Source organism: Gossypium hirsutum, chromosome A06 (assembly GCF_007990345.1).
Source record: "Gossypium hirsutum isolate 1008001.06 chromosome A06, Gossypium_hirsutum_v2.1, whole genome shotgun sequence".
NCBI lineage: Eukaryota > Viridiplantae > Streptophyta > Magnoliopsida > Malvales > Malvaceae > Gossypium > Gossypium hirsutum.
This window is the reverse complement of record NC_053429.1, coordinates 98,599,034-98,671,122: the sequence shown is the minus strand read 5'-3', so window position 1 is coordinate 98,671,122 and position 72,089 is coordinate 98,599,034. Positions and strand designations below refer to the sequence as shown.

At 37.3% G+C, this 72,089-nt stretch overlaps 1 non-coding gene and 1 pseudogene across 1 annotated transcript; one reads left to right on the top strand and one right to left on the bottom strand.

Annotated features, from left to right (window-relative positions):
- Positions 1-2,503: 2,503 nt before the first annotated feature.
- On the bottom strand, positions 2,504-2,610 carry LOC121231418 (small nucleolar RNA R71). The gene has a single exon (XR_005929476.1). It is a non-coding gene; the product is annotated as a small nucleolar RNA R71 (small nucleolar RNA).
- A 14,179-nt stretch (positions 2,611-16,789) lies between these two features.
- LOC121230530 (uncharacterized) lies at positions 16,790-31,749 on the top strand (annotated as a pseudogene).
- The last annotated feature ends 40,340 nt before the right edge of the window (positions 31,750-72,089 follow it).

The window sequence follows — 72,089 nt, the reverse complement described above, 5'->3', positions numbered from 1 at the left end:
AATTAGGGGGTTTACTGACTTGTACCATACGGCCAGTCACACGCCCATGTGTGAGACCGTGTGGAGCATACTGACTTCATTTTAATTTCAACACCAGGGAACATACGGCCGTGGAACATGATTGTGTGTCGCACACGGCTGAGACATACGCTTGTGTCTCTATCCACGTGGACAAAAATAGGCCATTTACCAAGCCATTTTGCCACCCATTTTGCACATACTTATACAAGCCCAATTGGTACCATTTTAAGACACAAATATGAAGCCAAACGTCATCAACCAATATAGAATCATACTATATCCATTTCAACCATTTCAATACTCAATTATATGTCATTTACCTATTCAAGTACCTATCAACTCAACCTGTTTTACTAAACATAATTCACATATATAATTCATATGGTTAAACCATTCCAACATGCATTATCAATTCTACTTCATTCACTCAATATAGGTCAATTACCTAACTCAAAATGATAAGTCATAATTTATACATGTTTTTATCCCATGCTTAGCACATTTTTGGATGAATTATCATGAGATTTATGGAATTTGATGCTCATAATCCTTTAATTTCATGTTTTATACTTAGGTGAGCATAGAAGAGTAAAAAAAGCGAGAAACGGGCCAAAAATAGAGAAATTAGGTCAACATGAGAAATCGACACGTCCTGGACTTCCTTACACGGGTAGACCACACGCCTGTGTCTATTCAATAGACTTTAAACGGTTTGAAGCACTTGCACACGAGCGTGTCCCTGTCGAGCCCAAGTTTAATTCTATTCGGAAAAGGGCACCTTTAAGAGTTGGGAAGCATTCTAAAGCCTATTTAAACACCCTAGAGGAGGCACTTAAGGGACACGGAGTAGGAGGCAAGGAATTACTCGAAGAAAGCTGATTTATCCATCTTAGAGCCGAATTGTCCTTCAAGACTCAAGATCTCCCTTCAGTTTCCTTCAGGGGTTTTTGGGTTTTCTTTATCTTTTGTTATTATTATTCTTATGGGATGTTTCCTTTTACACTTATGAACTAAGTCCCCTAAATACCTAAGGGGAATGAAACCTAAATCGGATCTTGTTATTACTTTCTGAATTATATGATAAATACATGATTTGTTCTTAATTCTTATTTTAATATTCTAGGATATTGATTCAAGTTTTGATGTGCTTATTCAGAGGAGCAAAAGTCCCTGTCTAAGTGTGGATCTAGCATAATTAAGCGGAGTTAATTGTACCCCTAGACATAGGGCAACATAAATCTGTCGGATTAGGGTCAAACCTAGTAAGGGAATCTATAGATCGAGTTAATACAACACTAGGGGTAATTAGAAAGAGATTTCAATTAATCAACCTAGGGTTAGACGTTGTTAGACTTGAGAGAGATAATAATATAACTTAGGGATTTCTACGGATTGAGTCAAGTGAATAAATCGTCTGGTTTAGAGTAAGTAACAAGTGAAGTCTAGGTGGATTTTTCCTTGGGTATTGTCCAAATCAATCAAATTTCCCAGAAGTATTTCCCAAATTTTCTTCTTGTGCATTCTTAGTTTAGTTAATTAGTTTAGATAAAGTAAATCCCCTTATTCTTAGGCTAGATAATAAAAAGAAAGTTAATACTAGTACTTTTAGTTCTTGTGGGTTCGACATTCTGGTCTTGCTATAAACTATACTACTGTTCGATAGGTGCGCTTGCCTTCATCATGATAATAGTTAGTTTTCAAGTACGATCAATCATAAATATAAAACTTATCACGAGAAATTCTATCAAGTTTTTGGCGCCGTTGTCGGGGAACAAGATATTAGGAACGCTTAATTTTTATTACTTTAACCATTTATTTTATTGCAATTTAAATTTTTTTTAGTTTTGTTAATTTTACTAAATTTTCTTTTATTTTCTTCTGATAGGTTTTTTTTATAGTTTATGACTAGAAGAAACCCGTTAGGACCATTACTTTTTGATAGTGAGATTGAAAGTACAACTCGCAGAAATCGAAGAGAAATAAGGCGAAGCCTAAGGCACATAGAGGAAGGACAAGAGGACGATATCCATAATACAACTGAGGAGATGGCTGAAAATCAGAATAATCAGCTTCCTCCTATGGTTGCTGCAGATCCAATAAATCAGAATCCTGCTCCTCATACTATGTATGATTATGCTAAACCTACTTTAACAGGAACCGAATCGAGTATAGTTAGACCTACTATTGCGAAAAATAATTTTGAACTGAAACCTAACATGATTCAAATGATACAACAATTTGTTCAGTTTGATGGTTTGCAGGACGAGGATCCAAACACTCATTTGGCGAATTTTCTAGAGTTTTGTAACACTTTTAAGATCAATGGCATTTATGACGATGCCATATGCCTTTGGTTGTTCCCATTCTCATTGAGGAACAAAGCTAAACAATGGTTGAACTCGTTACCAGGGGGTCAATCACTACTTGGGAACTAATGACCGAAAAATTTTTACTTAAATATTTTTCGATGGCTAAAATGGCTAAATTGAGGAATGATATCTCTTCTTTTGTGCAGATGGATCTAGAAACTCTTCATGATGCATGAGAGAGATACAAGGATTTATTACGAACGTGCCCTTACCATGGGTTATCTCTATGGCTGCAAGTTTAGACTTTTTACAATGGTATGAACCCCTCAACAAGGCAACTTATCGACGCAGCCATTGGTGGAACTTTAAACAATAAAACACCTGAAGAGGCTTACGAATTTATTGAAGAGATGTCACTGAATAACTATTAGTGGCAAGTCATGAGAACAAAGCCGAAAAAAGCAGCTGGTGTTTTCAACCTCGACGCGATTACTATGCTATCTAACCAGGTAGAACTTTTAAATAAAAATATTGATGGTTTATGTGGTTCTACTCAGGTACATCCAGTGATGAGGTACAATTCAAATGGAGGAGGAGTACACACAGAATATCAATCCTTCAAACCATAGCATCGAGGAGGAACAAGTTTAATACATTGGTAACAATAATTCTAGACCTCAAAATAACCCATACAGTAATACTTATAATACAGGTTGGAGGAACCTTCCCAACTTCTCCTGGAGTGGTCAAGGAAATCAAAGGCCACAACATCCTCCAGGCTTTCAACAACCACCTTACCAGCAGGAAAAGAAATCGAACCTTGAGGAGATGCTAACAAAATTTATCTCGGTGTCAGAAACTCATTTTCAAAATACTGAGACAACACTTAAGAATCAACAAGTGTCGATCCAAGAGATAAAAACTCAGATAGGATAGCTTGCTAAATTGACTTCTGAATGACCACAAGGTAATTTGTCTAGTAATACCGAAACTAACCGAAAGAAGTAGCTTAATGTGATTACCGTTCAAGATGAAGAAGGGTTAGTTAAACTTGAACCAAAGCCGAAGCAAGGAATTGTGGTAAGTAAAGGTAAAGGTGAGATGGACCACAATGAGAAAAAACCAGTAAGTAGAAAGTACAAACCTCGTGTGCCATGCTCTAGTACGATAAGCAAAGACCACACAGACGAACAATTTGGTAAATTCCTTAAACTATTAACGAAATTACACATTAACTTACCATTTATTGAAGCTCTTTGGCAGATGCCAAACGCAGTTAAATTTTTAAAGGAGCTTTTAGCAAACAAGCGGAAGTTTGATGAGGCGTCGCATGTAGAGTTGAATGCAGTTTGCTCAGCCATTCTATAGAATAAGCTACCCAACAAATGAAAGATCCAGGGAGTTTTATGATTCCTTGTTTCATTGGTAGTTTAAACATTAACAATACTTTGGCTGATTTAGGGGCTAGTATTAATGTCATGCCCTGTAAAATGTTTAAACAACTAGATCTTGGGAAACCCAAACAAACTAGGATGAGCATTCAATAGGCAGATAAAACAATCATATTTCCTAGGGGTATTATTGAAGTTGTACTTGTTAAAATTGAAAAATTTATATTCCCAATTGATTTTTTTGTTCTAGACATAGAAGAGGATGGTGACGTGCCTTTAATTTTAGGAAGGCCCTTCTTAGCAACTGCTAGAACTATTATTGATGTTGGTACAGGTGAACTCACACTTCGTGTGGCTGATGAAACAATCACTCTTCAAGCTCGTAATTCTACTAATATTGATCATGTGGCACAGCCTTCTTTGCAGGAAATACGTTCGAAGAACATACATGAGCCATGTTCAAGTAACAACAAAGGACCCATCTATGAAGAGGGAAGGCTACAAATTGAGGAACTAGATGAATGTTGTGCACATAAACCGAGAACACATGATAAACCAAAACCACGCCATGACAGACTCAATGTTTCACCAAATAAACTTAAGGTGGGAGACAAAGTACTATTAGATGCACCAGACTCTCGTATTACCACTTTTGAACCTAATAGAGCAATCCCTTTTACGGTACTTAACATTTTTCCATACGGTACAGTCGAGGTCACTCATTCCGAATTCAGCACGTTTAAGGTAAATAGTACTCGTTTAAAACCTTATTTTGATAAAATTGAAAGTAGGAATGAGGAGTGTAAACTCCTCACACCACCATGACCACGCAACAGAGAGGTAAGTCTAGCTTAGACTATAAATAAGCGCTTCTCGGGAAGCAACCCGAGCAATAACGTTGTCGATTTCTTTAAATTTTAGTTTTTAACATCTAAATTACTAACTGAGTCCTTCAACAAAGGTTTTCCAAATCCACACGACCAGGCACATGGGTGTGCCTTAGGCCGTGCTCATACCACGGGAAGCGACACGGCCGTGTAATACGGTTATGTGAAAACAAAGAAAAAATTTTCCCTAACACGGGATTCGATATGTTGCCACGATCGTGTGACATGGCCGTGGGCAATCCTGCCAAACCAACATGGGCGTACGACACACCCATGTCTATAAATTGTGGTAGAAACTGAGAAAATAACATAGGCGTGCGACACGCCTGTGCCCACCACCCGTGGTCGAAACTGTCAAATTAACACGGGCATGCGTACATATACACGGGCGTGGGAGAAGTGAATGAAAAAGGACACAGGCGTGTGACCGGCTGTGTACACCAACATGCCCAAGGAACACGGGTGTGGACCAACTTCTAGACACGCCCAAATTTGAAAATCATGAAACACACAGGCTGGGCATGCCTGTGTGCCCCAAAATCTATATAAATCCCCACTATTCATCATCCCCTTTCCCAAAAAAAAACCCTAACCCTAGCCGTCGCAATCTTCCTTACCCACGCTCGTGGCTAATCCACATCACCCACTCCTCGGACGACCAACCTCCTCCCTCTACCAAGCACTATTGCATTTGTTCATTCTTTTCTCTCTATTATCTTCATTTCTTTTATTAATTTCATGTTATTTCTTGTTTTATTTGACTATTTTTTATTAATCTTCACATTTCTAATAATAGTCATTCTTATACTCTTTGTTCTTATTTAGAAATTTTCTATTTTAGTCGATGTATTAGGATACATTCATTCATTCTTGTGTTTCCATGGATTTCACGCCTAACCACACCATATTCCATTTTATCAATCCCATATGCATCCATTCACTACGTAGTACTATTCTCGTATTACTATTGCTAATAATGATTTGATATATCTGTCCATTAGGATTTGGTCCATGACCCCTATCAAGTATTTCTATTTAGTTTTAACATGCTTGCATACTTTTCCATGCTATTCTTGGGGATTATTTTTAATAACTCGTCTTTTCATTACAGATACCATGTCAAATCCACGTGGTAAGAAAACCACCGTCCCCGCCTCGAAGAAGCGAAAAGGAGTAGCATCATCCTCGGGTCCTACTACTAAAATTCGGCACCCATTCCTACAGTCTCCACCAAGATCACAGGAGGAACTATTCCAGATATTACGGGGCCGACCCCTAGGGGTGGGCTATTGCATTGACTGGACCGCCATAGAGCAGACCCAACTTGCTGACGCAGTCCGGGCTCTCCTGACTGCTGATCCATGGGGCTTTTTCTTCGAGATCGTTGAGCCGACATATCTCGAGCTCACGTTAGAGCTATGTTCGACCTTCCACCTTCAATCCGTTATGACAAAATTCGATGATCATAGAATGGTCCAGTTTCGTCTCAGCGGTTTAGTTCGCCAGTTGAGCATGCCTGAGTTTGGTGTCGCATTAGGACTGTATACAAAGGAGTTCATGGATGACGACAACTTCGACAGCCTCCATCGCTACATCCATTATTCGCCTTCAAACTGTTGGAAGGCCCTAGTCCCTGCTTCGGCCACTTATGACCTTAGCCGCTCCAAGGCATCAGCTCTCGCCCCATCCCTGAGATACCTACACGCCATCCTAGCCCAACACCCTGACAGGATGGCGAGAGAGCACCGGTGTTGTCAACACTAACGACGCCTATATTTTATGGAGCATGGCACATGGGCACGTATTTGACCTTGCTTATTTCATTGCCCTCGCCATTCGACATCAGACAGAGTGGCATAGGAAGGGAGTCATTTCCATTATGTGACTCACCTAGCATGGTACTTCGATCTTCTCAACACAGCGACGCAAGCATTCTCCCCCACCCTCATCGGTCAGATGTCCCCACAGGGCATCTCTAGTATGCTCCGTATGAGGATGATCGAGCGACGACGTGGATTTGATCCTCCCTAATACCGCCTCATCCAGTTAGCCAAGCAGAAGGACCCAAAGGACATTACTGTTGATGTCCCACCACCCCACGAGGATCCACCCTCTCAGCCACCACCTATTCATTGCCCAGTTCATGCGGTTGCTTCACTCTCTGACATCTCTGAGCGTCTCACTCGATTCGAGCAGCAATGTTTTTAGTGCTTTGATCACATTGATGTAACTTTACATCAGATTTATCACCACCTTCACATCTCATCGCCACCCCCACCTCGCGAACCATCTGGCGATGAAGATTTTTGAAGATTTCTATTTATTATCTTTATGTTTTTACTTTTATCTTTTTTAAAACTACTTTTTATTTTATTTCTCTTTAATTTTATTTTTACTTCATCCATAGGTTTTAAAATTTATATTAAGCAATTTATGTTTCAGCCATTTCTTTACGAGTAATCATGCTACTTTATATTTCCTAAAGAGTTAATTGATTCTATCTCATATAGAAAGAGCTCCAAAGTTCACTATTACTTAGGAATTTGCAACTCCACAGGAAAAGGTCCTCCACGACTGCCATGTCTTGCTCGACCACCACGATAACCTCTTCGTTTGACACTGTGGTTGTGAGACCCAACCTCTACCACCATTGGAGTAACCTCCTCCAATCTTACCCTTGCCTTAGTCGATTACTTTCTATAACTCCAATTTAAGGATTCCATCTAACATTTAGGAAGTTTCACTTCTTTCCCTATCTGATGATATTATATCTATATTTTTCACTAATTCTATCTTTGTACATTGAGGACAATGTACATCTTAAGTGTAGGGGGGTTATTTATATCACTATTAGAAAAATCCCTAAATTTTGTCTTATTCTCACGTGACTCACTCATATCACTATTAGAATGAATTCTGATTAATTTATGATTTTTATTGATATGTCTTGAATTAAAACATAGGCATTTATGCATTGATTGTTTAAACTTTAAAGAATTAAAGAATCAATCATGATAAGTTGATTTTTGATAATTAAAAATTTTTAGGTTGTTTCCCAAGTTTAGGTATTATCTTGAAGTTGAAATTCACAAGATTAACATCAAAAAGCCATAATTTTTGTGAGATATTGAGCCTTTAGAGCATCTATTATTTCTTTCATGCTCACTTGTTGCTATGAGTTCGTCAATATTGATTTGTTATTCTAGAACTTGCTTTGATTAGGCATGTCAAGACCACACCGTTGATTTGATATGTCGAGATGATAAAGGCACTTCGGTTTAACCCACTTACTCCATAAAAGTCTACCCTCATAACTAACCCTTACTGAACCCCCTTGAGCCTAACAAGCCATTCATTGATCTACCCTCAATATTAACCCATAACTCGTTATTGTTGAAATCCACTCAATTAATTTGATCCCTATTTTTGTCGAGATTTGATTTGAATAAATTGCTTAGCTATGTTTTATTTTTTTGATAGTTAGCAAAGTTCTATGTTACTTGATTTGTTCTTAAAAAAAATTATTACAAAATTATGTAATGCTTGGATTTAAACGTTGTTATCCATGAAGAAAAGCACAATTCTAAGATCATCTATTTAGGGATGTAATTTGTCAGTTTTAGTATTTTTTCTAGTTAGGTAACTTTTCAATTCAATTTCGATTCTAACCTTCTTTTTCAGCTTCTGACCACACCCCCTAAGCAAAGCCACGTTACAACCCTCTAAAGACATTTTGATTGATGTATCATCTCATTATATAGTGGTGGAGATTTGACTTTCACGCAAGCCTATGGTAATAAATTTTCATATTGACTGATGAGTGCTTAATTTGTTGTCCTTAAACACTTCGAGTGATTTGAGTGAATCTTTAGTGAGGATGTTGAGTTCTGTGATATTTTGAATCAAAGGTGATTACTTAGATGAGAGGAAACACCTATGTTTTCGTGATAAAATGCTCAACTTGGAATGTTTGAAACTTTGATGTTCTTCTAGTTGAATTCTCAATGCATGATTACTTATGGTTTATTTTGAGATATTATTGATAGGAATTATAAGTTGAGAAAAATGAATTCAAAATTGTGAATTGAGGATTTTGCTTGAGGACAAGCAAACGCTTAAGTGTGGGGGTATTTGATAAGTCATTTTATCCCATGCTTAGCACATTTTTAGATGAATTATCATTAGATTTATGGAATTTGATGCTCCTAATCCTTTAATTTCATGCTTTATACTTAGGTGAGCATAGAAGAGTAAAAAGCGTGAGAAATGGGCTAAAAACAGAGAAAATGGGTCAACGTGAGAAATCGACATGGCCTGGACTTCCTTACAGGGTAGACCACACGCCCGTGTCTATTCAACAGACTCTAACACGGTTTGAAGCACTTGCACATGGGCGTGTCACACAGGTGTGTCCCTGTCGAGCCCAAGTCTAATTCTATTCGAAAAAGGGCACCTTTGAGAGTTGGGAAGCATTCTAAAGCCTATCTTAACACCCTAGAAGAGGCACTTAAGTTACACACGGAGTAGGAGGCAAGGAATTACTCGAAGAAAGCCGATTGATCCATCTCAGAAGCCAGATTCTCCTTCAAGACTGAAGATATCCCTTCAATTTCCTTCAGGGGTTTTTGGGTTTTCTTTATGTTTTGTTATTATTATTATTCTGAGATGTTTCCTTTTACAATTATGGACTAAGTCCCCTAAATACCTAAGGGGAATGAAACCTAAGACGAATCTTGTAACACCCCGTACCCAAGACCGTTGCCAGAGTCGAACACGAGGTGTTAATAGACTTATTTCATTTATTAACACAGTTCATTTTAAAATTCCAGACAAGCTGGTTAACTGCATCACAGTCACTTTAAAAATCATATCTGGAGTTCCAAAACTCAAAAACTGATTCCGTAAATTTTACCTGAAACTAGACTCATATATCCATCCACAAATTTTTTTTCTAGAATTTTTGGTCGGGCCAAGTAGTACAGTTTATTAGTTAAAGTCTCCCCTGTTACAGGGTTTGACCATTCTGACCTTCTCATATTACGAATTATATATCTCCCTGTACAGGGCTTAAATACTTATGCCGTTTATTTCTAAAGAAACTAGACTCGAAAAGGAATCTATACAGATATGGAATGACTTCTAATTATCTCTGGTTAATTTATAATGAATTTCCAAAGTCGGAACAGGGGATCCAGAAATTGCTCTGTTCCGGTTTCAGGAAAACTTAAACATCTCATAAAATACGGCTCATACGATCATTTCGTTACTTTTATATGAAAATAGACTCATACAGGTTCGATTAAATAATTTATTCAATATTTAATTCCATTCCTACTATTTTTAGTGATTTTTCAAATTCACATCACTGCTGCTGTCGGCATCTGTTTTTAATGTAGACTTTACCTATTTCATAATTTCCATGATTCAACTAGCCCTTTAACATACATAGCACGAAAATATGATCGTGATTAACCATTCCAATGGCTAATCATTGCCAAGCATTTCCACACCTCTCAATAACCATATATATACAAAATGATTATAATGCTATGCTCAAAATATTTAAGCCATTTTCACATGGCTATCCCAATATATGCAATACCAAAGTACTTGATTAACAACAAAAGGGCAGCCCTATACATGCCATTATCAGAGTTCAACTAAAAGAGTACCAAAAGGGCTTTGATAGTGTGGGTGACTTCGACTTTGACACTCCCGATTCCGATAGCTGACGAACCAAAATCTATAAAACAGAGAATCAAAGAAACGGAATAAGCATTTAATGCTTAGTAAGTTTTGAACAATGAAATTAGGCACAACTGAAGTATAGCATTCATATGACTAAACGGATAATTTCATATACACATATTCTCAAAATCATACCTACTTCACATTTCCAACCCTTATATTCATACATAAGGGATCAACTTAACCAAAGGCCGGAAGCTTATTAATCGACTGAGCGAATACTATTTAAAAGGAATCAACTATTCCAATGCATATACGAAACATACCTCATCGTTAGGATTTTACGAGCGTATTAATTGAAATTATTATAGCAAGATCGCTCATTCCCAAACCAAGTACCTTCGGGATTTAGCCGGATATAGCTACTTGCTCAACTGCCTTCGAGACTTAGCCCGGATATAGTAACTCGCACAAATGCCTTCGGGACTTAGCCCGGATATAGTAACTCGCACAAATGCCTTCGGGACTTAGCCCGGATATAGTAACTCGCACAAATTCCTTCGGGACATAGCCCGGTTACCATAGTAACTCACACAAATGCCTTTGGGACTTAGCCCGGTTATCATAGTAACTCGCACAAATGCCTTCGGGACTTAGCCCGGTTATCATCTGAATATTCATGCACGTATATCAATAAATCATATCACATCTATATTTCATTTTCATCACTAGAACTCAAACACAAGACACTTATCAATCATTCCCATTTTCAGCTCAATAGCCACATACAAAGAGCATAAATTGATTTGCTTTATGACATGATCTCTATGCACATTCGAATACCCGTCATAGGTATAACTAATTATCTCGACATATAATTCAAGTAAAATCATTATATCACTGTTTATTTGTTATGCTTATACGTCATAACTTAATCAAATCATAAACTAAGTTCCATTACTCAAAGACTTACCTCGGATGTTGTCGAACGATTTCGACGGCTATTCGATCACTTTTTCCTTCCCCTTATCCAACTTTGATCCTCTAGGCTCTTGAGCTAAATCAAACAATTTACTTCCCAAATCAAACATAGTCATACGACATCCATATACATTTTATACTAGCTGAAATGTACCATCAAGATATACTTTACTCAAATAATTTACTTTGGCCGAACATGTATAATGTTTTGTAGCTTAATAAATTTAACATACACCATGTATTTATAATATTTTTGGCAGCCAACTATCCATAGTCATGCACACACAATCAAAAATAAATACCCAAAATTTTCATATCCTTATGCCCTAAGCCGAATATACTTGTCATGTTCACCTACATTTTCTTTTTTTTTCAAGTACAACATTCTCATATTCGGCATTAGTATCAAGCATAATAGCCAATTCTTCCCACTTTGAATCTATGCATCCATTTAATCACAGTTTGTTCAAGCACTCATACAACAAGACATATCCATATGACTAAAAATTCTAAGTTTAAACACAATACAACATTTTAGCACCATGGCCGAATACTTCATGAAGTTGTTAAGACCTATCCTTTTCAAATTCTCACACACACTCACATTCAATCCTTTTTATTAAGCACTCAAATTCAATTATCTTCATGCCTCATCACCATAACATCAAACACCAACCAAGAAGACAACACCCATGGCCAAGTATCATCTCCATCACATAGCAAAGATTTAAACCATGGGCTAGGTAGAACTCAAGCTAACAACTAAAAATATGCATGAATCTCATGGAACAACATCAAACATACCTTAGCCTAGTTACAAGCATGGCCGAACCTCTTCAACCTTTCTTCCTTTCTTTCATTTGATTTTTCGGTCAAGAAGAACAAAATGAGAACTTTTTTTCTCTTTTTTTTCATCACCCCCCCAATTTCCATTATTTTATTACTAACCCTTTTTATTTTATTATTTCTAACATAAAGCATTAACACAACATGTTTATAATAGGTTTTAACCCATAGCATGGCCGGCCACTAGTTCAAATTTTGGGTAATTTGACATGCAAACCCATCGTCTTTATAGCATGCATTAATAGGCCACTTACATTTGCCTAGCACATTTCTAAATTTTCTCACATAAGTCCTATTAACTAAGTTCACATGCAATCGACTAAATCGAAGCTTAAAACTTTCACACATTCATATTCACATATTCTAGACAATAAATATCACATTCAAATACTTCAGTGACTCGATTTAGCAGTCCCGAAACCACTTCCCGACTAGGGTCAATTTAGGGCTGTCATAAATCTTGTTATTATTTTCTGAATTATATGAGAAATACTTGATTTGTTCTTTATTATGTGTTCTTAATTCTTGTTTTAATATTCCAGGATATTGATTCAAGTTTTGTTGTGCTTATTTAGAGCAGCAAAAGTCCTTGTCTGAGAGTAGATCTAGCATAATTAAGCGGAGTTGATTGCACCCCTAGACATAGGGCGACATAAATCTGCCGGATTAGGGTCAAACCTAATAAGGGAATCCATAGATCGAGTTAATGCAACACTAGGGGTTTTAATTAGAAAGGGGTTTCAATTAATCAACCTAGGGTTAGACATTGTTAGTCTCGAGAGAGATAATAATATAACTTAGGGATTTCTACGGATCGATCAAGTGAATAAATCGTCTGGTTTAGAGTTAAGTAACAAGTGAAGTCTAGGTGGAATTTTCCTTGGGTATTGTCCAAATCAATCAGTTTTCCCAAAAGTATTTCCCAAATTTTCTTCATGTGCATTCTTAGTTTAGTTAATTAGTTTAGATAAAGTAAATCCCCTTATTCATAGGCTAGATAATAAAAAGAAAGTTAATACAAGTACTTTTAGTTCCTGTAGATTCGACATTCTGATCTTGCTATAAACTATACTACTGTTCGATAGGTGCACTTGCCTTCATCGTGATAATAGTTAGTTTTGAAGTACGATCAATCATAAATATAAAACTTCTCACGAGGCATTCCATCACAAAACAAAGCCATTTACACAACTTAATAAATTAACAAATTCACTATCACAAGCCAGCTTAAATGGCCTATAATTACATGATCATCAAACATATTCAAAATGACTCAAGCCTATACATGCCATATACCATAAATACATAACTTCAAAAGTTCCAAAATAGATGTTCGATAGTGCGATGAAGTCTCTGACGATCCTCGAATCTGAGCTAACTTCGAAATGCTATAAAACATAAAAAAATAAACAAAGTAAGCTATAAAGCTTAGTAAGTTCGTAAGAAATATACTCAAAAAATCGTAATACTCAAATCATCAATTTGAAACATATAACATATAATTCATGATAACAATAAACCTTCCATATACTCAATCATATGTTTATATGCAAATTCATAATTTCTTCTATTTGAATTTCACACTTTACTTGTACATACCTGTATAATTTCGTAATGAACTCATACCTTTTCGGAATACTATCGAATACTCGACATCTCACACACTAAGTGCCAATAGATAGCCGAAGCTATTATAATCTCGCACACTAAGTGCCTTACATAGTCGAATTTATCTCGATCTCGCACACTAAGTGCCATATATATATATCCGAATCATCTTCAAACATGACTATAAGTTCAAAAAAACAATTTATGAAATATGAAAACATTTAAAGCATAATTGTAATAATGCTGATCACATACGAACTTACCTCAGATGTGATAACAGTGAATCGGATCGATTAGTCGATAATTTTATCTTTTCCCCGATCCAAGTCCATATTTCGCTTTTCTTGATCAATTCAAGCTTCAAGTTTCCAAACCCTAATGGCATCCTTAAGCATTTTGCTTTCTCAATTTTTGGTTGAAAGAACCACAAAGATGATAACATTTTATTTTGGTTTTATTTATTATATGTTAATTGATATATTACCTAATTAACCTTAGTATAAAACCTTTAAAATCACATAATGGTTGTCCAAAATTGTCCACTCACCTTTCAAATGGTTTAATTACCATTTAAGGCCACCATATTTAAAAGCCAAAGCTATTTGACACTTTTAACTAATAGAAAAACACTTTTACATTTTATGTGATTTAGTCTCTTTTACCGAATTAAACATTCAAAAAGTAAAATTTCTTTACGAAACTTTTACAAAATAATTCTATCATATTTTAAACTTTAATAAAATAATAAAATAAATATTTTGACTACGAATTTTTGGTCTTAAAACCACTGTTCCGATTTAACTCAAAACATGTTGTTACATGAATTCACTAAAATTGTGGTTAAAGTTTCAAACCCCCTGGGCCAGTGTGTTATGGTGGATAAAGTTTGTAAGAACTGTCCATTGATAGTAAAAGGTTATTGCTTTTCGGCTCACTTGATGTTATTGCCATTTGATGAATTTGATGTGATCTTGGGAATGGATTGGTTAACCCAATATGATACCGTGGTGGACTGTAAACAGAAATATATTGTATTGAAATGTCAAAATGGTGAATTGCTTCATGTTGAATCTGATAAACTAGATGGACTACCTAATGTGATTTCAGCAATATCAGTACAAAAATATGTTAGAAAGGGATAGGATGATTATCTTGCGTATGTGTTGGATACCAAAGTATCTAAGTCAAAGATTCAATCAGTGTCAGCTGTATGTGAATTTCCTAATGTATTCCCAAAGGAATTACTTGGTTTACCATCAGATAGAGAAGTGGAATTCTCTATAGATCTTGTTTCGGGTACAACACCGATATCCATAGCACCTTACAGAATGGCTCCTATTGAATTGAAAGAGCTGAAAGTATAGTTATAGGAGTTGATTGGCCGAGGTTTTTCTCGACCTTGTTTCTCACCTTGGGATGCGTCGGTTCTATTTGTAAAGAAGAAGGATGGATTGTTGAGGCTGTGCATTGATTATAGATAGCTTAATAAAGTTACAATAAAGAACAAGTATCCATTGCCTCGAATCAATGACTTGTTTGACTAGTAAAGTGTGCCACTGTATTTTCAAAGATTGATCTCTGTTCTGGTTATAATCAACTACGGGTAATAGAGTCAGATGTGCCAAAGACATATTTTAGAACCAGGTATGGACACTATGAGTTTCTTGTGATGCCATTCGGCTTGACAATCGCACCTGCAGTGTTTATAGATTTAATGAACAGAATTTTCAGCCCGTATTTAGACAGGTTTGTGGCTGTTTTTATAGATGATATTTTGGTTTACTCTCGAGATGAAAATGAGCATGCTAAGCATTTTAGAACAGTGTTGCAAATTCTACGAGAGAAACAATTGTACGCCAAATAGTATCTACTGAAGGTGTCAAAGTAGACCTGAATAAAATTTCAGCCATTTTTAATTGGAAGCTACCGAAGAATGTGTCTGAAGTTTGAAGTTTTCTGGGACTAGCTGGTTATTATCGGAGGTTTGTAAAAAGTTTTTCAATGATAGCTTCCGGGATGACTCATTTGCTACAAAAAGATGAAAATTTTGAGTGGACTAATAAATGCCAACAGAGTTTTGATAGATTAACAGCTTTATTGGTATAAGCTCCAGTGCTAGTTCGGCCAGAATCGGGTAAGAAATTTCTAGTTTAAAGTGATGCGTCATTGAATGGTTTAGGCTTTGTCTTGATGCAAGAAAGTAAAGTAGTAGCCTATGCTTCAAGATAGTTGAAGCCACATGAAAATAACTACCCAACACACGATCTTGAATTGGCGGCTATAGTGTTTGCATTGAAAATCTGGTGGCATTACTTGTTTGGTGAAAAGTGTCACATATTCACCAATCATAAAAGTCTAAAATACTTGATGTCACGGAAAGATTTGAATTTGAGGCAGCACAGGTGGCTTGAATTGCTGAAAGACTATGATCTTATCATTGACTATCATCCGAGAAAAGCCAATATAGTTGCTGATGCTCTGAGTGAAAAATACTTATTTTCATTGTCAGCTATGAATGCCCAATTATCGTTGTCTGATGATGGTTTACTTATAGTTGAGTTGAAAGCTAGACAAACATTTTTGCAACAAATCTTTGAAGCTCAGAAAAATGATAGTAAGTTGCAAGTAAAACGGGTACAAAGTGAATCGACTCTTGACTCAAAATTTAAGATTGGGACTGATGATTGTTTGTTATTCAAAGGCAGAGTATGTGTACCAAAAAGTTGTACAAAAGATTTTGAATGAAGCTCACAATGGTAACATGCTTATACATCCTGGTAGTAATAAAATGCATAATGATTTGAAAAAGATTTATTGGTGGTCGGGAATGAAACGAGATATTTCTGAGTTCGTATCTAAGTGTTTGATATGTTAGCAAGTAAAAGCTGAACATCAGTTGCCTTCTAGATTATTACAGTCTGTTATGATACCGGAATCGAAATGGGAAACAATTACCATGGACTTTGTAATGGGATTACCCCTGTCTCCAAGGAAGAAAGATGTCATTTTGGTAATCGTTGATTTGTTGACAAAGTCTACACACTTTATTCCGGTACATATGGATTATTCCTTAGATAGATTGGCTAAATTATATGTTTCTAAGTTTTTCAGATTGCATGGAGTGCCTGTCTCCATTATTTTAGATAGAGATCCGCGATTTACTTCTCGATTCTGGAGCAAATTGCAAGAAGCTCTAAGTACTCGGTTACACTTTAGCACTGCATTTCATCCCCAAGAAGATGGTCAATCTGAATGGGTAATACAGATCTTGGAAAATATACTTCGGTGTTGTGTACTCAAGTTTGAAAGTAACTGGGAAAGGTATTTGCCTTTGGTTGAATTTTCTTATAATAACAGTTATCAGTCTAATATCAAAATGGCATCGTATGAAGCCTTGTATGGTCACAAATGTAGAACTCCATTGTATTAGACAAAACTCAGTGAGGAAAAGTTACACGGAGTTGACTTGGTCTGAAAGACCAAGGAAAAGGTAAAAGTAATACGAGACAGTTTCAAAGTAGCCTCTAATCGTCAAAAGTCCTACGCTGATTTGAAACAAAAAGAAATAGAATTTCAAGTCAGTGACAAAGTATTCTTGAAAGTATTACCTTGGAAGAAAGTTCTTCGATTTGGTTGTAAAGGAAAATTGAGTCCATCGTTTATTGGACCATATGAGATTATAGAAAGAATTGGACCGGTTGCATATCGGTTAGCTTTACCACTAGTCTAACAGCCTGATTTTGGGCCTAGTCAGAATCGTGGTTTTGGGGCCACTAATCTGAAGTCAGAGAAAGTATTTCATTATTGATTTTAAGTTATAACATGTTTATATTAGCACATGAAAAATTTGGTGAAGTAATTTTAGTGATTACATGCTTAATTGTGAAAAAGGACTAAATCACATAAAGTGCAAAAGTGCTATTTTGATAGCTAAGGGTGTCAAATAGCTAGAGAACCTAAATTGGAGGTCTTTAAATGGCAATTGTACCCTTTAGAATAGCATGGTCTGCCATAGGAGACAAAGGTGGTCAAAAGTCAAAATTTGGTAAAATTAGGCGTTGAAATTGAATAAAATAAAACAAATAGTAAAAGTTGTCATTTTTTTCATCTCTATCTGTCTTCTCCAGTAATTTTTCTCCAAGAAAATGGCCATGGAAGCTTTAAATTTTTTTCAGCAACTTAAAGCCTTTGCAAGTAAGTGATTTGAGGGTTTTTCTTGAATATTTTTGTACTTTTGAGGTCCTTGTAACATGAGCTTTCTAGCAAGGGGGTTATTTTGCAAAATGGTTGAAAGTTTAGGGTTTTTCCATGATAGTAGACATGTTTATTTCTAAAATTTTATGGAAGAATATGAGTTAGAGTTGTGAAATAAACAACTTTTGTGAAGTAGTTTTCATGGAAACCCTAACTAAGGACCATTTTGCATAAGTTGTAAAATAGGTGATAAATGTGTGAAATACTAAGAATTTTAGGCTGCTCCTAGCATGAAAAGTATTCATCTAGGCTTGGTTAATGAGAAAATGTGATAAAAATCAATTTTCGGGTTTAGTAAAATGGTCATTTTGCAAGAGTTTAGGGGCAAAATAGTCATTTTTCCCAATTTTAAATTGTTGAGTACCTAGATTGATAGAGTGATTAAATTTGTGAATTTTTATCATTATAGATCAAGAATTACAAAATCCAGGCCTAAACCAGGGAAAAGCAAAGCTAGCGGACTAAAACCGACTAGTCACCTACATTTTGATTTTCGAGGTAAGGTGTATGTTAATAATGCAACTATATCTTTATGGTGTGCAATTGAATTGATATGGCATAAATTGTTTTAATTTTGAATATGGGAATGCATGTTGAGAAATTAGCATAGTAGAGACTTTCGTTGAACATTTGGAATAAACTTGGGTATTGGTACCTTGATATAGGGTGATTGTGTGCTAGTGTAAGACATGTCTGGGACATGCATTAGCCTCAAGATATTTACATTATGTTTGGTTGGGTGTAATAGGAATAGATTACATCCCAATTCAATGGGCCCACCACCAAACTAATGTTTGGTTGGCTATAATGCCATTACAGCCTTATTCAATTCAGCCTCTATTCCCACTAAACACGCTGAATAGCATTCGGTGCCTTACCCATAGAATAGCCATTCAGAGTGTCTCAGTTTCAATTTTACCCTTCTCCCTTCCTCACGTCTAAAGCCTCTTCTCTTTTTTGTTCTTTTTCCCATTTCCTTCCATCATTCTTAACCATATTCATCCCTAAAGTTTTAACCTTTCAGGAATTTGAATTAGGGTTTGATATTTCCCAAAATTATCTGAAAAAGGAAAATAAATTTAGGGGATTTGCACAAGGTCTGGGAAATCAAAGCATTGAAGAGGAAACCTGGAGAAGAAGAAGCCAAAAAAATCTTAGAGAAAATAGCCAAAAAAATCTTAGAGAAAATGGCCAAACAAGTTCAACCCATTATACGTAAGCATAAATGGAGGGTCAAGCTCCTCTCAGAATTCTGGTATCTTTATCAATTTTATTCATTTTTGTATCTTTTATTCTGTTAAAAAGAATGATTTTTTTCTTCAATTGTGCTGAATTCTTTTTCTTCAATTATGATTGATGGAAGAATGGGTATTTACGGTTATACTATTGAAATTCAAGCACTTTTCTTTTATGGCATTGATATGGGTTTTATCAATGCTGAAGCATGATGCCGAAGTCAAATAATGCTTTCAAAGAATTGTAAAGTGTTTGCATGCTTTGAGTTATCATACTAGGAGTTACTTTGGCTTGACTTTCAAAAATTATACTGAATTTAGTTTTGATTTTTTTTTCATATTGATAGTCCGAATAATCCGGCTTTGCTTGGGCTAAATGTGGGAGCTGGCATGCATCCACGTGAAGTTAAGGCTACGAAGACAGAATTGGGATTGGGATTTTCATCCCTTCGATCAAGTTCTTGATACAATGCTTCACGAGCTTTGCCATAATGCTCATGGTCCTCATAATGCTAGTTTTTACAAGCTTTGGGATGAGCTTAGAAAGGTCCATTTCCATTCTTTTAGATAGTCCCTAATTATTATTTTCCAGTGCCAAATGTTGTTTCATGGATGGTTCATGTCTATATTACTAATTTTCCTGTTAAGACTTGTTTAAGTTCATGCTATTGTGTTAGAACCATATAAGCCCATCAAATGAAAGATTGTGGCGTGTGAGGATCAAATCATTAAGAAAGCATTATTAGGTGTGACTGGAGGTTCTCAGGATGTGCTTATATATGGATTCACGATTAAACATTATCTATGTGGAAAAGGGAGAGCTTATGTTAGTTGAATAATTTGATTATTGGTTACAATGTATTTGAGCCCTATGTGTAACACCCCAAACCCGGCCCAAACGTTATGGCCGAACCTGACGTACCACATTGAAGTTAAAAATCCATGTTTCGTTTTAGTGCTTTAAAAACTGACTTTTGTTACGCTAACAAAGTGAATGGGAGCTGGGCACCAGGTAGGAATCCGTAACAGAGGAGGTGAGCCATGAAGGCTGCTTAAGTACCAAGCTCTTCGAATGGATCCAATCCTAGACATGCCCACAACCATTGCCACACTTGGTTATATCGATTTGAAATTTATTTAAGTGGATATCTTTGAGAAATCGGATAATCATAACGTTGTGTTGTTTGGAAAACAAGTGTCGTTTTGAAAACGAGTCCTAAGTCTAGCCCATTTATTATCAACCAGTTTAAAGTTATTAAAAATAAAATAATCCCAGAAAAGAAAGAAAATAAAGTCAAAATGGCCTTATTACAACCCAAAAATAAATAATAAATAAAGCAAACTTAATGAAACCAAACACTTATTCAAAAGCCCAAAGGCGATCGCCGTGGCCACTCTGAATCCCCTCCGGCTCCAAGTCTCCAAATCCAAGCTCACTTGCAAGGTTAAGGAAAGGGGGTGAGCTTGGAAACTCAATGTGTAACAAGTCCCTTTCAGAGCCCAAAGCAATATCAGCCTGCTGGGCCTAAGCCCAAATCCAATCTCAACATATACTGGGCCGAAGCCTTTTCATATTTCATATTTCATAACACTGGGCCGAAGCCTTTACTGTAAATGGTATAGCCTGTAGGCCCATTTCATTATCACGAGTAATGTCAATGAAAGAATGAATGCAAGCCCAATTGGGGAGACTACTCGACCCACCATCCACTACTCTCCACCCGTACCAACCAACACACCATGTGGGGAATGACTCAACCCACCCAACCAACACACCACTGGTAGCATAGCTGCTTTATCATATAACTGGAGGCCTAGCCTCTTTTAATAACTGGGGCAAAAGCCCTTTCGGTAAACTGGGGCATAAGCCCTTTTTCAATAAACTGGGGCATAAGCCCTTTTCGGTAAACTGGGGCATAAGCCCTTTTGCACTTCCTCCATCCATATAAAAACCCAACCAAATGCATTTATGAATACATCATGTGCATATCATACATATCATGTGCATATCGTACATATCACGTGCATATCATACATATCATGTGCATATCATATCAATATTGTATATCAAAATCCCATGTGTCAAGTTCATAATTAAACCCTAGGGGTATAATGGTCATTTTTACCTAGGGGCAAAACAGTCATTTTCATACTATAAGGGTAATTTCATAATTTTACCAACTATTAGAGTTTTCCATGTTCATTAACAGTTACTAACAATTCATATGTTCTAAACAGCGATTCTGGCCCATTTTTAGCGCAACCGAGTTATTGGGCCAAAAACCCCTAATGGGCCCTAATTAGCCGATTTGTCATCTAGGCCCATTTAGCCAATATTCCATAATGTTGTTACTAGCCTTAATGCACAATTTAACAGGTTTTCATTTTCTACCCGTTTTACCCAAATGGGCCTGAAAGCCCATTGGGCCCAACTTTAGCCCCTCGAGGCCAACTTATCGTAATGCCAAAAATCGTGCTCTTACCTGTTCCAATGATCCCGATCATCAACTTAGCGAATCTAACTAACCAATGAGCGTTCGCTTGCTCACAAGTCCTCGAAATGCTAGAATTTCGGCATTTTGGCTTTTCGGCATTTATCGTTTTAAGCTATGAAAAAGGGTTCGTTACACACCTGTTTTGCGATATTCCTTGACGAGATCTCCTACACGATTCCTCCTATAATAAACCGTTAATAGATCATCTCAAAATAATTGAACCAAATCGAGAACCATCTAATATCAACACTTACACATTCGGCCACCCTCCATAATGGCCTTAGGAACCTTACCTTTGCCGAAATTGATGACTAGCTCTAGCCACCCCGATGATCCAATCTAATCCAAGTCGACCCTACGCCTTACTACTCCTCCACTAAACAAACAATAAGAAGATTAAAGAAAAACCAAATAGAGCCTATACCCACATTTGGCCATCTTCTAAACTATAGGGGTTTTGGCTTTTGTCAACAGTTACCATAGGAATCGTTTAGAGTTCGAGTACTTACCATAGTCTCTCCTTTTGAATCCGTTTATGCCTAGAAGGTAAGGGAATTGGCCACTAAAAAGTGAAAAGAGAAAGAGGGTTGCTGGTCAACAAAGAATCGGCACCACCTAGTCCCCACAGATTCCAGCTTTTGCGATCTTTCGGCAGTAGTGGTGGTAAGAAAAACAATAGGTGAACGAAGGGGAGTAATGGGCTGGTTTTGGAAAAGAAAAAAGGAAGAAAAGATGAATGGGAGGAAGGTAGATTCGGCTGGAAAAGAAAAGAGAGAAAAAGACTACACCGAAAGGAGAAAATGGTACAACCTAGACCCTAAAGCCGAAAATCCCTAACTAAAACCCCTCTGTCGAAATCCCCTCTCTAATCCCCTCAATTCGGCTAAGCTCTATCCTTCTATCAAATCTCTAAAATCTATCCCCTTATCCCTCCTTAATCTATGCATCTGACTGTTTCAAACTCTCTCCCACAGAGTTCCATCCAACTTTAAACTTTAGCATGCACAAGCATAAAAATAACATTACCTTTGCCATCCCAGGGAATCGAACCCAGGTCTTCCCCCAACACTTACACGCCACCCTTATAGCTCCCTAGTGGTGTCACTTAGCCACTTTACCAAAGGCTCATTTGTGTTACATTTTACCCACAAACTTTAATAAGACCACCTATCCAAGGCCCTTAACTTCTTAAGTCCAAAATTCAAAAGTTCCACCGAGTTTTGGCCAACACATGGGCCTTCCATAAGCCCATTTACCTACTCAAATTATGAATTCCACAACCAAATACCAAATTTTAAAAACTTTACCAAAATATCGAGAATCGCGAAAAACCCGAAAATCAGGATGTTACAAGTCTACCCTCCTTAAAAAAATTTCAGCCTCGAAATTTCCCTGATCCAAACAGTTGAGGGTACTGCTGATGCAGCGCCTCTTCGGTCTCCCAAGTAGCTTCTTCCTTGCCATGGTTCCGCCAAAGTATCTTCACTAATGGGACTGACTTCCTTCTCAACAGCTTGACGTCGCGATCAAGTATTTGCACAAGTTCCTCTTGGAAAGTCAAATCCGACTGTACTTCGATTTCTGCAACTGGCACGATATGAGTTGGGTCCGAACGATATCGCCTTAGCAGGGACATATGAAAAATGTCGTGAATACGATCCAGTTCTGGAGGTAACTCTAGTTTATAAGCCACCGGCCCTATTCGCTTAATAATTCGGTAAGGCCCAATAAACCGTGGGTTCAACTTACCCTTCTTACCAAATCTCAATATCTTCTTCCAAGGTGAAACTTTCAAAAAGACCATGTCCCCTACAGCATATTCAATATCCTTACGTTTCAGATCGGCATAAAACTTTTGTCGATCAGCTACCTCCTTTAACCGATTCCTGATCACTTTAATCTTGTCTTCAGTATCTGTTACCAACTCTGGCCCAAGTACTTGCCTTTCCCCCAACTCTGCCCAACAAGTAGGCGAACGACACCTTCGCCCATATAGTGCCTCATAAGGAGCCATCTGAATAATTGCTTGGTAACTGTTGTTATACGCGAACTCCGCAAATGGCAAATAGTCCTCCCAGCTGCCCCTAAACTCAATAACACAACCTCTCAACATGTCTTCTAGAATTTGAATGACCCTGTCTGACTGCCCATCCGATTGAGGGTGAAAAGCCGTACTGAAATCCAATCGCGTTCCCAACGCCTCATGCAACTTCTGCCAAAACCGAAATGTAAACCTTGGGTCTCAGTTAGAAATTATCGATACTGGCACTCCATGCAACCGCACGATCTCCGCCACATACAACTTGGCCAGCTTCTGAAGTGAGTAATCGGTTCGGACAGGTATGAAATGGGCAGATTTCGTGAGCCTATCCATAATTACCCAAACCAAATCCTTCTTAGAAGGTGTCAATGGCAACCCACTTACAAAATCCATAGTTACCCTTTCCCACTTCCAAAGTGGTATCTTTACTAGTTGTAACAATCTTGAAGGCATTTGATGCTCGGCCTTCACTTGTTGACATGTCAAACATCTCCCCACAAATTCGGTCACTTCTCGCTTAAGCCCAGGCCACCAATATAGCTCTCGCAAGTCTCGATACAACTTACTCCCTCCTGGATGCATAGCACAAGGTCCATTATGTGCCTCTTTCAAGATCATCAATCTCAAGTCGAAGTCCTTCAGCATACAAATTCTTCCTTGAAATCAAAGAACTCCCTCACCATTTAACCCAAAGTCTGGATTCTCCCCCTTCTCCACTTGTTGAAACCGAGAAACCAACCACTCATCTTCCAACTGTTGCTTCTTAATCTGTTCTACCCAAGTCGGTCTCACTTGTAACTCTGCCAATAAGCTTCCATCATCATACAAACTTAGACGAGCAAAGATTGCATTCAACTCTGCCACAGCCCTTCGACTTAACGCATCAGCCACAACATTTGCCTTACCTGGATGGTACTCAATCGAACAGTCATAGTCCTTTAACAACTCTATCCACCTTCGCTGTCTAAGATTCAGCTTCTTTTGAGTCAGTAAGTACTTAAGACTCTTTTGATCCGTATAGATAATGCATCTCTCCCCATTCAAGTAATGCCTCCATATCTTAAGCGCAAAGATCACCGCTGCCAACTCCAAGTATGCGTAGGATAGTTCACCTCGTGAGGCTTAAGCTGTCGTGAAGCATAAGCGACCACGTTTCCTTCTTGCATCAATATGCAACCTAAACCTACATGTGACGCGTCACTATACACAGTGAAATCCTTACCAGACTCTGGCTGAATCAACACTGGTACTTCTGTCAAGACCTTCTTCAGCTTCTCCAAAGCCTCTTGCTGCTTATTCCTCCACACGAAAGGTGCTCCCTTCCTTATAAGTTTCATTAACGGTGCTGCAACACAGAAAATCCTTCCACGAATCTCCGATAATAACCTGCCAACCCTAGAAACTTCGGATCTCTGTTACCAACTTTGGTGGCTTCCATTCCAGAATTGCCTCAATCTTTCGAAGGTCCACCTTGATCCCCTCAGCAGACACAACATGCCCTAAGAAAGTGACTTCCTTCAGCCAAAACTCGCACTTACTAAACTTTGCATAAAGTTGCTTTTCCCTTAGCACTTGCAGCACAACACGAAGATGCTCATCATGCTTCTCTTCCATTTCCGAATACACCAAGATATCGTCAATAAAAACGACTACGAATCGATCCAAGTATGGCTGGAACACCCGATTCATTAAATCCATGAATGCTACCGGTGCATTAGTTAAACTAAAAGGCATTACCAGAAACTCGTAATGACCATATCGAGTCCTGAATGTCGTCTTATAAATATCCACTTCTTTAACTCTCAACTGATGATATCCTGACCGAAGGTCGATCCTAGAAAATACCGAGGCTCCTCTTAGTTGATCGAACAGATCGTCGATTCTTGGTAACGGATACTTGTTCTTGATGGTTAGTTTATTCAACTGCCGATAGTCAATACACATCCGCATAGTCCCATCTTTCTTCTTTACGAACAACACTGGTGCACCCCACGGGGAAACACTTGGTCTTATAAACCCTCTATCCAACAGTTCTTGAATTTGAGCTTTCAATTCTACCAACTCCTTTCGTGCCATCCTATAAGGCGCAATGGACACAGGAGCTGTTCCAGGTAACAGGTCGATTCCGAACTCGACTTCTCTGTTCGGGGGTAATCTAGGAAGTTCCTCTGGGAATACATCTTGAAATTCCTTCATGGTCCTAACCGACTCTACCGTTACCTCCTCCAGTTCAGTTTGACTTACAAAAGCCAAGTACACCACACAACCTTTCCGCATCAACTTCTCAGCGCTTAAAGCCGAAACAACATTGGACAAATAATTCCTTCGTTCCCCTATGACCATTATCTCCTCATCTTTGGCAGTTCTTAGTACCATTCTTTCTGCAGCACAATCCAACGTCACCTTATGCATAGTTAGCCAGTCCATTCCCAAGATAAGATCAAAATCCCCAAATGGCAGTTCCATCGAATCTCCTTCAAAAATCTTACCTTGTGTCTCTAAAGGCACCGCCCTAAAGAGTTTATCTACCTTAACTGAGTGTTCTAAAGCACTTATCATCGATACCCCACTCACAGTCTCCTCAGTAAGAACACCCAATTCCCTCGATACATCACAAGCAACATACTAGTGAGTGGAACCCACATCAATCAAAGTAGTGTAAGGCTTTCTATGAATGAAGAACGTACCGGTTATAACATCAGGAGCGTCACCCTCTTCATGATGTCGTGCAGCATAAACCAATGCCAGCTGTCAAGCTTCAGCATGTCCAGCACCCCTGCCAGGTGCCCCATGTCCTCGTCCATTTCCATAGCCACATCTACCTTGCCCACGACCTCCCTGTGGCAGTGGTCCTCCTCACTGTGGTTGGACATCCCTTTGCTCTGCAGCTAGTTCCTGAGCTATTCTCTGAGGACACTCTCTAAACTTATGCTCCTTGGACCCATATCGAAAACATGCTCCAGTTCGCTTCCAGCAGTCCCCCATATGCACCTTACCACAGTCCCTGCAAGCCTGCGGTCTAAAAGTTTTTACTGGAACTGCTCGAACCGATTCCTCCGTCCTTGCTCTTTTAACATTCTGATTCGTAGCATTTGAGAGTCTAAAATCCCTCTTAAACCTAGGTCGATCCTTCTCACGATTCTATCGCTCAGTCTGCTTTACCTCCTCGACTATCTTAGCCTTCTCCACCAATGCAGCAAAATCACGCTCCCTCTGTGGAGCTATCAATATCCTAAGCTCATTGTGGAGGCCATCACCAAATCGTACACTGTGCTCATATTCAGTCGCAACAACCCCACTGGCGTATCGACTCAGCCTCAAAAATTCTGCCTCATACTCCGCAACAGTCTTATTACCCTGAGTCAGATTCAAAAATTCCTTTCGACGGGCATCCACATAACTAGCTCCAACATACCTCCCCTTAAAAGCAGTTTTGAACAATTCCCAGGTTACTCGCTCAATTGGGGTACTCTCCCTTACAGTGATCCACCATCGGTATGCCTCGTCACGTAGTAGCGACACAGCTCCCTTCAGCTTTTGCTCCACAGAGCAATCTAGATCGTCCATGATTCATTATGTTGCCTCTACCCAATTTCATCCACATTTGGGGCTACTCCAGACACGCCCCTAAAAACTTCTGCTTCGTTGGCCCGAAGTCGCTCGGAGATGGATCCCCTATTTACTGTCCCAGTGCTAGCTCCAGCAACTCTTTCTAAAACCCTTAACATGGCTTGGGACAAAGCATCATCCCCCGCAGCCCGATCATAAGACCCAGTCTCTATTGCCTGTGGCACAGATGCCTCCTCAACTGGCTATGCCCTGAGGATGAAGATTCAGCTTGCACCCTTCCGCGACCACGTCCGCGGCCTCGTCCACGAGTTCCTCTTGTTCTCATATTGACTTATCTGATTACGAATTTTATGATATTAGTATAATGTTCAATTGTTTATTACGAGATGTCTTATGGAAATATAACAGTTCAAGGATTGTTTTCGCATCGTCGTAGCCTAGTTACAGTTTCATTCCTACTGTTTTTCAGTTCTACCCTATCTAAAGTATCATAGTAGGGTCTCAGTTCTATTTATAGCATTATATCAATATCACATAATGTAAAGAGAGTATACTTACAGACTTGGTGCCGGGGATTCAGAGCCACTTCATTCTCCAATCCAAAAACCACAAACCATGTATTTAATCAAAAAAAAAGATTTTCTTAAAATTTGAAAAAACACCTTTGTTTTGAAATTCTTGATTTTAGACCCGTTTTAAAAAAAACCCAGAAAAACTTAAACCATTTTATCATGTATACATTTATAAAACATTTTTGAGAAGATCCTTTCAAAACTATTTCCAAAAATACCCTTCTTGGTAATTTTTTTTAAAAAGTTTTTCGGACCCGATCCATAGCCGAGTTGTCGTAACCGGGCTCTGATACCACTAAATGTAACACTCCAAACCCAGCCCAGGCATTATGTCTGAATCTGATGTGCCACATTGAAGTTAAAAATCCATGTTTCATTTTAGTGCTTTAAAAACTGACTTTTGTTACGCTAACAAAGTGAATGGGAGCTGGGCACCAGGTAGGAATCCGTAATAGAGGAGGTGAGCCATGAAGGCTGCTTAAGTACCAAGCTCTTCGAATGGATCCAATCCTAGACATGCCCACAACCATTGCCACACTTGGTTATATTGATTTGAAATTTATTTAAGTGGATATCTTTGAGAAATCGGATAATCGTAACGTTGTGTTGTTTGGAAAACAAGTGTCGTTTTGAAAACGCATCCTAAGTCTAACCCATTTATTATGAACCAGTTTAAAGTTATTAAAAATAAAATAATCCCTGAAAAGAAAGAAAATAAAGTCAAAATGGCCTTATTACAACCCAAAAATAAATAATAAATAAAGCAAACTTAATGAAACCAAAAACTTATTCAAAAGCCCAAAGGCGATCACCGTGGCCACTCTAAATCCCCTCCGGCTCCAAGTCCCCAAATCAAGGCTCACCTGCAAGGTTAAGGAAAGGGGGTGAGTTTGGAAACTCAATGTGTAACAAGCCCCTTTCAGAGCCCAAAGCAATATCAGCCTGCTGGGCCTAAGCCCAAATCCAATCTCAACATATACTAGGCTGAAGCCTTTTCATATTTCATATTTCATAACACTAGGCCGAAGCCTTTACTGTAAATGGTATGGCCCGTAGGTCCATTTCATTATCACGAGTAATGTCAATGAAAGAATGAATGCAAGCCCAATTGGGGAGACTACTCGACCCACCATCTACTACTCTCCACCCGTACCAACCAACACACCATGTGGGGAATGACTCAACCCATCCAACCAACACACCACTGGCAGCATAGCTGCTTTATCATATAACTGGAGGCCTAGCCTCTTTTAATAATTGGGGCAAAAGCCCTTTTGGTAAACTGGAGCATAAGCCCTTTTGCACTTCCTCCATCCATATAAAAACCCAACCAAATGCATTTATGAATACATCATGTGCATATCATACATATCATGTGCATATCATACATACCATGTGCATATCATACATATCATGTGCATATCATATCAATATTGTATATCAAAATACCATGTGTCAAGTTCATAATTAAACCCTAGGGGTATAATGGTCATTTTTACCTAGGGGCAAAATAGTCATTTTCATACTATAAGGGTAATTTCATAATTTTACCAACTATTAGATTTTTCCATGTTCATTAACAGTTACTAACAATTCATATGTTCTAAACAGCGATTCTGGCCCATTTTTAGCGCAACCGAGTTATTGGGCCAAAAACCCCTAATTGGCCCTACTTAGCCGATTTGTCATCTAAGCCCATTTAGCCTATATTCCATAATGTTGTTACTAGCCTTAATGCGCAATTTAACAGGTTTTCATTTTCTACCCATTTTACCCAAATGGGCCCGAAAGCCTATTGGGCCCAACTTCAGCCCCTCGAGGCCCAACTTACCGTAATGGCAAAAATCATGCCCTTACCTGTTCCAATGATCCCGATCATCAACATAGTGAATCTAACTAACCAATGAGCAGTCGTTTGCTCACAAGTCCTCGAAATGCCAAAATTTCAGCATTTCGGCTTTTCGACATTTATCGTTTTAAGCTATGAAAAAGGGTTCGTTACACACCTGTTTTGCGATATTCCTCGACGAGATCTCCTACACGATTTCTCCTATAATCAACCGTTAATAGATCAGCTCACAATAATTGAACCAAATCGAGAACCATTTAATGTCAACACTTACACATTCGGCCACCCTCCATAATGGCCTTAGGAACCTTACCTTTGCCGAATTTGATGACTAGCTCTAGCCACCCTGATGATCCAAACTAATCCAAGTCGACCCTACGCCTTCCTGCTCCTCCACTAAACAAACCATAAAAAGATTAAAGAAAAACCAAATAGAGCCTATACCCACATTCGGCCATCTCCTAAACTATAGGGGTTTCAGTTTTTGTCAACAGTTACCATAGGAATCGTTTAGAGTTCGAGTACTTACCATAGTCTCTCCTCTTGAATCCGTTTATGCCTATAATATAAGGGAATTGGCCACTAAAAAGTGAAAAGAGAAAGAGGGTTGGTGGTCAACAAAGAATCGGCACCACCTAGTCTCCATAGATTCTGGCTTTTGCGGTCTTTCGGCAGTAGTGATGGTAAGAAAAACAATAGGTGAACGAAGGGGAGTAGTGGGCTGGTTTTGGAAAGGAAAAATGGAAGAAAAGATGAATGGGTGGAAGGTAGATTCGGCTGGAAAAGAAAAGAGAGAAAAAGACTACACCAAAAGGAGAAAACGGAACAACCTAGACCCTAATGCTGAAAATCCCTAACTAAAACCCATCTGTCGGAATCCCCTCTCTAATCCCCTCAATTCGGCTAAGCTCTATCCTTCTATCAAATCCCTAAAATCTCTCCCCTTATCCCTCCTTAATCCATGCATCTGACTATTTCAAACTCTCTCCCACAGAGTTCCATCTAGCTTTATACTCTAGCATGCACAAGCATAAAAATAACATTACCTTTGCCATCCCAGAGAATCGAACCCAGGTCTTCCCCCAACACTTACACGCCACCCTTATAGCTCCTTAGTGGCGTCACTTAGCCACTTTACCAAAGGCTCATTTGTGTTACATTTTACCCACAAACTTTAATAAGACCACCTCTCTAAGGCCCCTAACTTCTTAAGTCCAAAATTCAAAAATTCCACTGGGTTTTGGCCAACACATGGGCCTTCCATAAGCCCATATACCTACTCAAATTATGAATTCCACAACCAAATACCAAATTTTAAAAACTTTACCAAAATATCGAGAATCGCGAAAAACCCAAAAATCAGGATGTTACACTATGTTAGTTTTAATCCATTTAGGATGCATGTCTTACTTGGAAAATTGGACTGATCTTTGCTCAATCAGTGTTCCTTCTGCATGTTTCCTCATTGTTGTCTATTTTCTTGTGTTTCTGGAATTATTACAATTAAATAGGGGTTAGTTAAGGTTTTAAGAAATGCATCTTTATTTTTATCTTAGGTATCATAAAGATCTTGATATATGAAGATAATTCGGAGAATCTATATGTAAGTAGCACATGTTGGTTTTAATGTCTTGGTGGTGACAGCACCATTAGGGATGCGCTTAGTCCTATACAAGCAGCTGCAATGGCTACTGAAAGGAGATTGCAGGATGATATTTGCTGTGGTTCCCATTGCTCTCACATTACTGGGGATGAAGAAAGCTGTGCTGATACTTTGCAGGATCATTTGGACTTGGATCAAGGAGGAGAGAGATTGAGTATCAATGATGTTTCCAGCAGACATGCTTTTGGTAGACTCTCTCTTAAACGAAGCCATGGGCAAGATAAACCAGAATCTAGCTTTGTAGATTTAACTACCCCTCATGTATCTAGATATTCTATCAATGAAGGTGCCAAATCTCCTAAACGAAGTTGTAAATCCAATAACCTTATACCTCACTAATCTAGTTCAAGTGCCACTTCTTCTGCCCCCAAGCTTAATGATGATTCTCCAGAAAATCAAGGAGTAATTGCGGTGTGGGAATGCCAATCATGCACTTTATTGAATCCAGTAAGTGTTTCATGCACCAATATCATTTCATTCAAATACTTTTCTTATAAAGGGATATCATATTGTTTAACACATATGTTCATGTTTTATATTGAATTTTATGTGCTGAAACATTTTGATATTTATATTGATAATGTTCACGCTGGCATGCTTGGTCTTGTTTTTGAGTTGTATATGCTTATCCTGTATGGTATTTGGCCCACATATTTTTCACTTTGGTTGTTCTTAATAATCATGAATTTGTGCTTTTTGAACTCCACAGGCCATGATATATTAATATTGGTATGGACCATGTTTGTTTTTTTTTTTTACAGTAACAGATGCTTTGTGTTACTTGTTTGCCTCCTGAACTGGAGATATATATATATATGTAATGCCCACTATTGGAAATTTAATGCTCACTATTGGAAACTTACTTTGCATATCATTGATGTGAAAACATTGCAGCCATTAGCCCCAATATGCAAGCTTTGTTGCATGGAAAGGCCCAGAGACATTGGCACCAAGTACAAAATTTTGGTCCTGCAAGTTTTGCACCTTGGAAAACAGTGTGAAACTGGATAAATGCTCAGCATGTGACCAATGGAGATATTCACATGGTGCTCCTATATCAACTCCAGCTCCCAATATTGGTACATGAGAAGTAATATCTCATCAATGCCAATTTGCTTCATCTTATTTAAGTCGGTTGATTTTTCCTTGTTAGTGCTCGTGTTACCAATGATAGGGAGCATTTTCAATAGTTGTTTTGGTTGCTTATTACAATGCCTTTTTTTTTTGTCTTGGCAGCCCTTTTTTTATTCATCGTTTGGATGCTATTAAAATGTTCTATTGATCAGAGTGATGGGGGGTGGATCTGGGTAGAATCACATTTTGGGGCAAACTGATGATGTTATTTCGTAATCTTTTCAATGAAAATACCAGCTCCTACCATACACCTATTTGTTGTCTTATTCATGTACAATTTCTCTTTTCTTCCCCTTTTTTTTAGTGGCTGAATTAAATATGAGAACTATGGGAAACTGAATAGAATATTTAAGGATATCAAGTTATCTCATTAACGCATTACTTTAACCTAGGGATGGATTGCAACACCTCTGCACATTCAATCATGTCCTTCTACAATGGCGATTTCTAGAGAAAAAAATATTGTAGTATTCCAATCTTATAGAGAATGATTTCTAGAGAAAAAATATTTTATTATCTCATTAACGATTTCTAGAGAAAAAATATTGTATTATTCCAATCTTGAAAATTATTCGAGGAACATTCCCAAGAACATATGAATATTATGTTTGGATGTGAAATATAATTCTCAAGTTATTTTTAACTTCTTATATTTTATTTTTTATTATAGAATAATCAAATTATATGTTTCACTAATGATATTTTAGCACATTATGTAGTGTAGTTTAAAAATAATAAAGTAGATTATATATTATTTTTATAGTATTATATATTATGTTTTTTTAATTCATATAATAATAATTATATTAAGAATTTTATTAGAATATATATTATTTTATTAAATTATATTTAGTAATAATTATGTTAAAATATGATTAAATTATTTATTATTTTTATTAATTTTTTTAATAATAATCTTATTAAAATTTAATAATAATACAATAATCATCTACATAAAAAAATTCTGCTAAGGGTATTCTGGTCATTTTAGTTTTTTTTCTTATTCTATTACAACATCATTCCATTCAACCAAACACAAGAATACTATTACAGTTCTATTCCATTCCATTCAACCAAACAATTGAATTACTGATTACAGCTCTATTCCATTACATCTCTATTCAATTATAACTCTATTCTATTACAGTGAACCAAACGTACCATTAAGTGAGTTTTTACATGTCTAGGACATGCATCGGCATTGAGACGAGAGCTATTGTAAGACATGTTTGGGACATGCATCAGCCTCGGGATAGACAAGCTAGTGTAAGACCTATCTGGGACATGGCGTCGACATCTTAACCCATGTTAGGGCTATTGAGTAATCGGTAGTATTCCAAATGATTTATATCGAAATGAGAAAAGTTATGATCATGTGATGAGTGGTACAAGTACCTAATTGAAATGTATAAGATATGGGTTCAATGTATACAATACAAGTTGTATTGGATGGTGATGAGTAAGTTGTATTTACATCAACTTATGGTGTTCATGAATGAGATATGAAAGGTTATGAGCATACTGCCTTATGATAAGTAGTTGTTGTTTATTTTCATGCAACTTACTAAGCTTTATGCTTACCCCGTTTCTTTCCATTTTCTTATAGTGCTGCCTAATTAGCTTATGGATCAACAGACGTCGGAGGCATCAATCACACTGTCAATCGAAGCACTTGGTATAGTTAGATCTTTTATTTTGATTATGGCATGTATAGGATCTTGGCTTTTGAGTTTTGTATCATTGTTAATTGGCCAAATGTGTTGGCTTAATCTAATACTTGATTTGTTTTGTATAAGGCCATGGAGAAAGGATAATATTGAAAATCATTATATGAATGCAAAAATAGTCATTCATGAATGTGAAGTTGTTGGCATGGTTGAATATAGGAAATGTACATAGGCCTTAGATATGGTTGTTTGGTTGAAAAATCATATTAAGTTAGACTTGGTATGTTGGTTGGTATTAAATTTGTGTTTCAGGGTGGCAAAGGGCTTGGTAGATAGCCTTATATTGTCCACACGGGTAGACAGACAGGCGTGTGTCTAGGCCATGTGTGACACACAACTAGCACCATGGGCGTGTTGTCCGACCGTGTGTCCCCTGAACGTAAAAATTTCAAGTCAGTATGCATGGTAGTAAACACATGGGTAGAGACACGGTCGTGTGTCTCAGCCGTGTGGAGGACAATGCCTCTGGCCACGGGCATGTGCCTTGGCCATGAGCCCTAAATTGGATGCTGACGTCAGAAATAAAATGTTAAGGTTTTTAGACACGGGCTAGGACACGGGCGTGTCATGGCCGTGTGAGGGACACGGGCATGTGCCAGGCAATGTGAAAACCCCTGTAGGTTCGAATTGAAAAATAAATCTACACAGACATAGGACACGGGCGTGTCCCTAGGTGCTTAGGCCGTGTGTGCCACACGAGCCATTAGCACGGCCATGTCATAGTGGCCACATGGGCGTGTTGCCCTTCCACACGAGCATGTTGTAACATCCCGAAATAGGGCCTAAACAGAACAGTGGTTGTGAAACCAAAAATCTGAGGTAGAAAATTTTATTTTATTATTATTTTGAGGTTCATGATATGATTGCATGATTGTGTGAAAATTTCATGATGAAATTCTATGCATAAAGTGCTTAAGTTGAGATTAGGGACTAAATCGAATAATTTGCAAAACTTGCATTCTAGAAGTTTTTAGTATGAAATTGCTTTGGAATATTAATTAGGAGGGTTTAAATAACAATTTGAGCAATTTCTAAGTTCATGGACAAAATAGGACATGGATGGAATTTTTGAAAGTTTAATAACGAAGGGCATTTTGGTCATTTGAATATTAAATGAAATAAAAAGGGAAACATAACACAAAATTCATCATCTTCTTCATTAGCACGAAATTTCAAGGGTTATCCATAGCTAGGGTTTGTTTCAAGCTTTCAAGCTCCATAGTAAGTGATTCTAAGCCTCGTTTTTAATGTTCTTTACGTTTTCGGAGTCCCGATAGCTCGATAAAGCTTATGTTAGCAATAATTTAAGTTAGGGTTCATATTTGGAAAAGTACCCATATGTGAAAAGTGTTTATTTTGATGTTTATAATATGAGGTTTTAAATTATGTTAGACAACTTGTGCTACTCGGTTTTAAGTGAAAATGAATAAAAGGGCTTAATCGGTAAAAATACCTAATAGTCATAAGTACATGTTAGAGTGTGAATTTGATGTTTTCATAGAAGGGAAAAATGATCAGCGTGTCATAAAACATAGGAAAATAGGATGAATTTTAAATTACGAGCCTTGGGGAAAAAGTGAAAATATGTGAAAGTTTAGGGGCAAAAATGTAATTTTTCCAAAGTTTGTGTCAAGGACTGTTTTGATAAATGTGAATATTAAATTAGTTAAATTTGCTATTATAGATCAAGAAGAGAGAAATTCGGGAGTAGATCGGGAAAAGAAAAAGTAAAGGACTAAATTGTAAAGTTTAGTCACATTTTGTATCGAGGTAAGTTTACAGTAAATAAATGCAATATTATTTTATTTTACATTATTATTGTCAATTTCCAGCATTTATATACTTATTTTCTTTGAATATTTAAAGTTGAATTAATGGAGAAGTGACAGAGAAAAAGCATTAGGAAGCCCCGTTTGAACTTTAGAAATGTTAGGATATTGGGGTTGACAGGACAGGACAGGACAGAAATGAGCCATGTAAGTCCATATCAGTTATATGGCTTTGGAGACAGGAATGAGCCATGTAAGCCCATATTATATATATATGGCATTGGAGACAGGAATAATTCATGTAAGTCCATGTCGAACACATGGCATTGGTAGGATATTGATTGACAGGAACGACCCTAGTATCCTTAGTATTCTGAGTGGTTCAACGCGTCATTGTACACGTTAAATTACAGTGAATTATCAGAAAAAGGGAAGGTAGATTATATTTATGAATAGTGAAAGGTCAGGTAAGAAAGAAGGTAAGTGAGTAAAGAAGAAGGTAGAAAATGAGAAGTAAAGAAAGTTTATGAGGTTAGGTGACATTATGTATAATTATTCATTATGTTGAATGTTGTAATTTATTTTCCTGTAAGCTTACTAAGCCTAGTGCTTACTCTCTGTATTTTCTTTTTCTTATAGTTTTTATCAAGCCACTCGAGGATCAAAGGAAACGTCGGAGACCCGATCACACTATCGAAGAAATCACATTGGTATAGTTAGACGTTTCGTTTTGTGTATGGCATGCATAGGAAATTGGTTTTTTTTATATGATATGATCAATGAATGATGTGTAAATACTTGCAAGTGATTAGCTAATAGAGTGGCTGATGATATACATGTTTAATAGTATGTATGATTAAGTAGTAACTATCACATGAAAACTAAGAAAAATGTGAAAGTAACTTAAAAATAGATTCAAGTATCAGAAATAACGGGATTTTGAAAAATCACAAGATATTGTAGACACATGGGCTGGTGGTGAATAATATATTAAATTAAAGCTCGTTGTGTCTATTTTCATATGGAATAAGCAAAATAGGTAAAGGTTTTGTATTTTATAGGGTATCTGAGTTTTGGTGAAATAGGGCCAGAGCGATTTCTGGATCCCCTGTTCCAATTTTAGAAATTCACCATAAATTTTAAAAACATAATTAGGTGGTGTACTTTATATGGTTAGAGTCCTTATTGAATCTAGTTTTAATAGAAACAAACAGTATAGTCATATAATTTTTGTACAGAGAGAAAAGTGGTTCGTAGTAAGTAGAGGCTAGTGTAGTCAAATTCTGAAATAGGGGTAACTTTAACTAATAAACTATACTAATTGGATAAGTAAAAAATTGTAGAAAAAAATTTGTAGATAGATATATGAGTCTAGTTTCAGGAAAAATTTACGGATCTTAATTTTGAGTTTTGAAACTCGAGAAATGAATTTTTAAACAACCATGACGCAGAAAAATAGTTTATTCTAAAAATTAAAATAAGTGGTTTAGAGTTGTTTAAAAGGTAAGATAAGTTTAGTAAGACCTCAACCTTGACTCCGGTAATTGTTTCGGGCGTGGGGGTGTTACATTTATTGGTATCAGAGTAGGTTTAGTCAGTTCTCGAAACAGTTTGTGTGAGTAAAAGTCTAGCTATACATGTCATACCTGTATTTTGATAGTGTGACGACTCCTGATGATTTTTAGATATTTTGTTTTATAGTAATGGATCCCGAGCGAGCTAGTGATGATGATGTAGAAAGTAATGCGCCTACTCCCGCGGAAGGGGCAGCGCCATCTGAGAATAGGCCAGTAACAGTTAATTAGGGATGAGTGACTCGAGAAGCTCTCTTCCAAGCTTTGAATGATTTGTTTGCCGAGTTCGTTCGTACGAATCCGACAGTTAGACTTCCACTCCCTCATGTTTCTCAGGCTACCCATGTAGCTCAAGCTCCCCCAGTCACAGGTACAATGATAAGAGAAAAGCCACCAGTTGATCGAATCAGGAAACAAGGGGCAGAAGAGTTCCGAGCAACAAAAGATGATGATGCAGAAAGAGTAGAATTTTGGTTAGAAAATACTATCAGAGTCTTTGACGAATTATCTTGTACACCCGAGGAATGTATGAAATGTGTAGTATCACTTCTTAGAGACTCAGCCTACTACTGGTGGAAGACACTTGTATCAGTTGTACCAAAGGAGAAGGTCACTTGGGATTTCTTTTAGGAGGAATTTCGTAAAAAGTACATCAGTTAGAGGTTTATTGACCAGAAGAGAAAGGAATTCCTGGAATTGAAACAAGGTAATATGACAGTGACCAATTATGAGCGTGAATTTGTTAGGCTTAGTAAATATGCTCGAGAATTTGTGTCCACAGAGGCTATTATGTGTAAAAGGTTTGAGGATGGGTTAAATGATAATATCCAACTATCAGTGGGTGTCCTAGAAATAAAAGAGTTCATTATTTTAGTTGAGAGAGCCTGTAAGGTAGAGGAGCTGTTAAAAACAAAAGGCAAAGTTGAGACAGAGACACAAGATACAAAGAAGAGACAGATGAGCAGGTCATTCCAGGCTACATCCAAAAGACCAAAGGAGTTTTCTACCAGATCTAGTTTCTCAGCCGGGTATTCTAGTCAGAATAGAGGCATCAGATTTAAGGATTCGAAGGCTCAGAACACCTCGACTGCGAGTGTAGGTAATGTTGGATAGGGTAGATCAGGGTGTTCACGGTGTCGTGGACTTCATTATGGTCCTTGTCGGGCAGGCGAAAATGTTTGTTATAAATGCGGTGCTCTAGATCATTTTGTACGAGAATGTCCAGAGGTGGCTAATCGAGAGATAACACAGAGTGCTAGATCCAGAAATGCTTCTACTAGAGGCAGGTCACCAAGGCAACCGGGAGTAGGAGCAAGTAACAAAGGTACCTCAAGAGATTCGGCTGTGAGACTAGATATTAGAGCCCCTGCAAGGACTTATGCTATTCGTGCACGTGAAGAGGCATCCTTCCCCGATGTGATTATGGGTATATTTTCTCTATATGATATTAATGTCATTGCTTTGATTGATCCGGGTTCAACTCATTCATATGTTTGCAAGAAATTGATGTCTAGTACAAGTATGCCTATAAAATCTATAGAATTTGTGATTAAAGTATCGAATGCATTAGGCAAGCATGTATTAGTAGATAAAGCAATTAAAGAACAAAAGTATTGCACTTGTGAAAGTACTATGGAATAGACATGGGGTAGATAAGCCTACATGGGAACCCGAAGAGGCTATGTGAAAACAGTACCCAAATCTCTTCACAGGTAAGATTTTCGGGGACGAAAATCCCTAAAGGGGGGAGAAATGTAACATCCCGAAATAGGGCCTAAACGGAATAGTGGTTGCGAAACCATAAATTTGAGGTAGAAAAATTTATTTTATTATTATTTTGAGGTTCATGATATGATTGCATGATTGTGTGAAAATTTCGTGATGAAATTCTATGCATAAAGTGCTTAAGTTGAGATTAGGGACTAAATCGAATAATTTGCAAAACTTGCATTCTAGAAGTTTTTAGTATGAAATTTCTTTGGAATATTAATTAGGAGGGTTTAAAAAAAAATTTGACCAATTTCTAAGTTCATGGACAAAATAGGACATGGATGGAATTTTTGAAAGTTTAATAAGGAAGGGCATTTTGGTCATTTGGATATTAAATGAAATAAAAAGGGAAAAATAACACAAAATTCATCATCTTCTTCATTAGCACGAAATTTCAAGGGGTCTCCATAGCTAGGGTTTGTTTCAAGCTTTCAAGCTCCATAGTAAGTGATTCCAAGCCCCGTTTTTAATGTTCTTTACGTTTTCGGAGTCCCGGTAGCTCGATAAAGCTTATGCTAGCAATAATTTAAGTTAGGGTTCATATTTGGAAAAATACCCATAGGTGAAAAGTGTTTATTTTGATGTTTTATGATAGAATATGAGGTTTTACATTATGTTAGACAACTTGTGCTACTCGGTTTTAAGTGAAAACGAGTAAAAGGGCTTAATCGGTAAAAATACCTAATAGTCATAAGTACATGTTAGAGTGTGAATTTGATGTTGTCATAGAAGGGAAAAATGATCAGCATGTCATAAAACATAAGAAAATAGGATGAAGTTTAAATTACGAGCCTTGGGAAAAAGTGCAAATATGTGAAAGTTTAGGGGCAAATATGTAATTTTGCCAAAGTTTGGGTCAAGGACTGTTTTGATAAATGTGAATATTAAATAAGTTAAATTTGCTATTATAGATCAAGAAGAGCGAAATTCGGAAGTAGATCGGGGAAAAGAAAAAGTAAAGGACTAAATTGTAAAGTTTAGTCACATTTTGTATCGAGGTAAGTTTACAGTAAATAAATGCAATATTCTTTTATTTCATATTACTATTGTCAATTTCCAGCATTTATATACATATTTTCTTTGAATATTTAAAGTCGAATTAAAGGCGAAGTGACAGAGAAAAAGCATTAGGAAGCCCCGTTTGAACCTTAGGAATGTTAGGATATTGGGGTTGACAGGACAGGACAGGATAGAAATGAGCCATGTAAGTCCATATCAGTTATATGGCTTTGGAGGCAGGAATGAGCCATGTAAGCCCATATTATATATATGGCATTGGAGACAGGAATAATTCATGTAAGTCCATGTCGAAGACATGGCATTGGTAGGATATTGATAGACAGGAACGACCCTAGTATCCTTAGTATTCTGAGTGGTTCAACGCGTCATTGTACACGTTAAATTACAGTGAATTATTAGAAAAAGGGAAGGTAGATTATATTTATGAATAGTGAAAGGTCAGGTAAGAAAGAAGGTAAGTGAGTAAAGAAGAAGGTAGAAAATGAGAAGTAAAGAAAGTTTATGAGGCTAGGTGACACTATGTATAATTATTCATTATGTTGAATGTTGGAATTTATTTGCTTGTAAGCTTACTAAGACTAGTGCTTACTCTCTTTATTTTATTTTTCTTATAGATTTTATCAAGCCACTCGGGGATCGAAGGAAACGTCGGAGACCCGATCACACTATCGAAGAAATCACATTGGTATAGTTAGACATTTCGTTTTGTGTATGGCATGTATAGGAACTTGGTTTCTTTTGATATGATATGATCAATGAATGATGTGTAAATACTTGCAAGTGATTAGCTAATAGAGTGGCTGATGATATACATGTTTAATAGTATGTATGATTAAGTAGTAACTATCACATGAAAACTAAGAAAAATGTGAAAGTAACTTAAAAATAGATTCAAGTATCAGAAATAACTGGATTTTGAAAAATCACAAGAAATTGTAAAGACATGGGTTGATGGTGAATAATATATGAAATTAAATCTCGTTGTGTCTATTTTCATATGGAATAAGCAAAACAGGTAAAGGTTTTGTATTTTATAGGGTATCTGAGTTTTGGTAAAATAGGGCCAGAGCGATTTCTGGATCCCCTATTCCAAATTTAGAAATTCACCATAAATTTTACAAAGATAATTAGGTGGTGTAATTTATATGGTTAGAATCCTTATTGAATCTAGTTTTAATATAAACAAATAGTATAGTCATATGATTTTTGTACAGAGAGAAAAGTGGTTCGTAATAAGTAGAGGCTAGTGCAGTCGAATTCTGAAACAGGGGTAACTTTAACTAATAAACTGTACTAATTGGCTAAGTAAAAAATTCTAGAAAAGAATTATTAGATAGATATATGAGTCTAGTTTTAGGAAAAATTTACGGATATTAACTTCAAGTTTGGAAACTCGAGAAATGAATTTTTAACCAACCATGACGCAGAAAAATAGTTTATTCTGAAAATTAAAATAAGTGGTTTAGAGTTGTTTAAAAGGTAAGATAAGTTTAGTAACACCTCAACCTTGACTCCAGTGACGGTTTCGGGCGTGGGGTGTTACACATGTGCCCTGTTTTAAATGGTATTTTCAATAGTTTTCAAAGATGTTTGGATTAATCCCAGGATATGTCCAAAGCGTGATTTGGGTCTCATAGGCCCATATTAAGAGCTTATAGATTAAAAAGGAAAAGTTTTAAATTTGGTCAAGTCTTGATGACTCGAAGAAGTTAGAATGCATGTGTTAAGTGAGGTGACGCCTCGTATCCTGTTCCGGCGTAGGGCTCGGGTGTGGGGTGTTACAACCAGAGCTTGATCAGATTCATAATATTTTTTATGTGTTTATGCTATGGCAGTATCGATCCGATCCTTCACATGTTACCTCCTCGACAAAGGTAGAGATTCAGCCTGATATGACATATAGTGAAGAACGAATCAAAATCTTAGGTTGGGAAACAAAAGAGTTAAGAAAGAAAAAGGTAGTTTTAGTAAAAGTTCTTTGGCAATGACACGGTATAGAAGAGGCTACATGGGAGTCGGAGGATACTATGAGGAAGCTATACCCGAATCTTTTTACTGGTAAGATTTTCAAGGACAAAAATTCCTAAAGGGAGGAGAGTTGTAACAACCCATTTTTTAGTGAAATCGGATCAGTGGTTTTGGGACCACAAATCCGACCCAAAAATAAGGTTTATTTTTATTTCTTTATATAGACTGTATTATAATAGACATGTCGTGTGAAAATGTTGATACAAAAATTTTATCGATTAAGTGTTTAATTACGAGAAGGACAAAATCGCATAAAATGCCAAAGTTAAATTCTGGTAGCTATAAGGATCAAATAGCTATGAAATTCAAAACCTAGAGGTCCTTATAATAATTAGACCATTAAAAAAAGTATGTAGATTTTTCTTGGTGACTCATCCATGAAAATATAGAAAAAGGGCAATGACTAAATTGGAAATAGCAAAATACTTAATTAATTAAAAGATGAAAAGAAAATATATTATCTTATTTTCATCATCTTCAACCTAAAAACACATGGAAACCCTAGGTGAGAGAAAAAAAACTTTCAAGGCCTTATTGGGTAAGTTTCCCTGTCCCGTTTTTATTAATTTTGGTATTTTTTAAGCCAAGATAGCTTAATCTTTCTATTTGAGGGATTAATTTGAAAAGTTATCAAGGTATGAAAAATGGGTCATGGATGTATATGCTGGAAATTAGAAATTTATGGTAGAAAATGAAAGATTATTGATAGATAAACAACTTTTACAAAGTGATTTTTGATGAAAACATGATTTAGGGACTAAAATGAAAAGTTGTAAAATTTGATGAAAATTCTAAAATTTTATGAATGCATGTGCTGCAAAATTTGTAATGGGACTTTGGTTAGGCTTGGAGTAGGGAGTAATTTGCACAAGTTTCATTTTTCAGGCCTAGGGACAAAATCAGAATTTATGGAAAAGTTACAGGCAAAATGGTAATTTTGTCTAGGACGTAAATTATGTCCATTTAAATATGAATTGTGTGCAATTGATGGTTAAATTAATTTATATAGATTTGGGCAACACTAATTTGAGGTTAGATCGAGGAAAAGAAAAGGTTTCGGATTAGTAGATTTCTAACACGAACAAGTGTCGACGTAAGTTCGTGTAACTTAATCAAGCATGTAATTATGTTAATTGAATGTTGTGTTTGTATGTAATGTGATTTATATTGATGTGTTTTACTTGTATACTATGATGGAGAATTTGATACATGCTTGAAATGGTGATAAAGGGTTAAGTCCTGATTGAATACTAAATTCTGATGATTATATGCGCTTTCCCGAAACTAATAAGGTCTTGCATTTGTTGCAGATGGGATTTAGCTCTAACGAGTAATTCCATTGACCTTGTTATAGAAAGGATTTAACCCAGACAGGTAATCCCGATATAATACCTTTCGAGCATACGTTATGATTAGGGTTTAGCCTGTATTGGTAATCCTAATATAGCTTCTCTAAGCTTATGTTATATAAAGGATTTAGCTTGGACTGGTAATCCTGTTATACGATATGTGGCTCGAGAGAGTGTTTCTTGGTTAAGTGCCCTAATGGGTACCCTTGAATAAGAAATTGATAGATTATTGAATCGTACTCTTCGAGTGTACTACTTGAGCGTCCATCGAAATTCAATGATTCAACAGATATAAAACCCTTGACATGGCATGAAAATCCTGAGATGAAATGATAATGACTTGAAAGAATATTGCTTGATAAGCTCATCTATGTTACTTGATTGATATGAAGATTTTGATAACTAACATTTTTGATTGAATGTATGTGAATAGGAAATTTAGCCAAATGGATGGAAACATAGCTTTGTATGCTTAGATTTAGTAAACAGGATTGGTAAGTTTAGCTTCCATTATACGAACTTACTAAGCATGTAATGCTTACTCCTTTTATTTTTCCCTGTTTTACAGTGCTCGAAAGCTCGTGAAGGTTGGAAGATCATTGGAGCATTGTCACACTATCAACTAGACATCTTGGGTATACTTAGTAAAAATCATTTTGTTATAATCGCATGTGTAGAATAACTTGCTCAATAGTGGCTTGAAAATGATGTTTAGTAACTTAGGTTATTATGATATATATATACATGTGTTAAGTTGAGTATATGTGAACCAATGATGTTAATGCCTAAGTTAATCCAAGGTAAGTTTACAAACACATATGCATGTAATGGTATGCTATGATGAATGATGAAATTGTCTATTTTGAATGCCTAGGTTGGTTGGTATTGGATGAGAAATGAAGCTAGAAATGGCTTCATTTTGGGGCAGACACACGAGCGTGTGTCTAGACTGTGGCCTGGTAACATGGGCATGTGGTTAGGCCCTGTGTCCCCTGCTGTGACAGCCCTAAAGTGACCCTAGTCGGAAAGCAGTTTCAGGACCACTAAACCGAGTCACTAAATTATTTGAATATGATAATTATTGTCTAAAATATGTGAATATGAATGTGTGAAAGTTTTAAGCTTCGATTTAGTTAATTGCATGTGAATTTAGTTAATAGGACTTATGTGTGACACTTTTGAAATGTGATAGGTTAATCTATAAGGATCAATTAGTGCATGAAATCAAAAAGGTGGACTTGCATGTCAATTCCCCCACTTAAGAAGTAATGGTCGACCATGACATTGAGGATAGACAAAATATGATGGGTAAAACATATTATAAAGAATTTGTGATAACATGTTGTGGGTAGAACAATAAAATATGAGGGGAATGGGAGGAGAAACCAAAGTTGTTTCATCCTTGCTCCCCCTCCTTTTGCCGTACCTAGAAAAAAAAAGAAAAAGGCTTCATCCTCTTTGTTCTTCTTGACCGAAAAATCAAAGGAAGAAGAAAGGAGTTCTCTTGCTTCATGTTCGGTTTGGATGAGGATTAGGAAGAGGTAAGTATCTTGAAATTCTTAGAAATTTATGTATAAAGAAGGTGGTTAGTTCAAGTTCTATTCATTTCATGGATTAAATTTTGATTGATTGGAGGTTTGATATTCGGCCAAGTAGTTTGAAGCTCTTAGTACATATATTTTTCTTCCTTCTTGAAGGTTGAAATTGGGTTGTTCCTAAGGGGTGCCGGATGTGGTCATTGAAGGGCCTTGGGGAAACAATATGTGAGGCTTGGGTTATAGCATTCGGCCATGGTAGTAAATAGAAGAGATAAATGGTAGTAAGGTGAAGTGCAAATGTTAGTGTTTGATTGCTAGTGTATATTTGTGTACTAGCCGAGTTTTGAATTTGAAAAATGGTTTGAGCACCATGTGTGGTATTAAGATTGTTTGAGTGAATCCATAGATATTTATATGACGATTTCGGTTGTAGATATACATGCTTAAATAAGATGCACACATGAATGAATAGATAGATTGGTGTTGCATGTATTCGGTTATAGGCAAGAATAATGATGAATCTATCTTGACTTAGATAATTGGCTCAAGGAGAATTTGTTAAAGTGCTTAGTTAATTGATATTAGGTTAATGATGTGTGTATTCGGTCATAAAGGTGCACATGAGGAGATGTTAGATTAATTGTATTAAATTGCTCAATGTGATTAAAAATGCGTATGACCATTTTGTATTTGAGCTAAAGGTGGCCATATGACCTATCAAACTCCTTGTCATATTCGGCCATAAGCTAGCATAATGAGACTTTAATAAGTTAAATTTGTTTGAATTAGCTCAAGAGCTTAGAGGACCAAAGTTGGATAAGGGAAAGGAAAAAGTGATCGAATAGCCGCCGAAATCGTTTGACAACATCCGAGGTAAGTTTTTGAGTAATGGATCTTAGATTATGATTCAATTAGATCATGTTTTAAGTAAATCAAAATCATGCTCTTTGTATGTAGCTATTGAGCCGAAAATGATAATGCTTGATAAGTGACTTGTGTTTGAATTCTAGTTATGAAAATGAAATATGGATGTGTCATGATTTATTGATATGTGCATGGATATTCGGATGATAACCGGGCTAAGTCCCGAAGGCATTTGTGCTAGTGACTAATTCCGGGCTAAGCCCGAAGGCATTTGTGTGAGTTACTAATTCTGGGCTAAGTCCCGAAGGCATTTTTGTGAGTTACTAATTCCGGGCTAAGTCCCGAAGGCATTTATGCAAGTTACTATATCCGGGCTAAGTCCCGAAGGCATTTGTGCGAACTACTATATCCGGGCTAAGTCCTAAGGCATTTGAGTGAGTGGCTATATCCGGTTAAAGCCCGAAGGTACTTGGTTTGGGAATGAGCGATCTTGCTGTAATAAATTTCAATTATTATGTTCGTAAAATCCCAATGATGAGGTATGTTTCGTATATGCATTGGATTAGTTGATTCCCTTTAAATAGTATTCGCTCAGTCGTTTAATGAGCTTCTGGCTTTTAGTTAAGTTGATCTCTTGTATGAGTACAAGGGTTGGTGATGTGAAGTAGGTATGATTTTGAGAATTTGTGTATATGAAATTATCCGTTTAGTCATATGACTGCTATACTTCAATTGTGCCTAATTTCATTGCTCAAAACTTACTAAGCATTAAATGCTTATCTGTTTCTTTGATTCTTTGTTTTATAGATTTTGGTTCGTCAGCTATCGGACTCGGGATTGTCGAAGTCGAAGTCGTCCACACTATCAAAGCCCTTTTGGTACTCTTTTAGTTGAACTCTGCTAATGGCATGTATAGGACTACCCTTTTTGTTGTTGGTCATGAACCCTTGGTTTTGTATAAATTTGGATAGCCATGCGAAAATGGCTTATATACACTTTGAACATAGCATTATAATCGTTTTGTATGTTGTTCATTGAGAGGTACGGAAATGTTTGGTAACGATTAGCCATTGGAATGGTTAATCATGATTATTTTGGTGCTTTGTATGACAAATTCTAGTTGATTCATAGAAAACCATGAAATAGGTAAAGTTTACCTTAAAAACAGATGCTGACAGCAGCAGTGGTGTGGATTTGAAAAATCACTAAAAAGAGTAGGAATGGAATTAAATAGTTAATAAATTATTTAATCGAACCTTGATGAATCTACTTTCATATGGAAGAAATGAAAAGATCATATGAGTCGTATTTTAAGAGATATTTAAGTTTTCGTGGAACAGGGCCAGAGCGATTTCTGGATCCCCTGGTCTGACTTTGGAAATTCACTATAAATTAACCAGAGATAATTAGAGGTCATGCCATATATGTATAGATTCCTTTTTTAGTGTAGTTTCGTTAGAAATAAACGACATAAGTAATGAAGCCCTGTACAGGAAGATATATAAGTTGTAATGCATAAAGGTCAGAGCAGTCGAATATTGAGTGTAGCTTCAAGCAAAATTTACAGAATCAGTTTTCGAGCTTTGGAACTCGAGATATGATTTTTAAGGTGACAGTGACGCAGTTAGCCAGCTTGTTTGGAAATTTTTAAAATGGACTGTGAAAATAAATGAATCATGTCTATTAGCACCTCGTGTTCGACTCCGGCAACGGTCTCGGGTGCGGGGTGTTACACCTGCACCTTAATTTGAGAAACAGAATGCTTAGAATTAAGCAATAGGTAGAGACATGGGCGTGTGTCTCAGCCATGTGTGCCACACGACCTAGAACATGGGTGTGTGGCATGGCTGTGTGTGCAAGTCAGAGAGTTACACAGGGTCGAACACAGCTTGCAACACGGGGTGTCCCTTGGACCACACGGGCATGTGAGTCCTGCACCTTGAAAAAAATTTATAATTTCGTGAGAAATTCTTAGAGGTCCCGGTTAAGTCCTAGCTTGATTCTAATGCTTGTATTGGACCTCGAAGGTCCAATTAAGGGATGTTTTGAATGATCTCGGTAGAAGAATAGTAAATTATAAGAATTATCTGTAAAATGTTTTGAAATTTTCAATAATGCTCCGAAATCCTATTTCGACGACTGATATGAGTTAGGGGTGTTACATTCTGCCCGTGTGGACAAAAATAGGCTATTTACAAAGCCAATTTGCCACCCAAATTTGTACACACCTACATTAAACTCAAAGGCACCAATACATAACATATATGAGCACTTAAACCAGTCATTTTAAACATAATTCATGCACATTGTATACTTCCATTCTCCATACTCACAAATCACAAAACATGTCATACCATTTATACCAAATTCACCTACACAATTTAACTTGCTAGACACTTCCAAACATACATCCTTAAGCATCAAACTCACAAGCATATAACTAATCTAATATCAACGAATTGACCTCTACAATCTTTATAATCCACAAGCATCATATACCTATCCATGAACTCACAACCTAAGCCAAATATATAAACAAGCCAACTTATATGGCAATATACAACACCAAACTTAGTGCATTTACAAGCCAACTCAAGTGGCTATATTCATCAATGGCAACATTCAAAATCTTGAATAGTTTTGCAAAATAGTCTCTGGGCTAGCTAGACCTAGTTGCAACGATCTCAAACATAGAAATCATTAAAAACGAGACCAAAAATGAACTTACATGCTCAATATACCATGGTTGAATGCTCCAAGCTTTTTAATGGTGTTTTCAATCCCTAATTTCGGTGGTGGTAGCTTAATAAAGATGAAGACATCATGTTTTTATTATTTTAACTTAAGTTATTTACAAACTACTATATTAACCTTGGTTTAAAACATTAAATATCACTTAATATATGCCCATAATTGTCCACCCACCATAATTGTCTAATTACAAGATAAGGGCCTCCACTTTAATTTTTCATAGCTTATAGACACCTTTAACTAATAGAACTCAAGTTTTAGACTTTATGCGATTTAGTCCTTTTTATCAAATTGACCATTCAAATGATAAAATTTCTTAACGAAAACTTCACACCAACATAATATCATACTGTAGGCATTAAAATAATAATAAAATAAATATTTTTACCTCAGATTTGTGGTTTCAAAACCACTATTTTGATTTGACTAAAAATAGGCTGTTACAATTGTCCCCCCTTAGGGATTTTCGTCCCCGAAAATCTTACCAGCAAAAAGGTTAGGGTACTGTTTTCTTGTAGCTTCCTTGAGCTCTCACGTAGCCTCTTCGACACCATGTCGTTGCCACAAAACCTTAACTAAACTTTTGCTTTTATTTCTCAACTGTTTAACCTCTCGAGCTAAAATTCTGATCGGTTCTTCATTGTACGTTATATCAAGTTGAATATTAATATCTAACGGAGAAATTACGTGTGATGGATCCGACCTATATTGGCATAACATCAACACATGAAACACGTTGTGAATCTTTTTTAATTCTGAAGGTAAAGCTAACTGATATGACACTGGCTCTATTCTTTTGATGATCTCATATGCCCCTATGAAACACAGACTCAGCTTGCCTTTGCGACCAAATCTAAGGATTTTCTTCCATGGAGATACTTTTAGAAATACTTTATCACTGATCTGAAATTCAATATCTTTTCGTTTCATATCCGCGTATGATTTCTGTCGATCTGAAGCTGCTTTTATGTTGTCTCAAATTACTTTCACTTTTTCTTTAGTCTCTCGGATCTAATCAACCCCGTAAATCTTTTTCTCACTCAGCTTGGTCCAGTACAACGGAGTTCGGCATTTGCGACCACACAAAGCTTCGTACGGTGCCATCCTAATATTCAATTGAAAGTTGTTGTTAAACGTGAATCCAACCAATGGCAAATATTTCTCCCAATTGTGTTCGAACTCTAAAACACAACATCGAAGCATATCTCCTAGTTGGTACTCCCCGGGTGAACAGATAAACAACCACAGTGTGCTTCGTGTAAAATTTTCTGAGTAAGCTCGAAATTATTTGGTACGCAAATTATGTTTCGAAACATTAAACAATCATCGGCTCCGATCTGATAGTCTGAATCTCTATTCGACTCATATTGCACTCTTTTTCGGTATCACACTTTTGAGCTTCACAAATTTGTTGAAGAAAAAATGGTTTGGCTTTCAACTCTACTAGCATTGAACCATTATCAAACAAAGTCAGTCTCGTATTCATCGCTTTTAAAGTAAATAGAGATTTTCTACTCAAAGCATCCGTGACTACATTTGCTTTTCCTGGATGATAATCAATCACCAACTCATAATTTTTCAATAGCTCGAGCCATCTTCGTTGTCGCAAATTTAGATCCTTGTGAGTCATTATATACTTTAAAGTTTTTTGATTGGTAAAGATATGAAATTTTTCACCATACAAATGATGTTGCCAAATTTTCAATGCAAAAACAATAGCGGCCAACTCTAAATTGAAATTCAGATAATTATTTTCATGCGGTTTCAATTGTCTGGAGGTATAAGCTATAACTTTTCCTTCTTGCATCAAAATGCAACCCAAACTATTCAATGATGTCTCGCTGTAAATCACAAATTCTTTACCTGACTTAGGTTGAACCAAAACTGGTGCTTTGGTTAACAATGCCTTCAACTGATCAAAACTCTGTTGAGATTTCTTAGACCACATAAATTCACATCTTTCTGTAGCAATCTAGTCATCGGTGTAGCAATCATCAAAAATCCTTTTACAAAACATCTATAATAACCAGCTAACCCCAGAAAGCTTCCAACTTTGGATACATTTCTCGGTGGTTTCCAGTCAACAACTACTGAAACCTTGCTCGAATCAACTCTTATACCTATCACTGAAACAATTCTGACTTCTCGAAGCCAGAGAGTTTAGCGAACAATTGCTTATCTCTCAAAGTTTGTAACAAAATTCTCAATTGCTCGGCATGCTCAGACTCATCTCATGAATAGATCAGAATGTTGTCAATGAATACAACAATGAATCTGTCTAAATATGGTCTAAAAATCCAATTCATAAAATTCATAAAAACTACAAGAGCATTAGTCAATCTGAAAGGTATAACAAGAAATTCATAATGTCCGTACTTTGTTCTGAATGCAGTTTTTGGCACATCTAAATCTTTCACTCGTAACTGACAGTAAGTAGGTCTCAAATCGAACTTCAAAAACACTGTTGCCCTTTTTAACTGATCAAACAAATCATCTATTCTCGAAAATGGATACTTGTTCTTTATTGTAACCTTGTTGAGTTGTCGATAGTCAATGCACATTCTCATTGATCTATTTTTCTTCTTTACGAACAATACTGGCGCACCCCAGGGTGAAAAACTAGGTCGTGCAAAACCTCTATCTGTTAACTCTTGCAACTAAGATTTCAACTCTTTCAATTCTTTCGGAGCCATTCTGTATGGAGATATAGATATCAGTGATGTTCCTGACACTAATTTAATAGTAAATTCAACCTCTCTAATTGGTGGCAATCCTAGTAATTCTTCTGGAAACACATTCGGATATTCACAGATAACTGATAATGATTCAATCTTAGATTCAGAAACTTTTGTATCTAAAACATAAGCAAGATAAGCTTCACAACCTTTCCTCACACATTTCTGAGATGACATTGATAAAATCACAATTGGCAACCCACTCAACTCATCAGATTCAATTCGAAGGATTTCATTGTTCTGACATTTCAATTCAATAGTCTTTCATCTACAATTCACAATAGCATTATGCAGAGTGAACCAATCCATACCCAGAATTATATCAAACTCATCAAATGGCAAAAGCATCAAATCCGCAAGAAAATAGTAACCCCGAGTCATTAAAGGACAGTTCTTGCAAACTTTATCAACTAGAACATACTTGCTTAAGGGGTTCGATACTTTAATCACAAACTTAGTATCACATACATATGAATGAGTAGAACCAGGGTCAATCAATGCAATCACATTAGTATCAAAGAGAGTGAAAGTACCAGAAATAACATTTGGCGAAGAAGCATCCTCGCATGCGCGTATAGCATAAGCTCTAGTAGGAGCACGAGCTTCAGATCTAGTCATAGCATCTCTAGACCCTCTCTGACCGCCACTAGCATTTCCTGTATTTCTAGAGGGTCTACCTCGAGCTATAGTAGTACCCGGTTTCCCACTCTGATTCACATTCTATTCAGATAGTCTCGGGCAATCCTTGATAAAGTGGTTAGCTGATCCACACTTATAACAGGAGTGGTCATAAAATCTACAACTTCTCGAATGCCATTTCCCACAATACTTGCACTCGGTCCTATCCCGACGATCGTTTCCAACACTAGCAACCGAAGTGACTCGAGTACTCACAGGAGGTCGATAATGGTCTCGTCTGGAAAAGCCCGAAGTGTCTTTAGATCGGCCTGAATCATCTCAAAATTTCTTCGGTGACTGTTGAAAGGGCTTCCCCGAAGATCTCTTACGGAACTCTCTTGCTCCCACTTCAGCTTTTCTTTTCTCTTTACTAAGCTCTTCGGCTTTGCAAGCTTGCTCGACAAGTATTACAAATTCTCTGATTTCAAGAATGCCTACATAAAGTTTTATATCTTCGTTCAATCCATCTTCGAAAAGTTTACACATTATAGCTTCTGAAGAAACACATTCTCGGGCATACCGGCTAAGCCTCACAAATTTTCGTTCATAATCAGTAACCGACATGGAACCTTGTTTAAGTTCAAGGAATTCTTTCCGTTTCTGATCAATAAATCTCTGGTTGTTATACTTTTTCCGAAACTCAGTTTGGAAGAACTCCCAAGTCACTCACTCCCTGGGCACAACAGAAATCAATGTATTCCACCAATAGTAGGCAGAATCACGTAGCAAAGATATAGCACATTTTAAGCATTCATCGGGTGTGCAGGATAGTTCATCAAACACTCGGATAGTGTTGTCCAACCAATATTCAGCTTGTTCAGCATCATTGCTATCTGTAGCCTTAAATTCAGTAGCCCCGTGCTTTCTGATTCTGTCAATCGGGGGCTTATTTAACCTCGTCTGATCAATTACCGGAGGTATTGTAGGTGCAGGGGGCGTATTATTTGGGAGTGGGGGGTTGTGGAACAGCCGTATTAGTTCGAATTTATTGGTTGAACCAATCATTCATCACACTATAAAAAGCCTGTCTAGCCTCATCGTTCTGATTTCTTGCAATAGGTTGAGAGCCCATCAGCGCTGTCCCATGCGCGAGAGCAGGCGCTACACTCTCAACATCATCAGCTACTGCTCGATTGGGATCGGGATCCATTACTATACGAAAACACATTTTTAACTGTCAGAATTCATCATACTATCGTATTAATACTATATGGCATGTATAGCTAGACTCAAACACTCTACGTTAGTCCTAGAATCGACTAAACCGTAGCTCTGATACCAATAAAATGTAACACCCCTAGCCTGAGTCCAATCGCCGGTTTAGGCTATGAGGTATTACCGAGCTAAATATTTAATTCTTCATTCACATAATCTATCAACAAAAGCAGAAATCGAGCTGAATACATACTGATCTTTGAGTTATAAATGCCATTTTCATATGGCCAAAATATTTACAATTACAAAACATATTTTGTCAACAGCCTAACCTATACATGCCATATCGAGACCAAAATATAACTGTACTGTAACACCCCGAACCCGAGGCCGTCGCCGGAGTCGAACACGAGGTGTTAACAGACTTCAAACCACTTAAAAAAAATTTCCCAGACAAGCTGCCAATCTGCGTACTAGTCGCTTTAAAAATCATATCTTGAGTTATGAAACTCGAAATCCAGTTCCATAAATTTTCCCTGAAACTAGACTCATATGCCCATCTACATATTTGTTTCTAGAATTTTTGGTTGGGCCAATTAGTACAGTTTATTAGTCAAAGTCTCCCATGTTACAGGGATCGACTACACTGACCTTTGCGCATTACGACTTGGATATCTCCCTGTACAGGGCTTCATTATTGATGTCGTTTGTTTCTATAGAAGCTAGACTCGAAGGGGAATCTATGAACATATTGCATGACTTCTAATTATCTCTGGTTAATTTATAATGAATTTCCAAAGTCGGAACAGGGAATCCAGAAATCACTCTGGCCCTGTTTCACAAGAGTTTAGTTATCTCCTAACATACAGCTCATATGGTCGTTTCGTTTCTTCTATATGAAAATAGACTCATCGAGCTTCGATTACATAATTTATTCATTAATTAATTCCACTCTTACTATTTTTAGTGATTTTTCAATCTCACGTCACTGCTGCTGCCAGCATCTGTTACCAAAGCAACTATGCCTATTTCGTGATTTCTCCTTGATCTAACTAGTAATTCATCATACATATCACAAATTATGATCATGACTAGCCATGCCAAGGGCTAATCATTGTCAAACATCTCCCTACTACACTATTGCCATATCATGAATTTTGACACCAAAAATAATCAACCATGACATATGGCATAAAAATCAAATTTCCAAGGCTTACGACCTAACATTATAGAACCAAATCCAACCGAACATTTATGCCATTTTCGCATGGCTAAAAGTTTACATACCAAATTTCAACAAAACATATTAGCCTATACATGCCGAAATGTTCACCTAGACCGACTAAAAAGAAGATACCAAAAGTTGCTAGCCGGTGTGATGACTTCGATGACGGCCCGATCACGCAAAAAGAGACGAGTCCAAGAAACCTAAAATAGGTGACAAGGAAACACCGAGTGAGTATATAACTCAGTAAGTCATAAGCAATGCACTACCATCCATTAATAACATTATCACAAGAGGAAACAAAATGGAACGAGGCTAGTTACTCCATCCATACCGAACCATACCATAGTTCCTTAGACCTATCGGTTCGATCTCATACCAAGTCATGCATTCACATTCCATATACTAATCAATAGGATATTTGAGGCATTTTCATACATCATTGTATTTTCGTTACAATCATACAACTAAACGACCTTTCACCTATTCCACGATAAATCTTATGTACGTGACTTCAATTATAATTGTCACATAGGTTCAAACTTACCAAGCTCAACTCCAAATATAAACATAGCGCCTATTAACCATGAACTCAAGGTACTTACCCGATTCGCTGTCCGTGATCAACTCAATAATGTCGCACACTTAGTGTCCATAGTGATTCAAAAGTATATATTAAGTCCGCACACTCAGTGCTATATAATCAACTCGCACACTTAGTGCCAATCTCATGATCATAAATGTTTATACCCGCACACTTAGTGCCGAGATCAACAACTCAATACATCTCACCTCTTTTCTTTTCATTCAACACTTTCATCACCACATGCATACATGTATATATATATTTATCATTCCATTCAGCATCATTACATAGACGTTATGACCATTTAAATTAATACAAACTATATGCTTAATGACTTACTTTGTGTTGGGTAAGACGGTTCCAACTCGGCGACTCGATGATCTTTTCTTTGCCTTTGCTTGATTCTCCTCCTTTAACTCCTTGAGCTTAATCAATAAATCAACTAGTTTAACCATCTTGCTAAACATTCATAATTCAATTACACATGCATATGTATGTCTGTATATTCGGCAACCATCCTCACTAATTACCCATTTAGTCGATTATACACATAATTAAAGGTAACATCACGAATGGGCATACTTATGTATATATATATGTATATATATATACTTCGGAATGGGCATCACAATTAGATTTAACACCACCTTCATACTCAATTAGATGGCCGAATGCATGTATATATGCACAATGTCAACTATAACATCATTTAAACACCTAATTTCATCTCATGAACACTCGACCCATTTTTACCCCATATGGCCGAATGTGTAAGATTACATTCAACACCACCGATGTACTTAATTAGGTGGCCAAATATACCAAGTTAGACTTGACATTATACGTCACAAGAACTCTAATTTAATTTGTCAATTGCTAGGCCAAGAACTCACAAGTGCCTTATCTACAACCTATTCGGCCTTACTACTTAAACTTAGCCTTTCATACACTTATCTCTATTGTTTTAGAAGGCCGAATCCTTATGTGTTCCAACATCTAGCTTACTCAATTCAACACATCAAAACGACATTTAGGCCGATTTTGCTAGCACACAAGCCTTTGACCGAATGTCCTTGACCTCTAGTCACCTAAATTTTTATTCTTTAAAACTCATCCAACTCATATTTTTCATTGACAACCTCCTTAACTTCAATTTATTCACATCTTTAATCATGCTACATTCGACCATTATTTAACAATAATTCATGTATCCTTTTTATTAAACACTCAAAATCAACCATCTTCATACCTCATCACCAAAGACATCAAAATACCAACCAAGAATGTAACATTCATGGCCGAATATCATCTCCATCAATTAACAAAATTTGAACCATGGCTAGGTAGATTTCAAACTTACAACTTAAAATATACATGAATCTTAAAGAATAATATCAAACATACCTCAATCTAGTTACATGCATGGCCAAACTTCTTAGAAACTTTTCCCCTAGGCACCGAATATTCAAGAGCTTCTTAATCAACTTAAAGGTGACCAAATGCCTTAACTTCAATTTCTTCTTTTTCTTTCTTTAGGTACGGCAATTGTAATAAGGAAAAGGATGAACACTCCTTCTTCCTCCCTTATTTTATTCATCTTTTTCCTTTTTAATTCCTTTCTTTTATTTATTCTAATTTACTTACCAATATTAAATAATAAACAACATAAACTTGGAGGAATGGAACCATGCTTGGCCGGCCACTTATCATGAATTGGGCACTTTGACATGCAAACCCAAACTTTCCTATTTTAATACTATTTGGTCCTTACTTATTTACCTATCATAATTTTCTAAGTCTCGCAACTAGATCCTTTCAAGCAAAATTCACATTCCTAATATAAAATTAAAACATCAATTTTTTATACAAGTACTATCACACATATAAGATATGCAAATAAAATTTTAACTAAATTTTATGACTCGGTTTTGTGGTCCCGAAACCACATTCCGACTAGGGTCGAATTAGGGCTGTCACAACTCTCCCCCACATAAGGAATTTTCGTCCCCGAAAATCTTACCAGTGAAAAATTTAGGATATCGATCCTTCATAGAGTCCTCAAGTTCCCAAGTGGCTTCTTCGATTCCATGTTTATGCCACAACACCTTCACTAATGGGATTTTCTTATTTCGCAACTCTTTTACTTCACGCATCAAAATGCGAATTGGCTCTTCTTCATAACTCAAGTTAGGCTGAATCTCGATCTCAGATGGAGTGATTACGTGCGACGGGTCGGACCTATATCGTTGAAGCATCGAGACATGGAAAACGTTATGAATCTTTTCAAGCTCAGGGGGTAAAATTAATCGGTATGCAACTGGTCCAACTCGTTCGGATACCTCATACGGACCGATGAACCTCGGACTTAGTTTGCCCTTACGACCAAATCAAAGCACCTTCTTCCAGGGTGAAACTTTGAGAAATACTTTGTCTCCGACTTGATATTCAATGTCTTTTCTTTTCAAATCCGCATACGACTTTTGACGATCCGAAGCGGCTTTCAAACTTTCGCGAATTACTCGGACTTTCTGCTCGGCATCCTTAATCAAATCAACCCCAAAGATCTTACTTTCACTAAGTTCAGTCCAAAATAATGGGGTACGGCATTTACGACCGTATAAAGCCTCGTAAGGTGCCATCTTAATGCTTGACTGAAAACTATTGTTGTAAGCGAATTCGATCAAAGGCAGATATCTTTCCCATGAACCACAAAACTCTAAAACACAACATCTCAACATATCCTCGAGTATTTGAATTATCCGCTCAGATTGGCCATCGGTCTGAGGATGGAATGCGGTGCTAGAGTGCATCTTGGTACCCAATGCTTCTTGTAATTTCTTCCAAAATCACGAGGTAAATCTTGGGTCTCTATCCGACACGATGGAAATAGGTACCCCATGCAACCGAACTATTTGGGAGACATATAATTCTGCCAATTTATCGAGCGAAAAATCCGTACGGACGGGGATAAAATGAGCAGACTTGGTCAATCTATCAACAATGACCCAGATTGCATCTTTCTTGCTTGATGACAATGGCAATCCAGATACAAAATCCATCGTTACCCGATCCCACTTCCATTCGGGTATCATGATCGGCTGAAGTAATCCCGACGGCACCTGATGTTTCACTTTTACTTGTTGACATATCAGACACCTTGAAACAAATTCAGAAATGTCTCGTTTCATACCGGGCCACCAAAATTGGCATTTCAGGTCATTGTACATTTTAGTACTACCCGGGTGGACTGACATTCGACTACTATGAGCCTCGTTCAAAATCATCGAAATAAGTTCCGAATTTCTTGGAACACATAATCGACCTCTGAACGTCAAGCAATCATTGTCGTTAATCCGGAATTCCGATTCCTTATTCGAAGCACATTCAGCTCGTTTGGTGACCAATTCAGCATCGACTTTCTGGGATTCAAGTATTTGACGAATCAATAATGGTTTGGCCTCTAATCCAGCTACTAGCACCCCATTGGGTGGGACGGATAAGTGAGCATTCACCGCTCTCAAAGCAAACAGTGCTTTCCGACTTAAAGCATCGGCAACCACGTTAGCCTTTCCCGGGTGATAATCAATAACAAGTTCATAGTCTTTCAACAACTCAAGCCAACGTCTTTGTCGCAGATTTAGATCTCTTTGAGTCATCAAATATTTAAGACTTTTGTGGTCCGAATAAATATGACACCTTTCCCCAAACAAGTAATGCCGCCATATTTTCAGGGCGAACACTATGGCCGCCAATTCAAGATCATGGGTCGGATAGTTTCTCTCATGCGGCTTTAATTGTCTCGACGCGTAAGCCACAACTCAACCTTCTTGCATCAGCACACAACCTAGCCCAAGTAAGGATGCATCACTATAAATGACAAACTCTTTGTCGGACTTTGGTTGTACTAGCACTGGAGCTTCGGTTAAACAGGTCTTTAGTCGATCGAAACTCTTCTGACAGTTCTCTGTCCACTCAAACTCAACATCTTTTTGGAGTAGTTTCGTCAACGGTGCAGCTATCATCGAGAAACCTTTTACAAATCGTCGGTAATAACCGGCAAGCCCCAGGAAGCTCCGAACTTCGGTAATATTTCTTGGAGGCTTCCAGTTAAGTATGGCTGAAATTTTGCTCGGGTCAACTCGAATACCCGATGCGGATACCACATGACCCAAGAAGCTAACCTCTCTTAACCAGAACTCACACTTACTGAACTTAGCATATAACTTCTTATCCCGCAAAATTTGCAACACTAATCTCAGGTGCTCAGCATGTTCGTCTCATCTCCTAAATAGACTAAGATGTCATCAATGAACACAACTACGAACCGGTCCAAATACTGTCTGAAGATCCGATTCATCAAATCCATAAATACCGCAAGGGCATTAGTAAGCCCGAACGGCATCATTAAGAACTCGTAGTGACCGTACCTCGTTCTGAAAGCAGTTTTGGGTACGTCCGAATCTCGAATCTGCAACTGATAATAACCCGATCTCAAATCTATCTTTGAAAACACTGAGGCTCCCTTTAGTTGATCAAACAAATCATCAATACGCGGTAATGGATATTTATTCTTTATCGTCACTTTATTCAGTTGACGATAGTCAATGCACAACCTCATGGTTCCGTCCTTCTTTTTCACGAACAATACTGGTGCACCCCTAGGTGAGAAACTTGGTCGAGCGAAACCTCTATCCGTCAACTCTTGCAATTGAGCTTTCAATTCTTTTAACTCGGTTGGTGCCATACGATACGGAGCTATCAAAATTGGCCTAGTTCCAGGTACAAGCTCAATACCAAACTCTACCTCTCGAACAGGTGGTAAACCCGGTAATTCTTCAGGAAAAACATCCGTGTATTCACAAACCACCGGTACAGATTCGGGTTTCTTTTCTAATTCTTTGTCATCAAGTACATACGCAAGGTATGCTTCGCACCCTTTTCTTACATATTTCTGGGCCAACATTGCTGATATTACAGCTGGCAACCCCCTTAAGTCCGTAGACTCAACTCGGATTATCTCGTTATTTGCGCACCTCAAATCGATGGTTTTTCTTTTGCAGTTCACCACTGCATCATGTACGGTCAACCAATCCATACCAAGAATAACATCAAATTCGTCAAACGGCAAAAGCATCAAATCGGCCGGAAAACAGGATTCTCGGATTATTAGAGGGCATCTCTTACACACTTTATCAATAAGTACGTATTGACCCAAAGGGTTTGACACTCGAATTACGAACTCAGTAGACTCAACAGGTAGAGTCTTACTGGATGCTAAGGTTTCACATACATATGAATGAGTAGAGCCAGGGTCAATCAATGCAATCACATTAGTATCGAAGAGAGTGAAGGTACCAGTGATGACGTCAGGGGAGGATGCCTCCTCTCGTGCGCGAATGGCATATGCTCTAGCAGGAGTACGGTTCTCAGCTCGAACAGCCGTATCAGAGGCCCCTCTCTGACTACCACCCCTACCTCCTAAAATTCTCGGTGGTCTACCTCTAGTTGTCACTCCACTAGGTCTTGCACCTTGAATCTTATTCTTCTCATCAAGCTCTGTGCAATCTCTAATGAAGTGGTCCTTCGAACCGCATCCGTAACAGGCCCTGTTAGTAGACTTACCCCAACATTCACCTAGGTATCGTCTTCCGCATTGGGGACATTCAGGTTTCTCTTGACGATTATTGCCCACACTAGCTACCGAAGTAGCTCGGGAGTCCGTCGGTGGTCATGCTCTGATGGAAATTCCAGCAGTCATCCTCGACTTATTATTGTCCTCCCTGAACTTCTTTACAGCTGAGAACGGAGCTTTACCCGTCGATCTTTTACGATAGTCTCTAGCTTCAAATTCAGCCTTCTTCTTCTCCTTTCCAAGTTCTTCCGCCTTGCAGGCTCGTTCGACTAGTGTCAGGAATTCTTTTATCTCCAAAATACCCACTAGTAGCTTTAAATCTTCATTCAACCCTTCTTCGAATCTTTTGCACATAGCAACCTCATCAGCTACACACTCCCGGGCATACCTACTAAGTCTTACAAATTCATGTTCATATTCAGATACTGTCATACGGCCTTGCTTGAGTTCCAAGAATTCCTTACGCTTTTGGTCAATGAACCGTTGACTAATATATTTCTTTTGAAATTTCGTTTGAAAGAAGTCCCAAGTAACTCGTTCGTTTGGGACTAATTCATCGGGCGTGCATGACAGTTCATCAAACACCCGAATGGTGTTATCAAGCCAGAACTCGGCCCTTTCAGCATCATCAGTAACTATGGCCCTGAACTCCTCAGCCCCGCGCTTCCTAATCAAGTCTACAGGCGGCTTACTCAGCCTCACAGGATCAGTAACTGATGGCATTACAGGCTCTTGGGGTGGATTATTCAAATTCGGGAATTGTTGGACAGCCGGATTGGTTCGGGCATATTGCGTGACCCACTCATTCATCATGGTAAAGAAGGCTTGTTTAGCCCCCTCACCTTGATTATTCGCAGATGACTGAGGTTCAACAGGCAGCGTCCCTTGTGCAGGAGCAGCCGCTACACTTTCAACGTCATCCGCCAAGGTTCTCTCTACACCGGGATCCATTTACTAATCAAAACAAAAATTTTAACCGTCAGAAGTCATCACACATTTAAACATTAACATTAAGGCATGTACAGCTAGACTCATACGTGCTATGGTAGTCCTAGAACCGACTAAAGCATAGCTCTGATACTAATCAAATGTAACACCCCGAACCCAAGGCCGTCGCCGGAGTCGAACACGAGGTGTTAACAGACTTCAAACCACTTAAAAAAAATTTCCCAGACAAGCTGCCAATCTGCGTACTAGTCGCTTTAAAAATCATATCTTGAGTTCTAAAACTCGAAATCCAGTTCCGTAAATTTTCCCTGAAACTAGACTCATATGCCCATCTACATATTTTTTTCTAGAATTTTTGGTTGGGCCAATTAGTACAGTTTATTAGTCAAAGTCTCCCATGTTACAGGGATCAACTACACTGACCTTTGCACATTACGACTTGGGTATCTCCCTGTACAGGGCTTCATTACTGATGTCGTTTGTTTCTATAGAAACTAGACTCGAAGGGGAATCGATGCACATATGGCATGACTTCTAATTATCTCTGGTTAATTTATAATGAATTTCCAAAGTCGGAACGGTTAATTATTTTTATGACTCGGTTCTGTCGTCCCGAAACCACTTTCTGACGAGGGTCAAATTAGGGTTGTCACAACTCTCCCCCACATAAGGAATTTTTTGTCCCCGAAAATCTTACCAGTGAATAAGTTAGGATATCGATCTTTCATAGAGTCTTCAGGTTCCCATGTAGCTTCTTCAACCCCATGCTTAAGCCATAGTACCTTCACTAATGAAAATTTTTTATTTCGTAGTTCTTTTACTTCACGAACCAAAATACGGACCGGTTCTTCTTCATAACTCAAATCAGATTGAATCTCAACATCAGATGGATTAATTATGTGCGATGGATCGGATCTATAACATCGAAGCATCGAGACATGAAAAAAGTTGTGAATCTTTTTAAGCTCAGGGGGTAAAATCAATCTGTATGCGACTGGCCCAACTCGTTCGGATATTTCATACGGCCCGATGAACCTCGGACTCAATTTGCCCTTACGGCCAAATCTGAGCACCTTTTTCCAAGGTGAAACTTTAAGAAACACTTTGTCTCCAACCTGATATTCAATGTCTTTTCATTTTAAATCTCCATACGACTTCTGACGATCTGAAGCTGCTTTCAGACTTTCACGGATCACTTTAACTTTTTACTCAGTATCTTTAATCAAATCAACCCCGAAGATTTTACTTTCACTAAGCTCAAACCAAAACAACGGTGTACGACATTTATGACCGTACAAAGCCTTGTAAGGTGCCATCTTAAAGCTTGATTGAAAACTATTTTTGTAAGAGAATTCAATCAAAGGCAAAATACCGTTCCCATGAACCACTAAACTCAAGGATGCAACATCTCAACATATCCTCAAGTATCTGAATTATCCACTCGGATTGACCATCAGTCTGGGGATGAAAAGCTGTGCTAAAATGCAACTTGGTACCCAATGCTTCTTGCAATTTCTTCCAAAATCGCGATGTGAATCTCGGATCTCTATCCGACACAATAGAAATAGGTACCCGGTGCAACTTTACAATTTGAGAAACATACAATTCAGCTAGCTTGTTAAGTGAATAATCCGTACGTACGGGAATAAAATGAGCTGACTTTGTCAGTCTATCAATAACAACTCAGATCGCATCTTTCTTGCTTGACAACAATGGCAACCCAGATACAAAATCCATCGTGATTCGATCCCACTTCCATTCGGGTATCATGATCGGCTGAAGTAATCTCGATGGCACTTGATGTTCCGCTTTCACTTGTTGACATATCAAACACTTTGAAACAAAGTCAGAAATGTCTCGTTTCATACCAGGCCACCAAAATTGACATTTTAGATCGTTGTACATTTTCGTACTACCCGAGTGGACTGACATTCAACTACTATGAGCCTCGCTCAAAATCATCGAAATAAGTTCCAAATTTCTTGGAACACACAATCGACTTCTAAACTTCAAACAATCGTTGTCGTCAATATGAAACTCTGATTCCACATTTGAAGCACATTCAACTCGTTTAACAACCAATTCATCGTCGAGTTTCTGGGATTCACGTATTTGATGAATCAATAATGGTTTGGCCTTTAATTCTGCTACTAACACATTATCGGATGAAACGGACAGGTGTATATTCATCTCTCACAAAGTAAACAGTGATTTACGACTTAAAGCATCGGCAACCATATTAGCCTTTCCTGGTTGATAGCCAATGACGAGCTCATAATCTTTCAACAACTCAAGCCAACGTCTTTGTCGCAGATTCAAATCTCTTTGAGTCATCAAATATTTGAGGCTTTTGTGATCTGAATATACATGACATCTCTCTCCAAACAAGTAGTGTCGCCAAATTTTCAAAGCGAATACGATGGCAGCTAATTCGAGATCAAGGGTCAGATAGTTTTTCTCATGCGGCTTCAATTTCCTCAACGCATAAGTTACAACTCGACCTTTTTGCATCAACACACAACCCAGCCCAAGTAAGGATGCATCACTGTAAATGACAAACTCTTTACCAGATTCGGGCTGCACTAGCACTGGAGCTTCAGTCAAATATGTTTTCAATTGATCGAAACTTTTTTGACATTTTTCTGACCATTCAAACTTCACATCTTTCTGAAGTAGTTTCGCCATTGGTGTGGCTATCATCAAGAAACCCTTTACAAACCGTCTGTAGTAACCGGCAAGTCCCAAAAAGCTCCGAACTTCAGTAACATTTTTCGGAGGTTTCCAATTGAGTATGGCTGAAATTTTGCTCGTATCAACTCGAATACACGATGCGGATACCACATGTCCCAAAAAGCTAACTTCTCTCTACTAGAACTCACATTTACTGAATTTCGCCTATAACTGCTTGTCTCGTAAAATCTGTAATACCAATTTTAGGTGCTCGGCATGTTCAGATTCATCGCGCGAATAAATCAAGATGTCATCTATAAACACCACTACAAACCGGTCCAAATACTATCTAAATATTCAATTCATCAAGCCCATAAATACCGTAGGGGCATTAGTGAGCCCAAACGACATCACTAAGAACTCGTAGTGACCGTATCTCGTTCTAAAAGCAGTTTTAGGTATATCTGAGTCTCGAACTCGCAACTAATAATAACTCGATCTCAAATCTATCTTTGAAAACACTGAGGCTCCCTTCAGCTGATCAAAAAAATCATCAATACGTGGTAACGGATATTTATTCTTTATTGTCAGTTTCTTTAATTGACGATAGTCGATGCACATCCTCATGGTTCCGTATTTCTTTTTCACGAATAATACTGGTGCACCCCCAGGTGAGAAACTCGGTCGAGCAAAACCTCTATCCGTCAACTCTTGCAACTAATTTTTCAATTCCTTCAATTCTGTTAGTGCAATACGATACGGAGCTATCGAAATTGGTGTGGTACCAGGTACAAGTTCGATGCCGAATTCTACCTCTCGAATGGGTGGTAATCCTGGTAACTCCTCAGGAAAAACATCTGAATACTCAGAAACCACTGGCACTGATTCAAGTTTCTTTTCTGACTCTTTGCTATCAAGTACGTATGCAAGATATGCTTCACACCCCTTTCTTACATATTTCTGAGCAAACATCGAGGATATTATGGCAATTCGTTCAAGTTAGTAGACTCAACTCGGACTATCTTATTATTTACACACCTCAAATCAATGGTCGTTCTTTTGCAATTCACAACTGCATCATGTACGGTCAACCAATCCATATCGAGAATAACATCAAATTCATCAAACGGTAAAAGCATCAAATCACCCGGAAAACAGGAACCTCGGATTATTAGGGGGCATTTCTTACACACTTTGTCGACAAGTACATATCGACCCAAGGGGTTTGACACTCGAATTACGAACTCAGTAGACTCAACAGGTAGAGTCTTACTGGATGCTAAAGTCTCACATACATATGAATGAGTAGAACCAGGGTCAATCAATGCAATCACATTAGTATCAAAGAGAGTGAAAGTACCAGAAATAACATCTGGCGAATAAGCATCCTCGCGTGCGCGTATAGCATAAGCTTCAGCCGGAGCACGAGCTTCAGATCTAATCATAGCATCTCTAGACCCTCTCTAACCGCCACTAGCATTTCCCGTATTTCTAGAGGGTCTACCTCGAGCTATAGTAGTACCCGGTTTCCCACTCTGATTCACATTCTGTTCATCCTTAATAAAGTGGTTAGCTGATCCACACTTGAAACAGGAGCGGTCATGAAATCTACAACTTCTCGAATGCCATTTCCCACAATACTTGCACTCGGTCCTATCCCAACGATCATTTCCAACACTGGCAACCGAAGTGACTAGCATACTCACAGGGGGTCGATCACGGTCTCGTCTGGAAAAGCCAGAAGTGTCTTTAGATCGGCCTGAATCATCTCAAAATTTCTTCAGTAACTGCTGAAAGGGCTTCCCCGAAGATCTCTTACGGAACTCTCTTGCTCTCACTTCAGCTTTTCTTTTCTCTTTACTGAGCTCTTCGACTTTGCAAGCTCGCTCGACAAGTATTACAAATTATCTGATTACAAGAATGCCAACATACAGTTTTATATCTTCATTCAATCCATCTTCAAAACGTTTACACATTATAGCTTCTAAAGAAACACATTCTCGGGCATACCGGCTAAGCCTTACAAATTTTCATTCATAATCAGTAACCGACATGGAACCTTGTTTAAGTTTAAGGAATTCTTTCCGTTTCTGATCAATAAATCTTTGGTTGTTATACTTTTTCCGAAACTCAGTTTGGAAGAACTCCCAAGTCACTCGCTCCTTGGGCACAACAGAAATCAATGTATTCCACCAATAGTAGGCAGAATCACGTAGCAAAGATATAGCACATTTTAAGCATTCATCGGGTGTGCAGGATAGTTCATTGAACACTCGGATAGTGTTGTCCAACCAATATTCAGCTTGTTCAGCATCATCGCTATTTGTAGCCTTAAATTTAGTAGCCCCGTGCTTTCTAATTCTATCAACCGGGGGCTTATTTAACCTCGTCTGATCAATTACCGCAGGTATTGTAGGTGCAGGGGGCGTATTATTTGGGAGTGGGGGTTGTGGAACAGCCGTATTAGTTCGAATGTATTGGTTGAACCAATCATTCATCACACTATAAAAAGCCTGTCTACCCTCATCGTTCTGATTTCTTGCAATAGGTTGAGAGCCCATCGGCACTGTCCCATGCGCGGGAGCAGGCGCTACACTCTCAACATCATCAGCTACTGCTCGATTGGGATCGGGATCGGGATCCATTACTATATGAAAACACATTTTTAACTGTCAAAATTCATCATACTATCGTATTAATACTATATGGCATGTATAGATAGACTCAAACACTCTACGTTAGTCCTAGAATCGACTAAACCGTAGCTCTGATACCAATAAAATGTAACACCCCTAGCCCTAGTCCAATCGCTGGTTTAGGCTATGAGGTATTACCGAGCTAAATATTTAATTCTTCATTCACATAATCTATCAACAAAAGCAGAAATCGAGCTGAATACATACTGATCTTTGAGTTATAAATGTCATTTTCATATGGCCAAAATATTTACAATTACAAAACATATTTTGTCAACAGCCTAACCTATACATGCCATATTGAGACCAAAATATAAATGTACCAACAAGATCGATAGTATGATGAACTGCTGACGATCCCCGAGTCGGTGGCCAAAATCAACAATCTATAAAACAGAGAAATAAGAAACAGAGTAAGCTTTTGAGGCTTAGTAAGTTTTAAGCATTTCATACAATTAAAGCTTGTCATTTAAATCGAACATTGAGTATCACAAAACTCGTATTCTAATTGTAATTCACTTGGCCGAATATACACAAGTAGATTAGTTATAAAGCCTATTAGCTGAATATATATATATATATAAATACACAAGAAATTTCCAGCACATATTTCACTATACTATATGGCTCATACAATTACTATAAGTCACATACTTTCATATAATGACATATATTGACCGAATAGGTCATTCTCTTATTCTTAAATACTGTATTCATCCACACACATATATATATCGTTCTTTGATACTAATAATTCACTTGAAATCATTTCACATGTAAGTACATAATACGTACCTTAACATGTAAAATATATATAGTACTTACTCGACGATGGTTACCACAGATATTTAATGTCATAATCTTACTTAACTTACTGGAATCAGTCCTGTCAAGTCTTAGAACTCGAAACACATTTCTAGCGGAAGCCTACGTGTCTTTAACCCGAATACCATTCCAGCACGAAGCCTGCGGATCTTTATGCCCGGATACAATTCCAGCATATAGCCTGCAGGTCTTTAAGCTCGGATACCATTCTGGCACGAAGCCTGCGGGTCTTTATGCCTGGATACAATTCTAGCATATAGCCTGCGGGTCTTTAAGCCCGGATACCACATCAAATATCATACCTCTTTAATCATACACTAACACATATTATGGAACATTTCACATTAGCAGCCATTTGCTACATTCAGACATAAACTTCATATAAACACCATCATTTTCATTTCGGCTTAACAACCATACATAAATATCACATATACCTTTCATCAATCAACCTTAACCCGAATTGATCATTCAACTATAGGTCATATACTTAGATTATTTACCGCACAACTAAATTCAACTAGAACCAAAAGAGATCAAAAGTCATCTAGTATATATATATCAAGGCATCATCAATTTCATACTATAGACGATTACTCAAAACTTACCTCGGATGTTTTGAACAGTTGCGGATAGGCTAGTCGATTGCTTTCACCTCTCCCCTATCTGATTTAGTTCCTCTGTTCTCTTGAGCTTTAAATTTAAACAAATGAATTTGTTTAATTACTTACTCAACTTTGATTCTTTAATAGTCACATTTGGAAAACATATAACTTCAATGCATATTATGTTTTATAAAATGTGCCATGACTCGATTTCATGCTTATTATATCAATATCTAATTCGCATACACAAACAAAGGTTCACATAACTTACCACGCTTTCCTATACACAAATTTAACTATATATATAATATACATATGTATATCTGAATGTCTCTATGTCACAAGGTACATACACAAGGTATATATATTTATACCTATGTGTGACTATCACAATTTAATCGATTACTCATTTCATGCACAACCATGTATACACCTATATATAATTATAGCATGCCTTAATATCTTACATACCCGATTCGACCCTAACCACTCAAACTTAGCTTTCATATACAATTTCCATTTCATCATCAAGTGTAGCAAATTGCACATAGGTTTCGTTCTTGCCAAACAATGACCGAATATGCATATCAAATAAATAGCTTACTTAACACATAACTCACATAGCCAAAGTACATATAACCCTAATGTCCAAATATGTATATCACCTAAAATTCTTATGACTTAACCTTTAATCCCTTTTAGCCGAATATCCATTAAATATCTAGTTCACATACACAAACACAAACACTATAAAATTTTTCTTTAACTAAACATATATTCGGCAATGACCACAACAATTTAATAAATCTTAGAAACAATCTTTAACATTTTAAATTCATCTTATCCCCCCATGACCGAATGTGCATATATATAAAAAAACTCAATTAACAACAAAATTTTCTTTCCAAAATGCATATACATACATACGGCAATTTCAATTCATACCTTTCAACTATGAATTGACTTATTCAACCATCATTTATACTACTTAACATATAACTAACAGCTTCCCAAAAACTTATCAAAATAACACAAATTTAGCACTTGTCGAATGGATACTTGTTCATTGATTCATGAATTTAAACCATGGGTTAACTATGCTATGTATTTATCAATTTAATGTCATAATCAATTACATAAAAAAAATTACATTACATACCTTTAAATGGAGATAACCATGGCCGAATGCCTTGGCTTCTTCTTCAATACTTTTCTTTCCCAAATTCGGCAATGAAGAAAGAAAGATGAACATCCATTATTTTATCATCTTTTCTTATTTTTCTAATTATTTTTATTTCAAAAATAAACCCATTACTAATTATAATACTTAAATAAAACATATATTATCCATCAACCATCATTATGGCCGGGCACTAAACTAAAATTGTTCCATTTGACATGCAAGTCCCTCATGTCAATAATTCATGCATTATTTGGCACTTTAAAATTTACCTATCACATTTTCAAGTCTTATCACATGAGCTATCTTATAAATTTCACATACAAATAAAAAAATCAAAGCATGAAACTTTCACACGTGCATTTACACATATAATAAATGTAGAATATAATGGTTAATTATTTTTATGACTCGGTTCTGTGGTCCAGAAACCACTTTTCGACTAGGGTCAAATTAGGGCTATCACAGTTTTGAGATGATTTCATCCGTTCTAAAGCCACTTTGGGTTATTCTAAACGAGATCAAAACCTGTGAGCTCGAGAGCTACCTCAGTAGCTAGTGTGGGTAATGTCAGATCAAATCAACCTGAGTATAAACATTATGGTAAATGATATCCCGAAAGTTTCAAATTGCATGATCACGACTGTTTTAAATTTGGATTGATGGATCATTATATTCGTGAATGCCCAGTGTTAGCTAAAGAAAATCTAGTGCAGAATACGAGATCGGGAAATACTGCTACTCGAGGTAGACAACCCAGAAACTCGGGTAATATGGGTAACAGTCAGAGAGGGACTAAAGTTACAGAAGTCAGATCTGAAGCTCGTGCACCTGCCAAAGCTTATGCTTTTCGCGCACATGAGGAGGCTTCATCCCCAGATTTTATTTTTGGTACATTCACTCTTTATGATACTAATATAATTGCATTGATTGATCCTGGTTTGACTCATTCTTATGTGTGTGAGACTTTAGTATTCAGTAAGACTCTTCCTGTTGAGTCTACTGAGTTTGTGATTAGAGTGTCAAACCCTTTGGGCCGGTGTGTTATGGTTGATAAAGTGTGTAAGAATTGTCCTTTGATGATTCGAGATCTGTGCTTTCCAACTGATTTCATGTTGTTTCCATTTGAAGAGTTTGACATAATTCTGGGTATGGACTGGTTGACTTTGCATGATGCTATTGTAAACTGCAAGAGAAAGACTATTGACTTACGGTGCCAGAATGATGAGATTATTCAAATTGAATCAAATGATCTGAACGGTTTATCGACAATGATTTCTTTGATGTTAGCTTAAAAATATGTGAGAAAAGGCTACAAATCTTACTTTGCATATTTGTTTGACAGTAAAGTAACAAAAAGAAATATTGACTCCGTACCTGTTCTGCGCGAGTATTCGGATGAGTTTCCTGAAGAAATGCTAGATTTACCACCTATTTGGGAGGTAGAGTTTGGTATTGAGTTACCACCTAGAATGTGCATTGATTATAGACTGCTCAATAAGGTGACTATAAAGAATAAATACCCATTGCCATAGATTGATGATTTGTTTGATCAACTGAAAGGAGCTATTTTATTTTCGAAGATAGATTTGAGATCAGGCTACTATCAGTTGCTAGTTAAAAACTCCGATGTGTCAAAGACTGCTTTTCGAACGAGGTATGGACACTATGAGTTTTTAGTTATGCTTTTCGAATTTACTAATGCACCTGCTGTTTTCATGGATTTAATGAACCGAATCTTCAGACAGTATCAGAATGGTTTGTGGTTGTGTTCATAGTTGACATTTTGATCTATTCCCGTGATGAGACCGAACATGTAGAACATTTGAGACTTGTGTTACAGACCTTGCGAGATAATAGTTGTATGTAAAGTTTAGTAAATGTGAGTTCTAGATAAACGAAGTCAATTTTCTGGGCCATGTTGTATCAGCATCGGGTATTTGGGTTGATCCAAGTAAAATTTTAGCTATACTTGACTGGAAACCTCTGAAAAATGTTTCTGAAGTCTGAAGTTTTCTGGGACTTGCTAGTTATTATAGACAGTTCATGAAAGTTTTCTCTATGATTGCAGCCCCGATGACAAAGCTATTGCAGAAAGATGTTAAATTCGAGTGGTAAAAAAAGTGCCAAAAAAGTTTTGATCAGTTGAAAGCCTTTTTGGTCGAATCTCAAGTATTAGTTCAGCCAGAATTGGGTAAAGAATTTGTTATTTATAGTGAT